Source organism: Zonotrichia leucophrys, chromosome 1 (assembly GCF_028769735.1).
Source record: "Zonotrichia leucophrys gambelii isolate GWCS_2022_RI chromosome 1, RI_Zleu_2.0, whole genome shotgun sequence".
Lineage (NCBI taxonomy): Eukaryota > Metazoa > Chordata > Aves > Passeriformes > Passerellidae > Zonotrichia > Zonotrichia leucophrys.
The window spans coordinates 62,085,052-62,145,999 of record NC_088169.1 but is presented as its reverse complement, the minus strand read 5'-3'; the positions used below and the strand labels follow the sequence as shown (position 1 = coordinate 62,145,999).

General features: G+C 44.3%; 1 protein-coding gene across 1 annotated transcript; it reads left to right on the top strand.

The window, feature by feature from the left end:
- Nucleotides 1-2,064: 2,064 nt before the first annotated feature.
- On the top strand, nt 2,065-43,571 carry SIAH3 (siah E3 ubiquitin protein ligase family member 3). Its single transcript, XM_064725247.1, has 2 exons — nt 2,065-2,464; nt 42,761-43,571. The coding sequence occupies exons 1-2, from the start codon at nt 2,330-2,332 to the stop codon at nt 43,352-43,354; spliced, it is 729 nt and encodes a 242-aa protein (XP_064581317.1). The 5' UTR covers nt 2,065-2,329; the 3' UTR covers nt 43,355-43,571.
- The last annotated feature ends 17,377 nt before the right edge of the window (nt 43,572-60,948 follow it).

Below are 60,948 nucleotides of genomic sequence, written 5' to 3'. Positions count from 1 at the left end.
CACATTTTCAGGTTGAAGATGATTCTATGTGCCTGTGGGATTCGGGATACTTCTTCTTGGAGGGCAGCTGGGTCTCAAGCAGGGCGGATCATGGAATTCCCAGAGCTCTGAGATTAGCAGGACTGCAGGGATGGGGGGATCCATCTCTGTTGCCCATGGATATGGTGGTGCTCCCCAAGTCTCGGCATTTAGTCAGTAGTCAAACAGAAATGATCTCCACTGGAATAACCAGTGTAAATAGCAAGGACCTTTAGCTCATTTATGGCTTTGATGGCAGAATACTTGCCCTGGTAACTTGCAGACTGAAATTTCCTGGTATCAAGATTTGTGCAGCTACTAACTACAAATCAGGAAAAAAACAAATAATAACTTGCTGGAGGCTCACTCACAGTTACTTTGGGAACAGAGAGAGAAAGAATACGTTTTTAGGCAAATCGATTCACTCACTTATCCTCAAGTCTGTCTGAAAATATTCTCAAAGTGTCACTCAGCACTGCAAAAATTATCTCTTGTTCTCATTTACAACCAAATGCTAGGAACTGAGGGATACATATTCCTCCCATCCTTAGCGGTTTTTGGGGGTTGTGTAGTCAGCTGTTCCAGCATTCACAATTTGCACTTATTTATCCACTGATGTCTTTTTCTTTTTTTTTTTTTTTTTTTTTTTTATGCACAGCCTCTGCAGTCTGGCAGAGGCAGGATTGCAGTATTGATTTAGGAAGAGGCAGTTGTGACAATTCAGTCCCAGGCTAATTCGCGTGCTGTACGGGGGCTGCTCTGTCCGCAGCAGCAGCCTCACCCCCAGCATGGGGCTCACTTTTAAAAAGCAGAAAAAAAAAGAAAGAAAAGCTACTTTTCTCTGTTCTGCTTTGAAGGGAAAAAGGATTACCAAGGCTAAATAAGCCATCTGAGTACTTAGCTAGCAAGCCTAAATAGTACCCTGATAGGAAGTTCTGGCAGAGAGCTAATTAAATTAACTCTCTTTGATTTATTAACAAGCAGAGCAACACATCACACAGGATTGTCCCATGAAATTAATGTGCTTTCTGATTCCCTTAGCTGCTTCAGCTCAGTCACCTCCCAGAAAACCCAGTTACAGGGACTCAAGTTTAATGAGACTCAATGGCTCGAGAAGGATCCCTGCCCACCAGCAGAGATATGCACTGGCAATAATACCTAAAAGCATGTTTATTTTCGTTGCACTTCCCTAATTCCTTTTTAATGCCTAGGACTATCTAATGGCTAATTCGTAATTTCCTGCTCACTGATATGCAGATGAATGACAAGGAAAAGCCTTCTGCATGTTTAATTATTCTGTTGATTTAAAAGCCACTTTTCCCTCAGTGCAAGTTTCTCTGTGTGTGCGATGCTCTCATGCATCACATATTTCATTATTTTTAGAAGCGTGCTCTGTGCCTTTTTATGCTCCCATAGTTCCAGCATCCAGTAATTACCATGCTTTGTGTCCAACAGACCTGATCCACCAGCAAGTGTAAATCAGAGAAACACTGCTGTCTCTAAATGGAGTTATTCCAAGTTACTCCCGACCTGAGACCTGACCTCTCCTCTTTTCAATGATGGAGAAAATGTTATTTGTGTGCTGGGACTCTTGTGAAGTAGCAGGATATAAAATTTAGAAAACTTCAGAGCAGTGAAAATCCAAATTGAAGCCTGTGAATGCACAGACAGTAAGAATCTATTTATGTAGCAAGCTCTACTTCTGCTTAACCCCTGCAAGGAGCTGTAACTCTCTTTGCATATTTGATTTTTCTCTCTCAGTAAAACATAGTCTGCTTAACCTATTTTTGCTACTTTGCAACAGTTTCACTGGAGGGGTTCTTCCCTGCGCCTTACATTTAGCTTTGCTATCTGAGCCCTCCTTTGTTAAATTAAGGCAATTAATAAATGGAGATGTTAAGCAATCAATTTTGCCTGCATATCTCCACAGCCTTACGTATGACTGGCTGTAATCACAAGATAAATGCAATGTGCTGATGTATGGTAATGTTCAATAATACATTCTCCACCAGGCTCAATTCATCAGGGAGTTTCTGGAGGGGAGGCATTTGTTATTGGCTGTCTCCGGACCTCAAGGATAACATTCCTGTCCTTTCCATTGGCCGCCCCGCTGCTGCAAGCCTCTTCCCGTCTTATTTTGATGATGAATATGAAGGCATGCTAAGCTGTGCCGGAGAGCAGCTCTCGCTGACTACACTCCCACCCCGGGCTCAAGGGCTCCAGAGCTCCCCGGCTGCTTCCCCTGCCCACTGCCAGCAGCAGCAGCAGCAGCAGCAGAGCAGGAGCAGCAGCAGCAACGCCAAAAGTTGTGATGCTTTTCTTCACCCAGTGCTTTGGGGCTGTGTTAGATCTCATTCACCTGCGGTTTCAGCACTACAAGGCAAAGAGGGTTTTCTCAGCTGCCGGCCAACTTGTCTGCGTCGTCAACCCAACACACAGCCTCAAGGTGAGTTAAAAATTTATTTTCTCTTTTAACATCTCCTCGTCGTCCCCACCGCCGTCACCCGTGATTCTCCATAGGGAGTGAAATTGTGCTCTGGCAGCAAGGGGAGAGTGCTGTTAACACATTGCAGCCGTGGCAGGGAGGATGTTTGCATTGTCTGAATGCATGATTCCCTTAGGAGCAAAGGAGAAGGAACCCACTGCTCCGAGCGACTGTGGGAAGCCGCGGCTCCCCCTCCCCAAAGTTTCCCCCTGCATTTCGCCCACACGATGAGCGTGCATGTTGCAAGCGTTTAGTAAAAATGATTGGAAAAGTTAGTTGGATGAATTAACATCCCTTTGTAGTGGAAGGATGCTGTGTGGTCTCGCAGGCTGACACCCCAGCACAGAGGGATGCTGCCAGGCTGTGGGGAGCAGGAGAGGGATCTCCGCTGCTGCCGCTTGCAGAGGAAAACCGGCTGTTTCTGTCTCCTGGGGGGAGCTGGAGACATTCCTCTGGCGCTGAAACTGTCCTTAAGCTGTTTGCAAGGTGAATCTATTTTAGGAAGGAGGATACATTTGCTTTAACGCAAAACTATTTATAGTCCCCATAAAAGCATTTCTTTTACTTGCACGGTTCTGAATTTTCACTGACAAAGTGTCAACAGCTCCATCTATACCGGAGCCTTCATGTTTGTAGTAGAGAAGGAGCAGCAGGGGGAGAAAGCAATCAGGAGGCTTTAATTACTTTATCACACTGGTGAATGACCAACTTTAATGAAGTGGCTTCTGTTTTGTGAGAAGTCCTTGCTGACCTGAGTCATGACGTTTCTCCGCTATCCTGGTGCAAGCTTAGAAATTAATTTAATTCAGGACAACTTATTTTTGGCACTGCAAGGGTCCCTGTGAGGTACTTGGAGGGGTTGTAGGAAGAATCTTTCCCGAGTTCCTGGTCACTGGGACGTCCATTGATGGGGTAAATCCCTCTTCAGAATAGCATCACCTCACAAAAAAAAAAAAAAAAAAAAAAAAAAAAAAAAAAAAAAAGGAAGGGGCATGTTTCCCCCAGTCGTCTTTCCCGTCTCAGGCTGCGCTTAGGCAGAAGGAGATTGTTTCTAGCAGGGTGCCGGCTCCGGGAGGATTTTCCCGCAAGGCTGCGCTCTGAGCGCGGCCGGCTGGGGCAGGCACTGAACCGCCGGGGTGCGGGCTCGGCTCTGCCGGCACCGCGCTCCTCACAAGATAAGTTAAAAACACACAGCCCTGTCATTATCTGAAAGCGTCTGGTTGTCTGAATGGGTAAAAGGAATAGCTGCGTTCCTAAGTGCACAGGGAGATTTTGTCAGTGAATTCTTCTGTGCTCAACCCTTTTATGTGACTGTCTCCTGCTACTTTCATCTATAATTTTAATTTATTTATTTTTAAGTGAGCAGAAAAAAAGGCTCTCAACACACAACAGGTCCCAACACAATTTCAGTGCCAGTGGAACTGTCTGATAAGGTCCATAAACACATAAGGGAATGACTATTGCTTCATTGCTACCCAAGACTAGACCCAAGTTTATCATTTCAGGTCCTGCTGAGTTGCAGGTTTGCTATGGTAGGAGCTGCAGCTGTGTTAAACATATATGGCACTTCATTTTACTAAAATCCCCCGTGCCCAAGCTCCTCACTGCTCAGACTGAAAGCCGCACAGAAAGATGAACAGTCTCAGTCCTGCTGTGGCAGCCTTTGAGTGCAGGCATTGGAAGCAAATTCTCTTGGAAACAAACAGGACATTCTAGGAAAAGGTCTGGTGTCAGTGAAGCTCCAGTAAGAATTGTCATAACTGGGGTGGGAATTGCTCCCCTGATAGGGCTGCATTGGGAACCCAAAGGCACAGGAGCCTGTTGAGACACTCTTCAGATGAACAAGCTGGTGAGAAACCCTCTGCTGTGATCAACCCCTCTGACTGCAGAGTGAAACGTGCTGTGCAAATGCTCCAGGTTACCCAGGTCACAACTACCCACATAAATACGGTGGGCTTTAGCCCTGATGTGCTCCCCAGGTGCTCAGCTTCCCTCCAGCTGTGTAAGGAATGCATCGCCCCTTTGTGGCAGCATCCAGAGGAGATGTGGGGATCAGGTCCCTCTGTGCCCAGCGTGACACAAGCAGTTGCTCACCCACAGCAGCCTGAGGGCCAACTGGAGCCTGCTGCTGGCTCCAGGCAAGCAAGGCACCTTGCCCAAAGCCTGGTGTCAGACTGAAGCCAGGTGAGCTTGCTTCTCAGGATGCACATTTCTCCCCCAGGGATGCACAAGGAGCTGTTGTTCCTCTTAAAAGGCATCTAAGGGACCATGAAATCTGAAAGGGCCAAAGTTATTTTTCTGTGGTGATTTACAGTATTATGACTACTTTGATGTTTCTTAGTCTATTATTTCTAGCTGGGTCTTTTCAACTGTAACATTTTGTTGACAGCCCCCAAATCTATCTTAACAATTGACAAGTGGAGTGAAAACTGTATTAAGGTTCACGGTCGATGAATAGAAACCTGCTAGGAAACAAGGGCTGGGAGCAATGTCATTCTCTCCTTTTTCTTCAAGACTTAAATGTTTGTGCTTACTCCAAAATCATAAGCCCTTTGCAAAGGGATTACTTTATTCTGTGTCTCCACAGTGCTGGTGCAATGGGACTCCTGGCTGATTGGTGCAAATGATGAATGACAGGCATCACACTCTGGTGTGATTATGCACATTGACATCCTTCACACGGGCCAGGTCTTCAATCAGTGCCACTACACATAACTTCATTAAAGTCAATTGCTGCAGGACCTCCATTTTCACCCCTTCCACCCAAGGGAGTGCTCAGGGATGTAGTGGGACTCAGCCCACACAGGAGGATCTGTAGCTGGTGATCACTACACCAGAGAGATGTGGTATCACAGAAAGCACTCAGTGAGCAGCAGAGGAGCCCTGGTGCCCTCCAGGAAAGGTTGCACCAGCTTCTGCTCTCACAGACCCACAGCCAGGCCAAGGGGGCACTGCTGTAAAGTTATGCCAGAATGCTGTCACCATCATCACAGCCTGGACCTCTGACAATGACCAGAGATGTCACTTGCCTCTTCTTTTAGGAGAGATCCAGAGGTTGGTAGAGAGGCACACAGTAGAGAGAAACCCATGTATTTCTTCCCACTGAAAGGCTCATTAATTGGGAAGGCTTATGAACCTTTCCATGTTTCCTAAAGGGCAAGATGGTAAAAGTGTCAGTACAGACACCTCTATTGATCTGCTGCTATTTTTCCTGCACTCAACAGGCAGACATGGGTGACTCTAAGAGAGAAAGACAATTTTGCAACTGTTCCCCTCTGTTTTGTCGGTTTGGCAGGAGTATGAATGGGAGGGGGTGTTTGTTTTGGAGCCTTTGTCCTTCTTGCCATTTTCTGCTCTTTGTCCTCCTACAAAGCTTTTCCAGACACAGCAGCATCTCACAGCACAGTGCTGTGCTGGGATCAAAATTCACTTGCCAAGCAGAGAAAACCACTTACTTACCACACTTCTATAGGTCACCTTCCTCCTCAATCATATTGTATCCATTACTTTGTGACCTGCCTTCTTTCAACCATGTGGTCAACCTGGCATCTTTGGAGAGGCAGAGCTGGGCAACAGAGCTCTCTAGCCAAGTGGCTGCTCCCTCTAAACCATACCAAATGAAGGAGCAACACTAATGCTGCTGGCTGCAGGTCCCAGCATGCAGGGAAAGTTCAAAGGTTCTCCATTTGCATGGAAGAAATGGGCAGAGTTTTCTGATCCTGCAGAGGTGAGGCCCAGTGAATTCTTGTCCATTTGCCCCCTGTCAATAACAATTCTCCCCAGAACTGCAAACTGGAAAGAAGGTGAAGTTGAGGGGGTATCCTCACTCCTTAGCATCAGTCCCTGTCCCAATAGCCAGGCAGGGGACAGCAGTGCAATCACATTCCAGACAGGTGCTGGTACTTCATGACATGCTGCATTATGGCTGAGTAAAACAGATCTTCTTCACTCAAGGAGTTACTAGCTTTTTACACACAATTTTTAACTCTTTGGGGAGCATGAAAACTGCTCTTTTAAATAATAAAAACTGTGTTTATGTTACTGTTGTAGAAACACCAATCTCCACCTCTGTAGCACTTCAAGGAACTTGTTGAATTACAAAAAAAAAAAAAAAATTATTCAAACAAGGTTATAAAACAGTTCAATCTTAATATTCTAAAAGGGTCGTAACATGGTTTATGGGTCCAGGGTGTTGTTCACTAGTTTTTAAAGCAACAAGCAAATCTGCTCTGACTTAGGGAAGGGATTTGAATCCTGTTATTACAGTTTGGCTCTGCACCCAGTGGCCAGCCAATAGCATTGTAATCCACTTTATCCCCAGGAGGATTAAAGTGCTAGGGTGCATTACACCCCCATGAGATCTATTTACTGGTGCAAGGGAGGAGAGCAACTATGAAACCTGCTGCTGTTAACAACGCCCAGATGCCACTGTCTCAGTCAAACAGTCTCAGATCTCCCATGCAGGGCTGTGATTTGGGGACAAAGTGGCATTTGGCCCCAATGTCCAGCAGAATTTTGACAGCTGCAGTGAGAGGATCTGCAAAACGCTCTGCTGCCTGCAAACCTGGGCTGGTAGCATGGTGCCTGTTTCCCACCCCAGCTGTGGGATAGGGCTGTGTGAGCACTGGGCACCTCAGGTTTGAAATCCTTCTGTAGGGATGTGGATAGCAGCAGGCAGGGCTTTGTTGTCAGGTATTTTGTTTGAAGGAATCCCAGCTGACCTGGTGGCCCCAGGAGGCTCGGTCTGTCCTGAGATGTGGCTTTAAGGTGCCCTGCAGACAGGAGGCACAGCAAGCACAGGCAGCTCTCCCTGGGGGCTCTCCATTCTCTGCTGCCTCCTGGCCCCAGAGCCCCTCTCTCCAGCAGCCATTAACCTTTATCCTGCAGATCCATCCACCTGCAGCGCCGTGGGTACGGCAAAGGCAGCACGGGATTCACCACGAGCGCGCTGCAAAGCGGGACAGCTCTGCACAGAGTAACACCACGGTGTCTCTGGGGACAGGGAGGGAAAGAGCCCCCACCTCAGAAGTTTCTGTGCTCAGGCTTCCTTCTCCTCACCTCCCAGCCCAAGCAGAAAGTAAATTACCACTGCTAACTGGCCCTGCGTGTTCTGCTACAGCTCTGGAGGGGGATTGAGTGGGCAAGCACTGAGTCCTTTCCTACCCACATTTGATTTTGAAAGTGAATTTGAGGCAGTAGCACAAGGGTAATGGTTTTAAACTGAAGGAGGATCGATTTGGATTAGATATAACGAAGAAGTTTTTTATGATAAGGATGGTGAAACACTGGCAGCTTTCCCAGAGTGGTGGTTTATGCCCTGTACCTGGAAACATTCAAGGTCAGGCCGGACAGGGCTCTGAGCAGCCTGATCTCATTGGAGGATGTCCCAAGTCATTGCAGAGCTAGAACTGAACTAGATGGCCTTTAAAAGGTCCCTTCCAACTCAAAATATTCCAGTATTCTCTGATTCTATATTAAACCTGACCTGGTTGCAGGACATTTGAAGTCAAATGTTATGAATGGAAGAGAGTGCTGTTATTTTAATAGTAGAGAAAGTCTCTCCCCTTGACAGGGTGTTTGACAGCAGGGTGAAGAGTAGCCATCAGACACAGCCACACATTACTTTGTAATCTACCCACTCTGGTATGGCTCAGGAATATCAGGAATTTCTCAGTGCAGCCCTTTGGGTTAGACACAATAGCCCAGGTAACTCTCTCAGGAGAAATACTGTCCCAAAGGAATTGCTGTAACTAACACAGAGGGTGCAGAGGAAAAAGGAGTGCTTTAATACAAGGCTTGATTACATGAAATCAGTGGCAAGGTGTCAGTCTTCTTCCCAGCAGATCAAAGGCACACTGAGTATGGTCCTGCAAGTCTCTGCAAGTGCTAAAATGTCCTCAGTCAGCTTCCCAGACATCATGAATTTTGCCTCAAAGTCAGAATTTACAGAGTATAATTTTTTGTTTAACCATTAAGATTCTCAACTTGTAGCAAAGAACTCCCAGCATATGTAGCTGGGTGACATTTAAAACCTTCATTTTTTTTTTTCTCAGTAACAACCTGAGGTTCTTAAGTAATGCAAGAAATTGAGTTTAAAGGTGGCACATTGGATCCCAAGAGCTCTGGTAAAATGAGGGAGAGGAGCTGCTGCGTCTGTGCCCTGCCTTCCTGGGACTTTGGTGCTTCCTATGCTGTTTAAAAGCCCATAATTCTTGTTCTGCCTGGCTCAGAGCTGAGACTTTGTGTCTCTTTTGGCACCCCCAAAGTCTTCCCCCTACAACAGGAAATTGGCTTCCCTCAACTGAGTGCTCAAGAGAGGAAAACTGAATCCTGCAATAATTTCACAGGGTGGCAGTGGGGGAAGGACAGTCTTTGTGCAGTTTTACTGGGAACTGAGGAGCATGGGAGGACACAGCCATGCTCTCCTGGCTGCAGAGGGCTGGGGTGTCAAAGCCTGCTGCTCCCCTGGAATGGAGACCATGGGAGCAATGACCCTGATGGGCTGCCCTTGGCACCTCTTGTGGCATTGGCACTGGCACACATGGCATGGCACAGGATGGCACAGAGCCATGGTTCTCTTTGGAGCTCCTGGAGATGGGTGTTAGGCAGCACAGGAGCCACCAAAAAGGAGGGAATTTCTTTGGAGAGCTCCACAAGGTTTGGGCAATACACTGGGCCTGCCTTTGCTGTGGGTTTTGCAGCAGAACTGAGCAGAGCTGAGCCACTTCAGCTTCTGATGGAGCTAGGGGAAGCTGCTTGTGTCTAGCTGAACGTGACAGCAGCTTCCCAGCCCACCTCTGTATGCATGTGGTGTGTTTGGATATAAAAACCTTGGATGTTCAGTCATTAAACACCTTATCAGACCGCATTCTTTTTCTTTCTTTCCATATCTTGCCTCTTTTTGTTAAGTATCTTTTATTCTCTGCTCTTGTTCTTTTTCATACTTTCCATTCCCTGCTGTACCAAAGCCTTAAAGCAAAAGATTCTCCTCAGATTCTCTGTCATTCAAAAACCTAATTTGGGGCTTTTCTTGCCGCTGGTGAAAGGAAAGCATCACTAACTTCACTGCAACTTTGGATGTCTTACTTTCCTCCAAGCTGTTTCAGAAGAAATCACAATCATTCAACTCTTGATGTCACCAATTTCGCTATTGACAGCTGAAGTTTCATTTTAACATGATCACAGGCAAGACCAGGAGAGCTGCAAAAAGCAGTGAGACATTGTGTCACCAGCTGTGGATGCAGCTGGCATGGAAGCCAAGGGCTTTGCATGCCTGAAAAACTTAATTGCCATCCTGCGCAGGCCTGGAGCTGGAGCAAGCAGGTCCAAGGGAAGGAGCCACAGCCCTTGCTGTCCACCCAGCACAGTGAGACATGGAAATGATCCCACCAGCTCCCCAAAGAGAATATCTGCCCTCTGCTTTGGTGTGGCAAAGCAAATCCCCTTCCAGCAGGGATTCAGCTGGTGGTTTTGTGTGCACGCCGCCAAAGTAGACACTCATCCCTTCTGCTTCCACGCTGCAAGGACGAGCAGCTGGGCAGGGAAGTGGCTCAGCTGTTTTTCAGAACCTCACACAAAGCTCTTACCCCTTGGGATTATTTATGGCTGTGCTGAATGGAAAAATTTCTCTTGTGCATGGAGACTTCCTGAAAATTGCTCTGGGTGACCTGCTGCTAATAACCACCTGCAATGCTTCTGCTCAGCTCTCCCACAGCATTCTCCAAAGAGGGAACAGGGGAAGAGCATCTTGGCACTGCCAATAAATTTCCTGACACATGTGCAGTGTACAATCTGAAGTACTTTTATTTATTTAGAGGCATTTCTGAGCATCTTATATAACATTAATGGATTTATCTTTAGCTCTCTCCTTTCGTCTCAGCAATACCATGAAAGCATCACTGGAGGAGAAGAGCAGAGACTTCTGAGTACTTTGTGTGTTTATATTGGTGTTCTTTTTTTAAAAGACAGAAATGTTTAAAACAACTTCGGGAAGAAATTAACCACCTATTTCCATACCAGATGCAGCACTTTCAGTTCTAATCTTCTCTTCCAGAGCAATTTCATTCTGAACTGCTCCAAACTGAAACCCTTTTTCACTTCCAGATTAGCCTCCTCAGTAAAAAATAAATCATTCAAACAGCCTTAGTAATTTACACATGGAAATATTAGGGTTCAGAGTAGCTGATGAAGTGCCGATCAGCTCCTAGTAAATGCATAGCTGAGAAGAGACACGAGTCCTTGTGAATATTTTAAACACAAGATCACACACTCTTTCATATCAAATGCCAGTTGAAATGTAAAGAGAAACAGAGAAATAGAGCATAAATAAGACAGAAAAATATTAAATCGGTAGCATCTCCTTGTGCAGAGCACAAATGCTATAGATAAGCAAGGAGGCAGATGCTGCAGAGAAGAAAACCACCTCAGCAGAGGATGAAAATGTTCTTCCACTCCTGGAAACCACCATGTGGAAAATAGGCAAAGCAATAAGCCTAAAACTGGAGTAAATAACCACCACACAGGGATTACACAGGGCAGCTTGGGTGAGGGGGTGGTTACAGTCACCTCCAGGCTTTGTGAAAATGAGAGGCTGAAATGGGAACAGCAGGATGGTGGCAAGCGGGGTGATTGTGGCAGTACCCCAGCTCAGCAGGAGTGCTCAGGGGCTCAGTGTCAAGCACATGCACAGATGGAAAAATATGGATGTTTTGCAGGATCAGACACTCAGATGCACTTGTTCTGAAAATTATCAAACTCAATTCAGCAAAGTACCATATGAAAAACCTGCTGGAGTTCATCAGACTTACCCACCTCTTTTCAAGGGTTCAGGGCATGCTGAATACACCCTGCTCCTCAGCAGGGATGTCTGAGTGCTGCACTGCAATGTCTGCTCAGCTGAGGATGCCTGGCTGCACACAGGGAGGTGCTCTCTGTGCTGGTTGGACTCCCAGTATGGAAAGGCACACCACAGACCAGGGGAGTCCAGGCTTTGCTTGTAAAAGGAGGGCAGTACTGTGAGTTCCCTGCTTTTTCTGCCTGAGAGCTGAGGTTCTCTCTGTGGTGCAACTTCTTAGGAGTCCAGGATCAGCCACATTCTTTGTTCTCAAAGAAAGATTGCTTTTCTGGCCACCAACAATCAAGGAAGCTCAAAGACTAGCTTGGGATGGATATGTCATTTTTGTGTAGCTGAAGTTAAATTAAATGTACCCCTCTGATACCCTACAGTTTCTTTGACTCATGTAAAATGAAAACCAAGCAGGATAGTGGTCTCCTTAAGACACATCCAAAACTTTGGGCACAGTAACACCAAATATTATGTCCGCTGTTTAATACAGGTTCAGGTAAGACAGCTTCCTTTCCACTCCAGAAAAGAAAGCTTTTGGGGAGATTTCAGATACAGCAAAAAAATTTCTGGCAACATAACTGCATGCTGGAGCTTTCAATTTATTTCTACTACAAGAAACTCATCACCAGGAAAAAAGTAGGGGATTACTTTTTGAACTAGTTGACGACAGAGAATTTCAGGCAGAGTGAGTGAATAAAGCATGGATTTTAGTACCTTTTCCAAGTAAGACAGAGGGACAAAGGGCACCTACATGGTAAATAAGCTGAACATGAGCCAGCAGTGTACCCTTGGGGCACAGACCAGCCTCATCCTGAGCTGTGTTAGCAGGACTGTAAACCAGCTGCCATTCAATTTCTGAGATCCATCCACAAAGGCACAGAAGTCCTTTCCCACCCAAAGTATTCTTACCCTGCAATACTCTATAAAAACAGAACTTGCTGCTAACAATGTTAGTAATGTTTGTAAAATATGAGTTAGTGTTAATACAGGATAAACACTAAATTGAGAGTTTTTTCAAAGAGCTCTGATTTAAAGCAGGATTGAATACAACATTAAATAATTTAGAAGTTTTCTTCAAGAAAGTATTCATTAATCTGAATAAAAAGACGAACTTGAGGCAGGTGCAGCAGTGTAAGGGTGTTGGGAGAACTCTTTGAACATTTGCCTCAACAGTGACCAAACCAGGTCATATCAGAAAACTGTATCTGAAAAGAACAAAGAAGGCAGACAGAAAATCTTGTGGGTTGCACTTGGGAATCCAAGGTGAGCACAGGAGACTGACACTAGTGAAAAAGCATGGAGCTATGCCAGTTACACAACTATCTGGTAATTTAAACTCATCCAAAATGCGAATCCTCATGGTGGTCCAAAGCCCAGAGACATCCCCAGCTAATTAAATCAGTCTGGACTGGAAAGGAGGTCACTGTGGCAGATGAGGGATGGCAAAAGACAGTAAGACATACTCCAAAATATGCCTTGGGACAAGCACCCTTATTTGTAATCACAAGCAATGCTAAATAAATTCTGACAATGAGAAGACAGATTGTTCAATATCCACCAGAAAAGACTTTGTACCATGGCACAAGTGTAAACATGCTCCTAAAGAGTGCTGAGTGGAGAAAATAATACGGAGCAAGTCACACGGAGAAAATAATCCACTTGGACAAATCTTCCTCTCATTCTCCTTGTGGAATGGCTTCCAGCAGAAAGAAAATTCCTGGGCTTATTCAATTAACTGCTTCATGATTACTTTCCCCCTATGGTAGAATCCCTGATGCTTCAGACCTGCTTTTGGATGTGCAAGCTGTGTTAATTTGCTGTGCAAAGAGGCACAAAGCAGAGAGGTTACTTAGGTAGTTTAATTTCTGTTCCCTGCCTGGATTCTGGGTCTGCTCACAGGCTCAAAGGAGTCTGTTTCTGTTTGTCTTTGACACTGAAAGCCAGAGGTGCAACACAGGTTTTGGTGACTTAGGATGAGATAGCATCACTAGCGGCGAGGAAATGCTGATTTTCCCAGCCTTTTTAGGCCAGCTCATGTTTTGCAGTATGCAAGTCTGTGGGTGACCTGTGTTTTGCTGGGAGGCTTTATTGGAGGGAAATATTGCCATTCCCCTTGACTTTGTTGGTTCCTTAAAGGTGTGGTAGTGCTGCTGCAGTGGCAGCAGAGGGGGAAACAAAGCTAGGTCCTCAGGCCAGCTCCAACCCATTTCACAGGCTTTTGTGGGATTATTAAAATAGTTTGCATTTGTATGTAGACTAGACAGACAGCTGAAATGCTGCCTTGGCAGTGGCTGTGTTGGTCGTGGAATCAGGAATGTCCTAGCCCACCACAGCAAGGTTCACCATAAGGTGTCCGACAGGAGCCCAAGACACAGGTCCTTCAAAAATGTTTTGTTTCAGGTTTGTTGGCTTGGGAGATATGTTCATATCTTATTTTCTCTCCTCACACTACTAGGAAATAGTTGTGGTGTGGTCAGGGAATTGTCTGGCTCATTCAGTTTCCTCTCTGTCATCATTCTGGCAAACACTTTTTGTGAAAGTCTTTGCCCCTGTTGAGCCAAGCAGTGTCCCATATAAATATTTCCCTCAACACATTAACTCAAGAAGGTTAAACTTCTCATTATTTGTGCTTCAGGGAGTGGCTGAAAATACAAGCTTTTCATAGCCCCATGCCAACCTCAGCAGAGTGCAAACTCAAAGAAGGCAGCAATGCAGCAGGAGCACATTCCTTACAAATAGGTACCTGTCTGCCTGCAGATAATTCATAGCTGTGCCCAGGTCAAGATTTAAACTGTGTCAGGAAAACAGATGCAAATGCTTGCAGTAATTCACCATTCAGTAATTCACCCCAAACACCCAAACTGTAACCCTTTGTCCAATTACTGTTCCTGCATGGAATCTCAAGGGTCTAAATCACATGGGAAATGATACAGCTTTAAAAGAAAGTTAAACTTTTACTGAGTTTCTTCTTTTGAAAAAGAAACTCAAAAATATTAAGGTCATGAATGGTTGCACAAACATAACCACTTGTTTGTAAATAACTGATTATAAAGACTGAATTTTGTTTCAGGCTGTTGGTAAAAGATGAAGGCACTATCAGAAAACAGATCTGAAAGCAGCTTAATGTCCAGAAGCTTCACAAGGCAACTGGAGATAATTTATACTTGCAGCTAAACATGAGCTTACTGGTATCTCTTAATAATTTTTAAGCTTTTAATGATTTTTTAATAATAAACCAGTGATTAGAAAAGAACATCCCAGTTCACAGATAAATCCAGACTGTGTCTGGATATTTTGCTTATTTGCTGCTTTAACTAAAGCAACTTCAGTTTGCCAGTGGCCAATGAACAGCCGGTAGCAAGAGAACTCAATCTGATGGAGCAGATGTTGGGAAAGGGAAAACCTTTTCATTGCTCACTCAGAGGGAAAATCTGCCAAAAGCAGCCTTTCAGCAGTTTTTGTAATAGTAACTTTTGCTTCTTGGCTTTTAGAAGAAATTTGCAGATCAAGTAGCTTTTTAGGGGTTTGGGGCTTTTTGTGGAAAACAACCTTGAGTCTCTCTACAGGCAAGCGACGCAGTGGGTTGCAGCCTCCTTCAGTTCTGGATGACCCAAAATTACAGTTCAGGAAGACCTATGCCACCTGGTACTTGCAAATAGCTGAGTGTTAAAAGTTGAACAAAAATCTACCTTCTGTAGCCAAGAAGTCCTACAATTTAGGTCTGGGTTTTGTGGGTAATTTGTTTCCCTGGTGAGGATAAACCCTACATCTTGGTGAGCATCACCAAGATTTCCCCAAGGCCCGTCCATTTGTTCCTGAGTTCATGGGCAAAATCAGGTTACAGGGAACAGTGACAGTCTGCTGTGCTTTCCTCTGCACCCAGAGCTGCCTTTCCCTTCCATGCACAAACAGAGCCTTTGGGCACACCAACAGCCCTGGCAGGCTGTCTGTCTCCTGCCCCTCTAGGTCTTGGAGCCAAGTTGCAAGAATAGATGGAGCAGAGGTGCAGCAGAGGCTGGATAGGAGCCAGGCTGAGCCCAGGGGATAAATAGATGCATCAGGTGGGTGCTGTGTCTGAACTAATAAGCCCTGCAGGAGACAGGATCTGTTCAATAGCATCCTGACAAGGCCTCGTGCTCTATCTGCCTCCAAACATGACAGGCCATGCCATGGGCACTCCATTATGTTGCTGGAGCTGCAGGAGCCATCATCTAGCTGGGATGCTCTGCAGGAATCTGCATCTTTGGTTTGTGCCTCCATAAATTAATGAGGGACGATATTCCCTGACATCAGTTAAGTGGTTTGGGGTGGAGGCCAAAATAGTTACATCACCTGTGTAGGTTATCTTTCATTGTGTGTGCAATGGGCCCATCTGCAAAACTGATGCAGTTGCCATAAATACTGTGAAGTTGCCAATCTTTTTGGTGTCAGTCAGGCCAAAGGATGTGCTCCACTGATCTCATCACTGTAAACAGGTAAGAAACAAAATGAGAATGCTGAAGCTTAACTGCAGCCATCTAAGCTGATAATTTTTTTTTTTTACTTTAATCCCTTAATGATTATTACAATGTAAGTAGAAAATATAAAGCATTTTGGGAGCATTAAGTAATACTAGGAGGGCTCATTAATCCACGGTTAATATGCAGCCACCACTGAGAAGGGAAGGAGCAATCATGCCACCTCAGCATTGCGCAGTGTGCCATCGCCGCCCGGCTTCAGGAGGGAGGCAGAGGATGGAGGATGCCCCCTCAGCCTGGCACTGCGGGAGGAGGCACAGCTGGACAGAAAACGAGGGTCTGAGGTAGACACCACAAGGCACACACACCTCCCCAACCTCCCTTGTTGTCGTGCATTGGGGTTTGGGGCAGATCTGTGTCAACAACTTGACTCTTTCTCCTAACGAAAACAGCAAAGGTGGCACCTTTTACTTTCAGCTTCCAACCTTCTTCTTTCAGCTTCCAGCCACCTAGATCACAGCTGAAGGTTGTGCTTTGGAAAAGCCTGTTTCAGTGCAGCAACTTCTGTGTTTTTCCCTGGCAAAGGCAAGACACCGGGGAGCTCAGTCATCTAGGCTTCACCACACCAATGACTTGATAAAAAAATAAATGTGTGGAAGTATTCACCACCCTTATTTTCACCAGTAAACCAAAAACATCTTCATCATGTTGGGTTTTTGTGGTGGTTCCCTGTGCTCAACAGTGATAAAACTGTGTCTCCTTCAGTCTTAAGTATCATGAGTTGCCAGACCTGAAGAAGAAGTCTGTATCTGCAGTGCAGCCACCCACTCTCTGGGCTTTAATTATGGAAAAGGGAGCTAATTCTCATACAATATGTCCAAATATCAAATGGGGAAAAAACCAATTTATCAGATCAGTGATCTTCAGGAAGTCCTTAACTGGCAGACATTTCAAGGGTGTGCACTGCCGTAGGACAGGGCCAAACAAGAATGGAAGGACATATCAGGCAATAGCAGATGTACATGTACTGCACAGTCAAAAGCAAGATCTTCCTTTGTCTTGCCAGGGAACTTAGTTTTCCTGATACCTATCACCACAGCAAATGAGTAGGGAGGCTGTTGCAGTTCCATATGATTTTTTTTTCATGTATTATCTTCACTCTCAGTGTGCAAGATAAGGCTAAGGCTGGCTGGGACTCAATACAGTGTCATGGCCAAATCTCCACATGGGAGGTGGTTGCCCTAGCTGTAAAGCAAAGAGAGGTGCAAGAGCAGGTTTTGATGGGCTTACGCCTCACACCCTGTGCCTAAGGTGGAGAAGGAAATAAATTCATGTGCTCAAGGGGTAAATCCTTCTCTGGACAAAGCCAGCAGGCGTGCAGGGCTCCCTGATATCTCAAGCCTGCAGCTGTGCCTGTGGCTCACACATGGGTGCTCCCCATGGTGGTAAGTGACCTGCGGTGTTCTGCAGCGCTGGCTACCACCCCAGACTTCATGGCCAGGGAACAGGGAGTGTGGACAGGTCATCTCCAAGATGTAACAGCTTACTGCAGGTCAGCCCCCTCCCTGCTCTGTGATGCCCTGGTCACTAATGTGGGAGTGTCTTTGTCTGCCATGCCTACACTAACCCAGGAGATGTGGCCAGGGAACCAATGAATGCCATACCTTTATGTGATGCTCCTGATTTTCCAGAACTTTATCTAAGCATAGTGTATTGGTGTTATTTAATTACCATAAAGCAGCTGCCTTATAGCATCCAAAATATATCTATTTGCCTTAATTTTGCAGTATGGCAGTTAACTACCAACAAATGATTTAAAACATATTTACAGAGGGAAACGTCAGAGATGCATTATTTTTTCATGCCCAGTAAATGCACTCACAATAACCAATTTGGTATTTAATTAACTCGCTTATGAGCTCACCTTTGAGAAATATTATTTGAGAGAACATTTGGCTATGATGCTTAGGCAGGCTCTCAGAGGGAGAATACACCAGCTGCAGGTCAGCAACAATTTTTTGCTTTATTATGTCAGGGTGTTTTGCTGTTTGTATGAGCTTAATGTAGTTCTGGCCTTCACATCATTTCAAAGTTAAACTATTAGACATGCAGAAAATCAATATGTAACAGAAGATGTTCATTAAGAGAGCCTTAAATCAACTCTTCTGTAGACAGAGCAGGTACCAAAAGCTTTCATAAAGCTGCTGGCCCGTTGTGATCAGAAGAGAGGAGATGGTTACCATGAACAGCACAATTCTTGTTTCAGAACCGGGGTTAAGTAATGCATACACACTAACAAACATTAATTAGGAAGGGAATTTGCACCCATCATGACCTAGCAACAGTGTCCTTCTAGTGTTCCTTCTGCTGCAGCTCCCCAGATGAGATGGAAATTGCACAAGTTAAATGGCTCTTCCATTTCTGCTCCTATCTGAAATTTCACTGACATAACACAGGGTGAAGCTCTGGTAAGAGTACAGAAATTTTCTTGCAGATCTAAATTCGCATCCTTTAAAGCTAGAAGAGGATCTTATGGCAACCTAACCAGGCTAGCTGCACAAATCCAAAACTAAGATCCTTTCTCAGGAGCTCAAGGCCATAACTTCAGTTCCCAGATGTCTTTTAGAAAGTCCTCTGGTTTGAACACAATGACTTTAGTCAATAGAGACCACATGTCTACGGGCAAAATATGATATTTTTAGAAATTGTACTGTCAGCAGAAAAAAAAGGCTACATTTGATTGCCTTGAAAGGCTTTGGCAAAGCTGGGAAGGCATTGTTCACTGTTTTCTTCTTTCTGAATGTTAACAAAATAGCAGCAAGGTTTGTATCAATTTGGTATGTCTTTGCAGTAGGTTTACATTCCCTTGGTGTTTACTGCATCAGCCTGCTCCCTCCACAGCCCCTCTTCCCTGCGCTCTTCTCCCTACCAGCTTCTGCAGGTGCAGATACAGCTCATCTTGGCTGCTGGATCAGCACTTTCTGCCCTCTGAGGCTTTGTGAAAGTCACCCCAGCTTGCAAACCTCCTGACTGATGCTTCAGCACTCTGTAAAACCAGCGATGTCTGCACACACCACCTACCCCAGAGCAGAGACCCAGCTCTCCCCACTGCTTTCCCAGGTAGCTGCAGATTTCTGCCTCTGCCTCATTTTGCTGGATTGCTCCTTTACTTTTCCCCCAGTCACCTCCTGACCCATCCAGCTGGCTTCCCCATCCAGGAGGGGTCAGAGAGCACTCTCCCTGCAGAGCATCTGCTCCTGCAGGCTCCTGGAGCAGCCCTGGTCACCCCATATCATGGGGATCAACTGTGGGCTTTCTGCTCCCTTTGCCCTGGCCTTACCAGCCTGGCAGAATTAAAATGCCTTAATTCTACTTCTCTGCTAATTAAGTATTGAAGCTTCTGTTTCAGGGGACTGGGACTGGATATTCTTGTACCTTTTTTTTTTTTAACCTGCAGTGTAGAATCTGTGGCTCATTGATCTGGAAAATATCGTGCTTGTCTTTGGCAAATAACTTGGCTTCCATAAAACGTCCCTCAAGTAGAAACTCCCAGTCACCTTATAAATATTGTCACCTGCATTTTGGAGGAGGAAAAACCAAGCCTTTCTGAGGTTAAGGTAAGATCTGCCACACAGAAAAGAGAAAACTCGAGTCTCTTTCCATTAGGATGTTCTCAGTAATTTTGTGGAATGAGAGATGAAATCTCCTCTGAAGTCACAGAAAGTCTCATGGGCTCAGCACTTAGAGGTTCACATCTCCCATTAGGTAAAAGAAGGGATTTTTTTGAAGCTGATCAAAATACATTTGATGTTGAAGTTACAGAAAGCCATTAATTATTCTGGTTTTGGAGATAATCAATCCAGGCACCTGTTCATACAACAAACAGCAATACAGTGCTAAAAAAAGAAGAAAAGTAAATGTAAGCTGATAGCATTTATAGTGAGGAAAAGGTGTCCTTTGAAGGACAAACACTATTCTTTATCTCACCCCAAAATCCATGGGCTTTGTGAGAACATCCTAGCTCTTGTCAGGGCTGTTTTGCTAGCACAAACAATCTAGAAAATAAATTAAGCATGTTACTTTCAAGTCTGTGCTGCATCATCTCAAGATTGTACTAAACTTGTTATACAAAATAGAGAAAAAATGAAGACACTGTTGAGTGCCTGAGGGCAAAAGGGCAAATTTCATGCAAGATGCCTCTGTTTGTCCTCAAGGGCAGTGCTTGGGCAGTGCCTGTGGGATGCTGCCTTCCTGATGTGCCTCTGCTGCTGGTCATGCAGGGACACCTACAGCAAATGCCTTCTGCTGATTATTTGAGAGGAAGAGAGAAGTTTTGATTGAATTAGGTCTGTGGTAGAATTTACTTAGGATTAATTTGCAGCAAAGTTTAATGTTTCTTTTGAACAACTGGGGGAATGTTGTGCCCATTTCCTAGAGGTTTTATCCACTTTTGAATCAGAACTGGAGGATGAGCAGTCCGAGTGGGAGATGGTTTCAATGCCAAAATGTAGGGACTGGGTTTTGTTCTCTCCCCTATGGATGGGCAGGTAACAATCCCAAGGCATGAGAAGTGCATGGCAGCAGCTCTGGAGCTCAGCCTGCTCTTTGGCCATTCTGCAAACTGAGCTCCCTGGAGAGCAACAGGGTAATTGTCCTGGAAGCAGACAAATCTGCATTTTTTTCATCACCCGAATTCACAGAAATGTTGATGAAACTGCAAGGCTTGTACTTTTCTCCTGTCTTTTTCTTGCTCTTACTATAGCCAAGTGGTGTGCTGTTAATGGGCATGCATCAAACTGCTTAAGACAGCATGCTCAGCACTGAGAGCAGGAAATAATCATTTCAGGGCCACTGCTAAGAAAACCTGTCGAAGTGTCTGGGGGCAGAGTGAATATCTAGTACTTGGGGATTAATTATCTGGAATTTAATGAGGCCAAAAGCTAGGTAGCAATTAAATGTCTGTAGATGGAGAGAGTAGTTTCATAAAAGACTTCAGTGGTGAGGCTGGCTTAAAAAGATTTTGCTCTCCCATCTCAGGCTGTTACCAGTATTACTGGCTTTAGGGATGTGCTGTGAACCAGATTGCTGAAGGGATCTGCATTGCAAACTCTTTTGGGGGATTATATGTGAGGTGTGACATTTCAAAATTACACTTAGGTGTCTGCCAAATTGGAGGAAAGAAGGAGATGTGTGTGTGTGTGTGTGCCCTTCTACACATCAACATAAATGTGTTGCAGAAGTGATGTTTGCACAGTATCAACACCTGGTAGATTATGTATAAATAAAAGAGGGGTGGGAAGTAACCTGTTTCCTGCAGTTAAATACAAATTACTTCTTCAGCTGGTTAGGGTTAGCTCTTGCCACAGCAATTTCACCTTGGAGAGATGTAGCTAGGGTGGTGCAAATAGAGCCAGGATGTGAGCTGATTGTTGAGGTGTGTGGATGATCAGGAGTTTTACTTTCATAAGTACATATATGTATAAAAGGACAGTGGTTTTTATCAGTAAATTATACTTTGATAAGTCAACAGGAAGTCCTATTTTCTTTCTAAGTTATGTTAAGGGTGTAGCCAGGTTGAGGGTCAGTCTCTCAGGTAACAAGAAACAGAACAAGAAGAAATGGCTTCAGGTTGTGTAAGGGTAGGTTTAGATTGGATAGCAGGAAGAATTTCTGCCCTCAAAAGATAGCCAAAGATTGGAACAGGCTGCCCAGGAAAGTGGTTGGGTCACCATCTCTGCAGGTATTTAAAAGAGATGTAGATGTGGTGTTTCAGGATGTGCTTTTGTGGTGGTCTTGGCAGTGCTGGGTTAATGGCTGGACTTGATCTTAAAAGTCTTTTCCAGTTTGAACAATCCTGTGATTCTAAGAAATATGTGAACAGTTCCCATCTACTCTTTTTAAGAAAAACATGTTGGACAGTAAAACTCCTGACCACTGCATGACCCACCATACAGGTATTCATGTGACATTAGCCAAAATCCAGCCCTGTTCTCTGCTTCATCCAGTCCAGTTCTTCTGCAGAGTGCATGTTTCCCTCTGAGTACAATAACAATATCACTTCTGTTTGTTGCTGCTGTAGCAAGCAGATCAGACACGCTCCCTGGCATCTCCGTACAACACATTAATTCTGATTATGTAAAATATTACAGCAATTATTGCATCAAGCAAGAGGCAGACAACAGGATTAAAACACTATGGCATGACATGTATAATATGAAATTATAGACACATTACTTGACTAGGTATTATATTAGTTTGCATATGGGACCTAGGAAAAGACTTGCAGCATCAAAGATCATTTTATTTTTAATTCAAGAATCAGAATATAGCCACTCTGGGCTTGAGCAGAGCCTTTTCTTGCCACTTATAAAAAGACTGATGGTTTTCTTACAGCCATGAACCAGCTCTCCATCACATATTTTGTTTTTTAAAGCTGTAATGAGATCAGACATAGCTCAGCTTTCCTTAACTCTCCGCGGGCTTGTATCAACGCAGATGTTCATTAAGAAGAGATAATGGTTTAAAAGCTCTAATTTTGTTACCCTCTCTGCCATCTAAACTGATCCTAATGTGATTAGGAAAGTCCTTTCTTACTTAGGCAGGGTCAATTTGTCTCTGAGGAGGTAGGGAAAGGAGACATTGAGGGTGCCAGCGCTGGCTCCGTGCTCAGAAATGTTATTGTGGCGGCGAGCAGACTTGTTAATGCTGTGTCCTTCATCACATCCTCAGGCAGGGGAGGGCAGCCCACTTTAGTCTTTCCTTATTTGTCTGCATTTATCTGGAAGCAATGGGCTGCCACATTGCCACAAGTGCACTTTACACAAAAAGAGGCTCCCAAACCTGGTCACTGAGGCTGCACCCATCACATCTGATTTATCTCAGCTTCACCTCAGTGGAGGACCACAAAAAACCCAGTGAACTGAGAGCAAGCTGCAGAAGCAATGGCACAACAGGTTTGGTTGCCAGAGCTCCTAAACATTTCATGTCACATGGAACCAGACAAGAAGTTAAAGCAGTAATAAGGAAGTTTAGCCTAAGTTCAGAGAACACCAGGGTGCTCCCACACCCTGTGTGAAATAATAATAGCAACTGAAAAAGGAAAAGTTCTAAAGATATGTTGGTGCAGTGTTGGGCAATGGGCCAAGATTTGGCTGCAACTACAGGGAATGTCATGGGCAGCAAGCTGTAGGCTGGAGAGTCATTATGGGCTATGGGGTCATGCGAGTTTCAGAGCCACAGAGCGGGGAGGGAACAGCAGGGGTGAAGGGCAGAGCTGTAGGATGAAGCCCATCAGAGGAGATACACGACATAAGCAATGCTGAAAGTGCCTGTGGTCAGGCCACATCTGCTCTGTTCTGGGACAGCCTCACACCAGGGATGTGTATGGCAAGGTTACAGAGCTGATCACTTCTCTCCTGCTGCATTCACCTACAGCAGGCCTGGGTGGAGAGAAACACCACTAAGCTTTCCTATGTGCACTCTCATCTGGCCCTGGGGTGTAAATTACCACTTCTCTCCTCTGTATTTCCCCATCAGATGTCACAAACAAACTAATTTCAAAAGATGGTGTTACTCTATTCCTACTGCAGTTGCTCTACCTCTGGCTTCTTTTGTCCTTTGTGGTAAGTTAACTCTGTCCAGCAACTAAGTACCTACAACCTGCTTGCTCACTCCTCACCAGCAGGATGGGGGAAAGAAACAGAGTGAGAAAAACTCAGATCTTAAGAGAAAGACAATCTAATAAGAGAAAAAAGAGAGAAAACAAAGAACATGTGATGCAAATACAGTCACTTGCCACCTCCCACCAGCAGACCAGTGTCCAGCCAGTCTCCAAGCAAAGACTACTTTGAAAAGAATATCCTCTGCCCAATTTATTGATCAATATGACATTCCAGAATCTACATTTGATCAGCTGGGCCATCTGTCCTGGCTGTGTTCCTTCCAAAGTGCTCAACCAACCCCAGCAAACTTGTTGGGGAGAACGAGTGATAAACACAAACCTTGATGTGGTGCAAGAATTTCTCAGCAATAACTAAAATGTTTGTGCTTGACCAGCACTGATTTGTGTTCAAATCACAGATTTGTTGTCACAGTTCCGAAGTCCAGACCATAAGGGCCTCTGTAAAGAAAGTTAACGCTATACAAGTTGGACCCACTACTCCTTATTTGATTTCACTCCATACCCTCACCTTCTTGCACACTGTTCTTTTCTGATGCCAAATATAAAGGAATGCTTGACTAAATGGAGAGCCCCATTTTACCCAGTGGAGGGAAACAGGCATGCCTAGAGCAGATGGAAAAGCAGATCACAAGGTGAGTCCATGCTATTCCCTCTGACTGTTGGGAGATCCTGTATTGACTAGGTAATAGCAGATGTCTGTGAAGCTCAGATGTTAGGAAGGTGACTCAAACTTCTTGCCTTTGAATCCTTTCAGTGATCTCAAAACTCTGAGACACAGAACAAAAGTCTTTAACCAGATTTCTCTTTTTGGCATCATAGACACTAGTCCAGTAGACTGTTACTTTCCACTTACCCAAATGGTTCATATCTCCAAAAAGTCTTTTGCTGTGGCTCTTACTAAAATCTGAATTGTTGCCCTTCAGAAGAGTCCACACCATGATATACTATGAAAATGATAAATCATTTTCCACTTGTGTACAGGTGAAATACAACTTTGGCTGTGTTTTTTACCCATATGCCTTTGTGGTAAACTTCAACACCAACAAATAACAGTGAAAGTGTTTCATGCTCATTAGCTGAAGAGATTACAACAATTCAGAGGGAGAACAAGAACAAAGAAAGTGGATTTCCTTCTATTGGTCATGCTGGCTTTGTGTACTGGGGAGAGGAAACAGCAACCCTCCTTTTCTAGGTCACTTGGTTGAGGCACTTTTTGCTATGCATAAAGAGATTCTGTAAGCAGGATATCCACAACTTTGAAGTATAACAGAGTTATTTATTGGTTGAAACAGACAAAGGATCTCTGGGATGTAATGTGTTGCCAGACTAAGCACTAGGATGCTCAGTGCCTCCATCAGACACCTGAAGAGTCCTTGCTGGGCAAGTAGTCAGCCACCAGGCCAGGAGGTTTTGCACTTGTGACATGTTCTCAGTGCTGCTGAGTTTCCAGTCTCCAAATCTCTTTGTTGCCATTGAGGATTTTATCTATTATTTTATCTATTTATTATTCCCAAGCTGGTATTTTTCTTCTTGAATCCTGTAGTTGCTACTGTGCACCTGTCCCTACAGAGCAGAGTAACTCTCTGTAATCAATACACTGAGATATCCCAGGTTTTCAGTGGTCCCCCAGTAAATAGGGGGTGGATAAGTTCCCATGAGGGATGCTGGCTTAGCCAGTGTGGGAGGAAATTGTGCTATTTCCTCTACCTGCTCCTGAACATGACCTGCTGGGGATTCAGGGCAGGATCCAGCTCATAAAATACAATTAGATGCTATTCGGTCTCTGACTCCAAAAAACTCACCTGACCACTTGGATTTATTAAGAATCCCTGTACACCAAAGCTGCCACTGAAAATGTGTAAATGTGCCCAGTGTGCCTCTTTGCCCGGGGCTGATGTCCTCAGACCACCTTGCTCAGCTCTGCATCTCCCACTTGTACTCCTGGGCGCAAAACCAGATAGTCCCATGCTCCCCAATGGACTAGATCTTGCATTTAATTTGTGAGTGTTCCCAACACACACGGACAGTCTAGGGCACAGGAGAAGACACAGCTCCCCAGGAGCAGCTTTCAGAGTATGTTTCATCCATTGTTTACAGAGCAACTCAACATGTAGAAGCCTTTTCCAGAAGGCAGGGAGCTGCAGTCTGCTGCTTCCCACAGGAGTGCCCTAGTGGTGGAACAGATTGAAGCAGGGATCACCTTCCACTCTTTCTGTTGAAGCAAGGTCATCATGCAGGCAAAAACACAAGCATCTTGGAATAGGAAAAATATGATTCAATATGTCTCTTATGGAAACAGTGAACCACAACCTGGTTTTTCTCTCTCCTGTAAAACACAATCCACAGAAACTAGGGCTCAGTCCTAAATTTATCTTCCTTCACGTCAGCACACAAACTGTGAAAGCCTCTGCTGTCCCCATGTCTTCCTGCTCCTGGGAGCTCAGCTCTGTGGAATGGCTGCAATGGAGCTGCCCTGGCTTTATTCCACTAAGAATTTGGGTTTACAGTAATTCACCCCTTCTGTACAGTGCTTTTTCAAGGAACCTGTTATGCTCAAAGCTGGAAAAAAACTAATAGCAGAAATAATGAGGGTGGCACAACATAAAGCCAAGTGAGAAATGCCCCACTCCAGTGCAAACGAGGCTCATTCTGGCCACTCAGCACCTGCTCTTCTCCCTGGAGCTGCAGCTCCACTACCAGCGACGTCCACAGGACCTTGAGGTGCTTCCACTCAATCATGACCTGCCCACAGCTGAGCCTGTTCAGCTGAATGTGACCCCTCACCAGGTGTCTGTAGTTGTGTGCATGGGATTCAGATATATAAGGAGAAGCCAAGTTTACTTGAGATACCCTTGCTCCAGAGTGCCAGCATCAGGGAACAAAGGACATGAAAGGAAATAATGCACTCCTAAGACTACAGTATACACTTAAAATTAATTCCCTGTAGCTGAAACTGATGGTTCACATAAATCTCACTCTGCTTTTAAGCTAGGACATAACCTCTGCTTAATTGATATTCGTGCCTGAAGACGAAGAAATCAATTTGGCACATTTAAGGAGACTTTAGGTTTTTTGCATAGAAAGTCTTTCCCTGGTAAATGAGTTTGTCTTTTTATAAGCTCACTTTGTGAAACAGAAGATAAACTTTTAATAGTTACATGCATGATGTAGCTTTTCTTGGTAGGTTTGGAAACCAAAACACTTTCTGGATGTACCCTTTCCATCAAATGCCTGTGCATGTGTAAACTTGCACAGTTAGTTCCCATTCTTTCCCTCACTGGCTCACTATCCTATGGTAAGATATCCCTTTGTAATTGTTTATCACACAATCAAGTCCTACAGAAGCACCTGCTGAAATGGGGGTGTGACACTTCCATTCCTGTTTTATTGTTCTTTAACCATTGCCCACCCAGTAACATCCTCAGATTCAGGTGAAAGTGAAAAAATTAGGTGGGAAAGTTCATTTTAACATCAAGCCTGCCGTGTGGGAATATCAGCATTAAAAAATACAACATGTGAGAAAGCTCAGCCCCATTTCTGACTGACTGGATTTGGGATGTTAGCAATGCATGCTTACAAGCACACCCTCCCTTATAGCTCTGAATCAAGCAAGTGGAAGAGCAAGGAGTGTGTGTGCTAGATTTTGAAATGAGCTTGTACAGCAGGTTTGGAGCATGGTTATCATGCCTTGTTACACACACTGCCTCATGTCCTACAATTTATGTGCTAAGTATTTCTAATACAGCAACCACATTGATTTCAAGGGCGGTTTGCAAAATGGTGTGACTCTGCAGCTGACAGGGAAGGTAAAACCTGAATGCCCTCTCCTAGACAGAGAAGGGCTGCAGTATGGCTGAGGAGTTGAAATCAGTCCAAAAGCTGCTGACAAAATGTGCACTTGAAGAAGAGAGGCTCTTTACAAAGTGCCTTATGAAAACAAACACGTACCTGACATGTGGCTGCATCTTGACATAAGATGCCAAAAGAAAAAGCCTTTCACAGGAAAGTGCTTATTATTTTCACTTTCAAATGACCAAGTGCTTAGGAAAGGTGTCAAAAGAAGTCCCTGAAGGCTGTCAGTCTCTGTGCAGCCATTTACCTTCAAGAGCTTGGGAATCAGGACACAATGTCCCCTGATGCGGATTTTTACCTCTTGCCTGCACATGCTGAGCCACCTCTGGTGCGGGAAATTCAGATGTGGCTCTACTACCAAACCACAGCAGGCCAAGGCCACAACACCAGCTTGCAATTATCCATGTAGTTTGATGGGCAGCATTCTCCCCAGATTGGCACATACCAGCAAGCATTCTCCTTAATAACCTTGGAGAGACCAGAAGTGTTTCCACCGGACACAAAGCAGAGGCCACTCTGTGTGATCTGCAAATTAAACCACATGGACAAAAGATGTTCCACTTCATCTCAGGGCCAGGAAATGACCCCTGATTTGTTTTATTCACCTGTATAAGGGTAGCTGATAAATTAGAGATGAGCCAGTGTGGAGCCACATAGATGGATCAGGAGAAGAAAGACTCAAAGGGCTTGAAGGTTACCAAGGAGCTCAGAGGCAGGAGCAAAGTGGGATTCATCTCACCTTAGTGTAAGAACTGAAAACCTGATATTTGCATCTGAGTGCAGCTTAGTCACCCTCAACTCCCTTTACAGGCAGTAAAGAGAAATAGCCAAGTGAAACAGAATCTGGGCAATGCCACACCAAACTGGGAAGTCATTTTAGCTGTACCTCTGCCACCCTAAGGCTACAGATTATTTACCTCAATCCTGATGCTATTTTATGCATTCTTTTCTAAATTTTCCACCTGCATACCTGTGTATGTTCTGTAGCAAGGAACTCCAGCAAAAGGGCATTTGCAAGTCAGTTTAGGTTAACACTGCTGTCACTGATATTCATTTTCACATGTGACTGGTAAGAAAGAGTTGTAGATAACCTTGCTCCCTGCTTTAATGCAAAGAATTTTTCTTAACACTCTTTTTAACCTCAGTTTCTCATCCTGAAACAGTCACTCTCCACTCATCTTCTACCAGGGTGACCTTAACATCCACCACTTGGAGTGGTGACTATGCCTCGCCTTTTCTCTTCTTTCTTGTACTGTCCTTTCGATTTCACTGCCTGAGTTACATGACTTGAAAAATAGTAGCCAGCCATCACTGTCACCTGGTCTTGGCACCTTTCTAAGTACAAAGGAAATTAAATATTGAGCAGAAATAACTGAAAATGATACAAGGATCAGTATGGCAGATCATGAAATACTGGGGGGCCTTGAATTACAAGTGTTTTTTCCTTAAACCATTCTAATCTCACAGGACCATCGATGTACTCTGTACCCAAGGGCACTACCAGGCCCACAGCAATTAACACAGCACCAAATCTTCTCCACAGTCTATTAACTTGGATAATCTCTGGCTAGTTCAAGCCACAGCTGTTGCAGACCCTGTACAACTCTGCTGCTGATGATTGCCATTCTGGTAAAAGGAAGAAAGCAGCATGGGCCTGCTCTTCCATTTACTTAATGTATCCTCACTAGCATTGCCCTCTAATATATCTGTTACCAATCAATACTTAATACAATTTTAGCAAATGGTGCTGGAGCAAGCCCAAAAGCTAAAGCAGATCTTCATGTAAAACAGGCAGCAGAAATAAATGGGGAGAAAGCTCACGTGGAAAGCAAAGGAGAGATGGTGCTTTCTGTGTCTGCAGATTTACCCTGTGACAGAGCGTGGACAGAGCTCTGGGAGTGAAAGACAATGGGACAGTTTTCCATCTTAGGACCGGAACAAAAAAGAACAAGAAGTCAACTAAAGACTAACTATTAGTTAAGTGGCAGGCAATTATTAGAATTTTCTTTCCTTCAGTCCATGAGACAAGGCCAGGGCACTGTGTCATGCAATTGGGTAGGTTGCAAGGAGGAGAGCAATGGGGCTGAATGAGGGAAGGCTGACCCAGGGTGCAGCTGGAGCACAGCTCAGACCAGGATGGGTGTTGTGTGCTGAGCCACTTGTGATGGCCCCACAATCTGTCTGGGGGCAGGAGGGGCTGAGAAGAAGCCAAGCATGTGTGTCTTGAGTTTGAAACTCTGCAGAATTTTGCCTAGTTAGGTTACCCATGACATTCTTCAATATTTCCCCTGAAACTTGGAAGCTATTGGTTTCCCTGCACTGAGGATCCTTTTGAAGGAGACTGGCTTTGTTACTTGGCAGCAGAGACTGCTTTTCAATCAGCATCAGACTAAGAACACAGGAATCTGTCACAGTGGCTGCTGTTGGGAGCAAACTGTCCTGTGCACTTACCTCCTTTTGATTCAAAACCTCTTTGGTGGGCAGTTTAGCTGCAGGCAATAACAGAGGGAAAAGAGCCAAGAAAGTACATGGCTAACTGCTCCTTTTTCTCTATGAACTCCAGCATGTGGCAGCTGGATTGCACTTCCAGGTAGCCATGGGAGGAAGCCTGTGTGAGTGGAAAGTCCTACTAGCCTCAAAAAATTTGGGCCCACAGCTCAAGGTCCTGATGTCACTGAGCTTTTCCTGCATATAATTCTAGAAAGAACCTCTGGTAAAAATGCAGTGTTCATCTCATCATCAATTCAATTTTTGCCATAGCCCTGCTAGGCTCTTAATTTCTTGTGTTAAACCAACAAATGAGATGACCCAACTGCAATCTCTAATAGGTATCATGGGTCAGTAATCATTCATTTGTTATAGTGCCTCTCACCCGAAGGACAGAGATGAAAATTTGTCCTCCTAATGGCAAGAGCTGTAAATTAGTTTTATTTCACTGTTAAATCTTGCTGCCTGAAAATTAGGATGACCAGTCCTTAGCTGGGAAGAAAATGTGTCAGCTCAAGGGATTTTCTGCATTAGGCAAATAGGCAGCTCATAATCACCCATTAAACAGTCACGGTGGCTGTGTCCTGACACCCTTGCTGCTCAGTCTGAGTGACTGCTGATACACTGAACATGGGGAAACTTTGCAAGCCTGGTGCCCACTTCTGGGCCAGTGACCCCACTTCCACTTCTAGCTTAGCAAGAGAAGTGAACATCTCCTCCAGGTGCTCATGGTAATTTCGTCTTTCAGGAAGATAGACAAGTTCAAGACAGGGATGATGAATTTCTCTGTGAAGGTACATCTTATCTCTGTTATTAAGGGAGCTTCAGATGAGTAGGTCAGATTTGAACATGTTGATCTTTTAGACATATACATTTAGATGAGACAAATCAAAATTTATCCATTTGTTTGTCACAGGTGTTTCCTCAGCTGAATATTGTTATCTTTATCCTTGGAGCATTTGCAAACCCTGTGGGTCTAAAGGATGTTATTATGAATTAGCATGGACTCACTATGGAGTTGGAATTTAAAGGGTAAGCCATCCCTGCATACTAGTAGGGTGCAAAAGAGGGAAATGAAGGGGTTTAAAAACAGATGGAAGCCCTGTTGACAGGGGCGTGAAGGTGCCTAACAGCTTTCACCGAGCAAGTAGCTGCTGGTGGTGTTGTAGAAACACTTGAGTGGCTCCTCCTGGGAGTGTGGGTGTCCCTCTAGCAGTCACTTCACACATTATTCATGCTTTTGGCAAGACAGACTGCACAAAACACCACACAGCCATTCCTGCTTGTTAAGCCTGATCCCAGAGGGCTGCCCAGAGCTCTCCCAGCCCAGTCTGGAACCAGCAGGGGATACACTGCTCACCCTGTCTGATGCAGCTCCTGCAGCAAAGCCACACTGTTCGCTGCAGGGTCACATCCCAGCAGGCTGCAGGGATGGCAGCAGACATCTCAGGGGCCTGAGGCCACCCTCAAGGGCAGAGAGGCTGTTGTTTACACTGTAAGAGGTGGGAAGCAGGTGTTCCCTCTGTCCCATCCCTGAGAATCCCTGCTTCTTCTGTGCAGCCCTTTGGGAAGAAGGAAAGAAGTTTATCCTGGGAAAGAAAGGCAGAAATACTTTCAATGTGATTAAATGAGTGGTCTGTCATCTTGTTCAATAATGTGTCACACAGAAAGCTCTCTATAGAAAGCTGAAAATAAATTTTAAAAATCTACCCCACTGTCAAATCCTCAAAACCCGTAAGTGTATCAGAATAGTTGCAAAATTATTCACTTTTATGATGTGCAAGTTATAGAATATTGTACAGCCAGACAAGTTTGTAAGAACAGGTATTAAGCTGCCAGCCTGGGGAGGACCTGGCTGAAGTTAAGACATAAAACCTTGCCACAAGACAAGTGAGGGTGTGACAGCAGATATTAAAGAGTGAGAATGGCTTTGAATAAGAAATGTGGTCTTCTGCCTCCTTTTCCTGGTGCTCCACTTGCGCCTATTTCCTATAGGAAATTTCCTATTTCCACTGAAAAAGGAAATTTTATAATGAAGAACCAGACAGACCAGAGCTGATAGAAAGAGCGTGTAGTGCTGCAGCCAGAGCTGCATAGCCTATGCTAATGGATTTCTGACTTCAAAAATAACTAGACTCTAGGGACTGCAGCTCTTCTGGGTAATGGGTCTCTAACATCTGACTGTGCCTGTTTTCCCCATGAACAACCTCATCATTCCCTGGTGAAATCCAAGCAGTTAGCCTCACCTCTAGGCCTGGTAAAATCACGGAGCAGATCCTCCTGGAAGATGTCAAAACACATGGAAGATAGGGATGTGATTAGAGACTGCCTACATGGCTTCACCAAAGACAAGTCATGCCTGACTATTTTGGCAGCTTTCTTCAATGGAGGGGCTGCATCAGCAGACAAGGGGAGAGCTACAATTGCCACCGACTTCAGCTTCTCTAAGGGTTTTGATACAATCCCCTACAATATCCTTACCTCTAGGCTGGAGAGAGGTATGGGTTTAATGAATGAAGAATTGACTGTATGGCAGCATCCAAAGAGTAACAGCCTATGGCCCAATATCCAAGTGGAAACCAGTAATGACTGGTGTGTCCCACAAGGGTCCCAAACTGGGACCAATACTATTTAATGTCTTCACCAGTGACACAGGCAGTGGGATCAGTGCGCCCTTAGCAGGTTTGCAGATGACATCGAGCTGAGTGCTGCAGCTGATTCACTTGAGGGAAGGGATGTTATCCAAAGGGACCTTGACAGGCATGAGGAGCAGGGCCCAGTGAATCTCATGAAGTTCAAGTGCAAAGCCCTGCAGCTGGGTCAGGTCAATGCCAGGTATCAGTTCAGGCTGAGTGATGGATGGATTTGGAGCAGTCCTGTGGAAAAGGACTCAGGAGTACCTGTCTACATAAAATCACATGACTCCATAACATGCACTTGCAGCCTGGAAAGCCAACCATATCCTGGTCTGTACAATTATAAACATGACCAGCAGGTCAGAAGGGGGGATTCTGCCTGTCTCCTCCACCCAGAATACTGCATCCAGCTCTAGGGATTCCCAGCACAAGAAGGATGTGAACCTGTTGGAGCAGATCCAAAGGGTCATGAAGGTGATCAGAGGCTGGAGCAATTCTCCTATAAAGACAGGCTGAAAGAGATAGGGTTGGACAAGAGAATGCTCCAAGGGCATCAGATTGCAGCTTTTCAGTTTATAAAGGGGACTGATAAAAAACATGGAGAGACATTTTTTACCAGGGCCTGTAGTAACAGGACAAGAAGTAACAGTTTCAAACTGAAGGAAGGCAAGATTAGAATAGACATAATGAATAAAATCTTTACTGTGAGGATAGTGAGATGGGGGGACAGGTTGCCCAGAGAAGCTGTGGATGCCCCATCCCTGGAATTATTGACGGCCAGTTTGGATGGGAGTTTGGGAAACCTGGTCTAGTGATAGATGTCACTGTCCATGGCAGGGCGCTGGGACTAGGCGATCTGCAAAGGTCCCTTCTACCCCAACCCTTCTGTGGCTCAGTGGTGCTACATTCCCTCTTGCTGTTGGCACACGAGGTCAGAAGGCAGGTGCCAGCAGGTTGGAGATGCCAGGGGATTGTCCCCCAAAACAGCAGAGCTGCAGGAGGCACAGCACAGAGACTGGCTGACTCAGCCCCTCCTGGATAGGGTAGACAGTAGCCTTCTGTAAGCAGGAATGTTAACTTAAAAGATTGCCATGGATTTTGGTTTTCATTTTTTTTTGTTAGTTTTTTTTAACAAAACCTTTTAAATTTTCAGTCTATTAATAGCAATGGAACATTGTCTTCTCAGGCTAAGCTGAACCTCCCTTTCTGTCTTTCTTTCTACCTGCATCCTCCCCACAGGAAGAAAACTTCTAGAAGAACTATTCTTTGAGAATTTGAGGGGGAGGATGAAGAAGAAACAGGCTATGATTTGCACAAAATTAAAAGAATATTTGAGACACAAGACAAATGTTCCCAGAGAAATGCCCCTTTCCTTACTGCAAAGAATATGCCAATGAAGCATTTGCATACATTACACCAACTAAATTAATTTATCCAGACTTGCCATTTGCTTTTCATGCCCAAAGCTAAAAGCTCACGTGGATTTTCTCGGTTGTTTTGTGGGTTTTTTTCCCCTTTCTTAAGCCTGACTACACAAACTCAAGACACACTTTCATCTGACAGTGGAATGAGGATGAATTTTGGGTTGCCTTGTAACAGAGAGACTTTTCTTTCAGTGCCACACTTACATTGCAAAGTACCCAGAGCAAGTGCAAGCTGAAAGTCACTTGTGGAGATGTGCAGGGGAATGGAGAGATACTCTGAGCTAGAAACAATTTATTTTCCCCTCTTCTATAACCTGAGCATGACCCCCACCACACCAGGCCGTTGTGGGTGGGTTTGGGGCGCCCATTGCTTGCTGGTACCAGCAATGCCTCAGCAAGGAGACAGACATGACTTTAAGACACTCTTTCATTTCCTCAGAAACTGCTCTCAGGAAAAAGTCTTAACTAAAAATGTCAAGTGCTTTATGGCTCATACCTTGCTCAGTGGCTGCTACAGAGGGCTAGGCACAGGCAGAGCCTATGAGACAGGACAGGGAGGCAGGGCTGGCAGCACTGAGAGCCCTGGGTTCTCTCCCAACTGCACCTACCTGGCCCCAGCCTACTGTCTGCACTCCACTGTGACCAGTCTGGCACAGGCTTAGCTGCACATTGCCCTGTGACAGTTGTCAGAGCAATGTGACATAGACCACAGAGCAAATCCTTGGCCAGGAGGGGTGAATAGATGGGATTGGAGGGGTGCATAGATGGGATTGGAGACACTGGCCCCACCAAGAAAGGCTGTGGGCTTGTTCAACAACCACCACCCCATCCCTTCTCCCCTTCCAGCAGACCAGTAATGTTTGTGCCATCCTTTGGCACTCCTGGGGTGCTTCTCTGAAAGAGTAGTTAATGGATTTACATGTCATATAATTGTGATAGCTGGAGATTGTCTGATGGAAGGGGAGAAATTCAATTGTCTCAGGGTGGATTTGGTCTAATTATCTCAGATGACACCAGCAAATCTGCTTCTCTTGGAGACACGCTGTTACTGTAGTAACTTGTAATGAATATCAGATGATGAGTAATTTAGAGGCAGTCTGAACTGCTAAGTTTATGAGCACAGTGGGCAATCATTTCTTCTTTCTTTCTTTTTTTTTAAATTCTTTTCCATATTAATTTCTTTTTCAGTGTGAATGTAAACCACAAAATCAACAGGTCAGATATTAGGGCTCTTGTGAACTCTGCCTTCCCTATCAGTCAGAGCAGATGCAGCTCGGAAGCGCTTTATCACTTTGCTTTTAATTAAAGCCTATAATGGTTTTGCATTTTGTGAACAGGCTTTATCCAAAATACAAAGTGGATAAAGGATGAAGCAAATCTTCTGATAACTTCATTTTTGATTATCTCTATTGTACATATTCAGGCTGCTTGCTCCCTCACCCAGAGCCAGGATCAGCAGTGTCTCATGAGCAAGATGCTGATAAACAATGGATGCACCCTGCCCTTGTGGAGAAAGAGATGACAGGGTGTGCCTTGGCTTCTGATACTTGTCTTGTGTGGCCAAAGGGATGGCAATAGGAGGCATCACCCTTGCTTAAATCAAGGCATAAAATCTTCAAGTCCAAAGAGAAGCTGGTAAATGTCTGCACACCCCAGAGCATCAGCAGTTGCAATGCAGCATCAGATGCACTTTGCTACGGTTTGCTGTCACTGCATTGCACCCAGCCATAAAATGCAGCAGAGGGAATACAAGTTGCAAATCAGGTCCCAAGGGCATGTCCCACCCTCCAACCAGGCTTTTTATTTTGAGTAGCAAATAACTGCCAGATGTTCCACAGGAGCTGCCCACGCACACGGCTTTGCTTGCATCTAATCAGTCTATTTTATCTCTCAAAGAGAGCATGGAAAGTGATCCCAGGTGAGATCCATCAAACACAGCAGCTAAATCAGGATCGTTTTCCTGGCTGTCCATGACCCTGCTGCAGCTTTGGCTGAGGGTCAGCAGGATGGTGCATCTCCCCTCAGTTTGAAGTTTTGGTGCCCATCTGGGCTTGGAAGGGCTCATCAAACTTAGGTTTGAAGTAGGAGAGCTGGAGAGCATGACCCTGCTCCATCCTACCCCTGTCCACATAGGTCTCTCTCAGAAAGCATCTATGGACTGAAATGTTTTAGTGTGGATTCCATTTATATTTCATTATAATTCCATTGTTTTCAATATATTGAAGAAGGTTGGGTTTGTTGAAGATTTTTGCTTGCACTTCAAGAGCGCGTGACAGTTAATGGTGAAAAAAAAGATTTTTGAAAAGAAAGCAAGGAGATTTAATTTGAGAATAACATCTTTCTTTTCACCTGGGATACATTTAAAATAATGAATCATAGATTTGCTAGATCTACCACAAAACCAATTGTTTTTTTTTCCAAAATTCTTCTGTATATACTTGAATTCTTCTCATATTTGGGGTTGTCTGATAGAGAGAAGTGTGTGGTACACCATGGACTTGTACTAAAGCTGCATTTTCTCTGCATAGTCAGAAGTGTGTAATTAGCATGAGGACAGCCATTAACACATCCTGTATGTGGTGTCACCAAGTCATGCCTGATTATGTTGCAAAGTGAGATTAGTAAAATGAGCTTGAAGTTGTCCTCTCACTGCCGTTTGATAGCAGGGAAAACAAATCCTTCCACTGCCAAAGCTGCAACCAATATTCAGTACTTAAGAAATTCAACTGATGCATTCATAATGAACAGGATTTTGTGTAATTAAAATTTTAAATAAATCCCCAACATGATCTCTGGCTCGGATTTCCTAATTTCAGATATGAAAGTACAGCTTTTGACAAAACAGGTTGAGGGGGTTGGGGGTTTTTTTCTTCTGTTTTCTTTCATCTGAAAGACTTAAAAAATCTCATCAGCATATTAAAAAAGAGCAGAAGATAAATTAAATGAAGACCAGGATTAAAAGACTCACTACTTTCTTCATGTCACCTTTATAGTTCTTTTGAGCTTCTGTCCCTGTGAGGTGGGTGTAAGTTATGTGGAGGTGGATGTTAGTGGGTGGCAAAGCTTTTATGAGGCAGAAAGAAACTGAGGATTAGAAAATTACTGGAGGCAGTTTCCATACAGATGAGAAGAAGCAGTCAATCCCTGAGAAGCCAAGAAATAGGAGGAAGACAGTAAGAAAACTGAATAAGTGGCACATTTCACTGGCAAAGAAAATGCCAATTTGTTTCAGCAGAAACCCTAAAAGTTGCTGTGGTTGCTGAAAGTTGCTGAAGACCCTAGAAGCTGCTCTCTCAAAGCACACAGCTGCAGGCCGAGGTCTCTCTTTGTCTGCAGAAATCTTTAGGTCAATGTCAAAAATCCCCTGAGTTTTCCCAGCTCATTTCCAGCTGCTTACACACCTACAGGGTGACTGCATCTCCTGTTGTCCCTTGTCACAGGCAGGTTGGTGTGGTTGTAACAGGGGGTGTGAGCACAGCCCCTCTCAAGCCCTGGCCCCACCAAAGGTTGCAGCTGCCATGAACATGTACAGCTCCTACCAACTCTCCTGTAATCCAGCCAAGAAAGCTGTGGATGAACAGGAAAGTGTTTGGGTACATGGAAGGAGTAGCTCCCTCTCGGGAGGAGGATTAGTTTGCAATGTCTCAGAGTGTGCTAAGGTTGGGCTGGGGTAGAGAGGGAGCACTGTCTTCTGCTTTGGGCTGGGTGGCATGTGTGGTGGCTTTGTTTTCGCCCTTGCAGTTTTCTGTGTGGCCCTGCAGAGAAGCCCCACCATGGTGGCCTTCAGACCACACCACTGACTGCCCCAAGCAAAGAACCCAGCAAGTGGGTGAATTGATGAGTGTTTGCAAAGTGTGTGTGACCACCGGAGAAAATGCAGTTGCATGGGTGTGAAGGGTCTGGAAAAAGATGATTATTTGCAGCACCTGCTTTCCTATCAGAAACACTTATTTACTGGGCAGGGAACCAGTCCTGGTCCTCCCTCCTTGGGATGTTCTCAGCACGCATTGGCACTGTTCACAGGGATGTGAAAGGCTGATTTTTGCACATTATGTGCATTACAGCAAGTAAAAGTATGAATGAGCATGCAGATTTCCAGTATAACACTGAGGAATGTTGGAAAGTGCTGAAAGGTGGCACTTAACCTTTACTCTGAAGACCCGAGTAGTGTTTACTCTTCTACAATGTGGTGATGCTACTCACCCTCCTTATAGTCCAGGTCAGCAGTGTCCAGGCCCTCTCCCATGGGACAGGAGCACTGCTTTCAACTCTCCCTCACCCTGTGGGATTTATCTTGAGCCAATTAACCATCTTTAAGTCAGAACTCCAATGGCAAGACATTTAGCTGCTCAGGGCAGCAGCTGCACTTGCTCTCCCTGCTGAAGCTGTGCCAATGTGCAGCAGAGAAGCGAGGCTTGAGACATGGTGGTGTATCTAGTGCCTTCACCAACCAGGGCCATGAACTCAGACAGCAGAGGTGCAGTGTGCGTAGCTGCCTGTTTCCACTATTTTCATCATAGCTGATCTAAAGACTTCACTAGCTCAAGCACAAAAGGTCCCTCAGAGCATGAGGAGCAATAGCAAAGCCCTTTCTCCTGGGTGGGTGCCTCAGCTTTGCAGCTGCAGACTCAGAGGTTTGTTTGTGTATTCTTTACCTCTTGGAGGTCTTTAACTCTTGCATCTACCATTCATCCTTCCCCTGAATTTTCCATCAAGTCTTTGGAGTTGTAATGATGGTAGGGAGCCACAGATTTACACCCTCATGTGAGCAGGCATCCATTTCTCTCTCCATGGGCTGCGTTGTCTCCAGCACAGCAGGAGAAGCCCATTGTGGTACACATCTTTCCTGACTAAAATTGGATTGTCCTTCTATTTCTTGTCTAGGAACCAGTTAAACCTCTGTGAGTTTGTGCTGAGGATGGGTTTGGTCCTGTCTGCATGTAGAGAGGGTGTCCAGAGGGATGTTCTTTCAGCACCACTTGGAATCAAGTGAATTGCACTCCAGGACTCTTCATGGGCTGTGAAAAGAGCTCGCAGTCTTCAGAGTTAGGGACTTACCCCTCAAATATCAAAGGTAGAACAAATGTGTCACATCTAAAGCAATTTGTTGCATTTTTAGCAGAAACCCTGTGTCGTAGTCCAAATCTAGTCATGGTTTGGTTGGGGGATTTTTTCCATAAGAAAGGCACCATGTGCTTATAAATTGGCCTTTGCCAAGTTACTTGGTCTTGAAAAGAACTGCTCTGTAATAAGCTGCATCATTAAAAAGAAATTTTCCTGTGAGCAGCAGAGCCTGGTTTCCTGCAGTTTGGTGCCTCATGGTGGGATTATGTTGCATCTAATGAGGAGCACTCTGGCTGAAGCCTTTTCTCCTGCTCATAAAGACACTGTCTCATGTGAGTTCTCTGGTGTCTATAATCCATTTGGGATCAAACTGCTATTGTTTAGGCTCTCTCCTGTCTGTCAATGTAATTCTGCCCACGTGGCCAGCTGTTCCTCCCCAGGGACATGGAAGGGTCATGCCGCTCTACCCTGATGCCTCTTCTCTCAGAAATTGTTGAAAATTAAAGCATTTGAGAATTCCATCTCACAGTTCAATTTGACTGAAATTGGCCAACAGGCTAAAAGATAATTGAGAATAATACTGGACTGACATAACAATATAATACATCTAATTTTATTAGGTAATTTGGCAATAAATGGTAGAAAATAAATACTGGAGCAGATTAAACACGAAAAACTGTTCATAAATATTTATTCAAGCATTTAAATGCACTCAAGGTGACCATATTTTCCCTGTTTTACATTTCAATTCACAGCCATATGAATGATCAGCAAGAGCGCAAACACCCCGACAGTTACACTCACACCTCAAAAGTAAATGTAAAATATTATTTTTCTCTGATGCTTTTTTTAAAAAGTGACAGGGAATTATTAAACATTTCTTTCTAATACTACAAATTTAAAATTTTGAAACAGGAATGTAAAAAACAATTCAGAAGCCAGATTTTTAAAATGGTTCTCACCAAGCCAAAGAATAAAAATAGATCACGTGGTTTGTACTGAGTTTCAAGAATTTTCAATAGACCTGAAATGAACAAAGTTAGACCAGAAATCCTTTGTTGAAATGGTTCATAGAAATATTTCAGAAATGTGAGTTGTGAAAAGGAATTCATAATTATGCGCACACACAAAAATTCACAAGTTTAGGAAAGAAGAAAGATATATTGTATAAGTTGCTCATTGTAATTTATTTTTCCAATTCCTGAGCCATAGACACATGTTTGTCATAACAAGATTTTTGAAGACCTTTGTATTTTCTTACCTTGGATGCAGTTTAGATGGATGAGCTGCCATTGTTCACCATGTTTCTCAAATTAGAAGAATGCATTTCTAAATTCAATTTCATCCTCAGTGGAAATGGTTTCTCTCACTCTGGTAATCTTTGGAGAAGAATTATACATAGTCTATAAAGCTTCAAATTTCAAAACCTAATTTTAAATGTTAGTCAAGAGGTTAATTTAAGATTCATCTTCCAAAAAGGGAGTTAAATAAAACTGATAGAAGGCTGGAACTTGTCAAGTGGTTGAGAGGTTTATCAGCATGTGAGTATGAGTTCATTAGTTTTAATTAGTATAATCACTAATTTTGCATTAACAGTTTGGCGAGAGAAAGTAATTGCACACACCCACTGTATTAGATTGGGAGATTAGAATTCATTTTATGAGGCAATTAGCATTTCAGGAATTTTTTTTTAAAAGGCTTTTATGATCTGCCATTGCAGTAGCCTCCTTCACCAAAGAGTTTAAATTAACCATAACTTTCATCCTAATGGGATGCAAAAATTAATGTAGAATTAAGTGTGAACCAGTAATCCCACTGAGATAAGCAGGGAGCTAAAGCCACAAACCTTGATTAGTTTATAATGACCTGTTTTATTTCCCAGACAATGATAGTCATTTATCTGTCCTCAATTCATTATCTTCTCGAAAAGTTTATATTCTTGAATTTTAAACAGCAAAACAAACAAAATACAAGGAAGGGGAAAGTAGAACAGTACTACTGAAGTAATAATTGTCAAAAGAAATAACTGCCTGTTTCAATAGTAAGGCTTAATTTGTCAATTATTCTTCATATCAAATGCCAGAAGAAGAAGAAACCACTTCCTTTGACATCCAGTGCCTTGGGAAGAGCCATGAATTTCACAGCAACAGCAATCACAACCCTGCTCCATCCATCACAACCTTTGGCAGCTACTGACACAATGAGAACAGATGGAATTGTCATCCTGGTTGGCAAGGAAGCCCTGGTCATCTGAGATTTAGGACAGTTTACCGAAGAGATTGCCTTCCAAAACATCCTGTAAAGAAATGTGCAAGTTCTGGTGGGGAAAACTACTTACGGCAAGGCTGCAATGAAAGCTTTCATGGTATCCATAACAAGACAAGACAACACACCCCTTGCAGCAAATCTACCATTCATTATATGGGATTATGCTTGCCCCTGGATAAAACAAATCTCTGCTCAAAAATCCCAAATCTGCTATGAGTTGGACGGGGCATAGAGGAGAACAACTGTTAGATGTTAGGACCATAATGTAGTTCATGCAATTTTGGGTACATATATTAAAATAAGGGGATGTGGGACACTATTTAGGGAATTACATTAATCTTCCTAGAACAAATGCTAAAGCAAAATGTATGTACATATGTACGCACTGCTATAAGGGACATTAATGGATGTGAGAGATGTACCTTAATAAAAGGAGTTCAGAGAGAAAAAAATGTTTAAACAGCTAAAATTTAGGCACAGCAAGAGATACTGGATCTCAGTCTCTCTGGCATCAGCTGGTGTCACCTTTAGAAGCTGAACTACTCCAGCTGAGCTCTGAATTCTGCACTCTAAGGGCTGCCTCACTCTACAGGCTGCAGAGGCAGCCCCAGGTAACCAGGTTTCTGTCTTGGATGGGTGAAGTAAATACTTAAAATTGGGTTAGATGAATCATGACCAGCATGCCTGTGCCTTAGGGTTTGTCTGTGCACACAGTTATTGTATAGAGACATTACTCTTCCCGAATAGCATCACATGCGAATACACTTTTGGCTGAGTAAGACTTATTTCTCTTCAACAACAGCCTCTTGAGAGAGTCAGAATAGGTTGCTTTTTAGTCCTCACGTGGAATTCTTCTGCAAGAGCTGCTGCCTTTTTAGCGAGCTGCCCTATCTTAATTCAAATTTACTTTAGTATAAAAATGCCCTAAATCTGCCATCCAATCACCTTTGAGAGCAATTTAAGATTTATGGTAGTAAGAGCATCAATTAGGCACAAATACATTGACCAAAAAAAATAGTGACCAAAAAAATACAATAAAAACTGACATTTATTTCACAAATTATGGGCGTAATAAAGCCTATTGTTTCAGGGAAAATGCCTGTATTTGCCCGTATGTTTCATTAAAGAATAATAATGCCATACATATTTCATTCCCTTGTTCTGAGCAACAAAACTCTTAACTATATAAAATGCCCCATGCTGTCCTTGCTTTGTTGGGTTGTTTTTTCTTTTTAATCAGATTTTCCCCCATGAATTAATGAAATTGCTCTTTAAGCACATACATCATTTTCATTTGAAGTCACTTATCATAGCTCAAACAGTTTGTCTGTTCTCCTGGAGAACAAGGCAACTGCCATCTCCTTGTGCTGTGCAGATCCAGGTCAGGACTGCCTCTGATTCATGGTGTGCTGAGTTCTCTGCACCCCCAATGGTGCTGCCTTAGGTGGAGTATGGGTGACTGATATATTTGAGGTCTGCACTTAGCACATCTGCACTGCTTTCTGGTGCCCTCCTCTCACATTTAATTTCTCTCTTCCCGCAGTATGCACCGACCCGCTGTGCAGCTGTGCAGGAGTCCACGGAGCAAGGCATCCTTCCTCCCTGCCATCACCACGAAGCAGTGCACGACCCCCAGCTGGTCCCCTGCACGTGCCCGCTCTTCTCGTGCCCGTGGGAAGGGCATCTGGAGGTGGTGGTGTCCCACCTGAGGCAGACCCACCGCATCAACATCCTTCAGGGCGCGGAGATTGTCTTCCTGGCCACGGACATGCACCTGCCTGCGCCCACGGACTGGATCATCATGCACTCTTGCCTTGGCCACCAGTTTCTGCTGGTCCTCAGGAAGCAGGAGAAGCACGAGGGCCACCCCCAGTTCTTTGCCACGATGATGCTGATCGGCACGCCCACCCAGGCCAACAACTTCACCTACAGGCTGGAGCTCAACAGGAACCAGAGGCGCCTCAAGTGGGAGGCGACGCCCAGGTCGATCCTGGAGTGTGTTGACTCTGTCATTTCGGACGGGGATTGCCTTGTGCTGAACACTTCCCTGGCTCAGCTCTTTTCTGACAATGGAAGCCTAGCGATAGGGATCGCCATAACCACCAGCAAAGTTCACAGCTCCGAAGCTGAAATGTGATGGGGAGGAGGAAGAGGAGGAGGAACCACAGCAACAACTATGGTGCTCTAGCTGCCTTCTGAGAGCCAGAACTCGCAGACTTTTTATGGGGGGGTCTCGGGTCTTTTATGGTATTTAGTACTTGTCCACAGTGGGCATTATGTAAACATCCCGTGGTTACGGTCCCTGTGTCATGTATTTACCGTTTTGCTAATACAATTTTATGAGAAATTTTAAAGAGGCTAATCAATTTATTGTCGCCCTCCAGCAGCACTGGAAACAACACTTGTTAGTGAAAAGTGCACCCAGGGAGACTGGAAGAAACCTTTGGTCTGACCATGTTATGCAAATATGTTTCCTTCATTGCCTGCCTAAGGGACAAAAGGCACCTGTGCCTGATGAAAGGTCAAGTATTCCACTAGGGGACAAGAGCACCCAGGTTTCCCTATCAGCTGTAGTAATTTAACTCCTGTATTTTTGGGTACAGCCAAGCCCTGGGGGAGCTGGCAGTTTCAGAGCTCCCTTCACCTTCTGAGGAAACAACTTTCTCACCCAAACAGTGAAAACTTAGAAGAAAAAGTCACCTCCTCTGCCGAGCAGAGGGCTTGGAAGCCTCATCTTGCATTAAACAGGGAATGGCAGCTAGTGCTTGGGCACTGTGAGCATGGTTAAATCTCACTCTTGTATCATAAACATCAGGGAGAGATTGCCACATGGTCTGGCCATAGGATGGACATAACCATACCCGGCCATTGGGGCATTCATCTTTTTAGCTGCTGTTTCCTTAAGCATTCAAAAAGAGATTTTCTGAAAATAAAGCATAAAAGGGTCTTAAGCTGGGCACTGATCTTGCTACTGAATTCTGTGCCAGTTGGATCCTCAGTTTGTGCTGCTAAATATTGATGCACAGCAATATAGATAGGACAGCTATTTGCAAATTGGCTTTGAGATTTGACAGGCACTCCTTTGAAAAAAAAACTCAACTTTTTTTGCCTTGCATACATTTTGTGGAGTGGTGGTGAGGGGCGTCTGTCACTTTCTTCTCCTGAAGGTGTTTCACGAACAGTGATGGTCACAAAAAGACACGGGCTACTCTAAGAGCTTCTCCCTTGGGTGGTTCCTTGGGGGAGAGTTGGAGGCAGGTGGTGGCCATCTCCTGTCACTCATTCCCATCTGCAGTCAGGCCTGTTTCCTCCACAGCCAACAGCAGCAGTGAAATCCCACTGCAGTAGGTGACGTGTTGAAGGAGGGGGCTCGGCAGATAGTGTGACACATGAGAAGCATGGGAAAGTGTCTTTTCCTGTTTTCCCTTCTGCCTGTGTGTGGCTGTGGTCTGGCTGCTCCTGAATGCTTTTTCAAGAAACATCTGGTGGGTTGGGCCAGTTAGTAGCTAGAGACTGAGAATCATAGTTTGAGCCCCTTGGAAAACCAAGGAAGAGGAGGAAATAGTCTAAGAACAGCCATTCAGTGTTTCAAAATGCATCTCACTCTAGCTCTGGGTAGGCAAAAACACTGCTGCTGATCTCTCCCACCCGTTGCTCTCCTGAAGATTACTATAAATGATGCATGAAGTAAAACGAATTGTAGTTTCCCTGAGATGAATGCCATGCAGGTAAATGACTTCTGAGGCATAGATGCACCTCACCTCCCTACCTGGATTTTCACAGCAGGTCAGAGAAGGGTGAGGGTCTCTTCAACAGGCTGCTCATGACCACACAAGCTGAGGTTTGAGGAAGTCTCAGTCCCTGTAAGAAGGCACTGGTGCACATCTTCCGAGCTCTCCCATCTCTGAATTTAGGGGGCCAAGGGTGGCACACTGATTTGCAGAGCCTCACTGGAACAGGCAGGCTTCAGAGCGGCTGGCTTTTTCCCTGCGGTGTTAAATATTCAGGACCAGCAAATGCTGCCCTTTCCCTAAATGATAGCAATAAATAAATCATTGCTGTTTTTGTGGACTGAAACTGGCTTCTCCAGCTCCTCTAACAATTGTTCTGCTGCTGAATTAAAACAAAGCAAAGGCAATAAAACCTCAATAAAACCAGTTCCTCTAGCTTAAATTTCCTGAGCTCTTTGTACTGCGGGGTAGAGACCAAATCTAATGATGCTTTTGTTGCCTGACCACAAGTTCTAGGGTGAGAGATATTATTTAGTTATTCATTTTTTTAGTCTATTTACTTCTTGTTAGTTGGCACATTTTTTTCTTGCAATATCAACTGAAGTGTAGATATTTTGGGGCATAGTCCTTGCCAAAGGACCAGTGTATTTCTGGCAGGATGAGTGTCACAGCATCAGCTCTCTGGAATGGGTATCTGCATCTCTTGCCAGCACCCTAGTTTTGAAGGAGGGATAGCAGAACTGTGACCTTCTCAACATAACCTTCCACACACCCCATGTGTTCTTCTCCCAGAGCTTTCTAGTGACCACACCAACAGTTCAGCTTTTCCATTTTGTTTTCAGTCTTCTCCCCTCATCTGATAGCTGCCTTTCTCAGCACAATTTCAAGCCCTCAACTATGGTTTCACCCTGTGACTTGCAGAGCCCATGGCACTTCTTGCCTTCTCACATTTGTACCTGTTGGATGCCATTGTTTAAATTGTTCTCACTGCTTTCTGAGCCAAGTAACATCCTTTTTCAGTTTTCTCCACATCTGCAAAGATCCAGCTCTGGTAGGGATTTCAGAAATTCAGATATATTGGAGTACTGATGAAAATCTGTCCAGTGTGACTCCCAGTAAAGAAAAGGAAGATGTATTTTGGGGAGAAATGAGATATGGTTGCCTAAATCCAGCTTTCATAAGTGTCTCAACATGAAGTGCAAGTGTTTTAAGGTGTATTTAAGGACTTTCTACCATAGAAGATATTCTAATTCTGTCATAATTCAAAGCCTCTGAGCAACCTTATACTGCCATAAAGCAAAGGTGAAGCAAATATTCCTCATGGTAGGACATAAATCCTAAAATACTGGCAAGTAGGATCAACAATGAAATTCAATTTGCAAGCATTCTTTTAGTGCTCATGGTATAACCCTTTTTACAGCTCTGCTTATGGTTTAAAGGCAGCTGAATCTTGGCTTCCTAAATTTGATCTGAAATCAGGGCTTCTAAAACTAATTTTGTACTCGAATATTTTACATCTTTACAATGTATTAAATCTGAATTTCTGCCTTCCTGTGAAGAACACAGCCTTACATCTATTTGAAGTAAGGAAGTAGTGCATGTGGTGCAGGAGAAAATGAGGTCTTTCAAAATTGCTATGCAGCTGTTGCAAAATTCTGTTTTCCCAACTACCTGGGAGTGGTGTTCCATCTTTGTTTTGGGGAGGTTTCAGTTGTCCTTTGGTTTTCTACATAGACAAAATATTGTCTTTGGGTTTGTGGTTTTATTTTTAGGATTTTTATATATCTCTGTTCACAGATGGATTTTCTTGTGCTTAGTTTAGTAAATTGCAACAATAATTGCATCAGGCTGAGACAGATGGATTGCTACCAGACCCACTAGAAAACCTACTTTGGTTCATCTGCACTATCCATCAGACACCATGTGAATGTAAATGTCAGATCTGCAGTAAAGCAGCATTAGTGCTTTCAGCTCAATCCCATTATGAATTAAGCTCACATCATATATCCATGACTCCTTATAAATCAGCTGAAGCATCCTGAGTCTCATCATCTTGAAGATGACAAAGGATCTTCCTGAGCCAGTGCTGGCTGTAGGGCTTGTTGTGAAGTAGGGCAGTAGTCCTCTTCCCACTGGACTTGGTATCACACCCTCTGTTTCATACCATCCTTATGAATACAGGCCAGTAAACTACTGAAGGAACAAGAGGTGGTAAATTCTGGGCAAGTTATGGTTATAGCAAAATTAGTCACTTCCAATAAATTGCTGGATGCTACTGCATGGCTCTCGCTTTTGTGCATCAGAGGAGCTAAATCCAATTGACAGTACTGTAGTACAGGTGATTTATCTGTTTTTCTAGCCCAACACACACCTGACAAACACTTTAATTGGAGAAGAGTCTGTCAGAACAGACTCAGATGGGCTTCTTCTGCAATTGAATCAGAATCAGCTTCTCACATGGAAGAGCTGCAGATTTTGAACTGTTCAGACACAAGCATAAGTTTTCAAAATTTTTTTTTTTTAGTTCAATAAACTCTGTCTGCTCACACCATCAGAGTGAAGGGTGGAAAACAAAGATTGCCATGTGTCACCACCAGACTCTTCACACACAAATATGATTCACCTTCTGTAGAGATGAGCCTGCAGAAACAGAGAGGGTTTCACAGTAGGGTAGCACAGGGCAGACCTGCAGGCTCCAGAGGCGTGCACATAAAGCAGAGGGCAGAGCTCATCCTCCAGACAGAAATTACCCAACAGGAACCCTCGGAGTGCGGTCACAGCGGGGCTGCCAGGAAAGAGATTGGATCTCCTGGGAGTTAAGGCTCTGTGTAGAGAGGTTTCTCTTCTATCAGCACCTTCCACCTGGCTACAGGGTCTCCACTCTCCTGGGAACCTTGTCTCTGGAGCAGTGCAGGGGATCAGGTCAGCTGGGTCTGCATGTGAGGGGTCCTGCACAAGGATGCTGCATCGTGAGTGCAAACACCCAGCCCCAGTCCTGCCCGGCTCCTTTGGGATTGGAATCACTACCTGCAGCTGCTAGTGATTCCTCCAGGTCCTGACACCTGACAGTTCTGCTGTCTCTCACCTGCATAGCTCCCACCAGGGCAGGAAAGTACTTGCTGAAAACCGCACAAAAAAATCTTTGGCAGAACATCACATGAAACGTCTACCTCGTACCCCTGGCTAGGACTACAGTCATTCTTTCTCTCTCCACACAGGCAATAGACTCGTGCATAGTTTTCTTATCTCCCTTTGGGCTCTGCCACTCCGGAAAATACATGTGAAAGATTAGGAGGCAGTGATAATCTTCAAGAGAATAATGAGGACTAACTTTCATTGCAAAGATGGCTCTTCCCACAGTACTTTCACAAAAGGATGCCAAGCTCCAAGAAAGAAACTAACAAACTTTAGTGGAAGCAAATAGGAAACACCAATTGCAAAGCCTGCTGTCCTTCAACCAGAATGAGCTTTATGTCTTCCAGGTAGAGAAAATCCCCCTGAGACATTGCCTATCTGAATACATCACTTAATCTTGTGGAAAGCTCCAGGACAGAGAGGTTCTTCCTGTTAGAAATTGCATCAAGTAACCTTATTGAAGATAAATGGCTTTGAACTTTCATAGCAACAGTGATGAAGTGCTTCAACATCCATGCAGCACAGACTGAAAAATCAGAGCTTTTAGACAAAGAAATAAACTTATTCAAATGCAAACGTGAGATTTAGGGCAGAGTTTCCAGGTGATCATAAAAGCACTTTTCTTATTGCTGAGACTGGATGTCTGCATAGCAAGAGATAGCTCGCTGCCAGCCAGGTCTTATTGGCTTGAGTTCAGAAAAAACTCAGATATTCTTTGTTTCTCTGCTAAGTGAGACCACTTAAAGAAGTAAAGCAAACACTGTAATGCATGAAACAAGTTGGAAAGGATCTTTGTTTTCAGATCAGACTGCCTGGTGAGCAGACTGTGGGGAAGGGACTACATCTCCCACCTCTGCAAGGTGAATCCAGACTGGCAAGCAGAGTCTATGTAGAAATTCCCTTAATGTTGCAATCTCTGCTTCAGCCACTGAAGATAACAGCTGCCAAGCAGCTGGCTTGAAGACTTCAATGACTGAGATTGTTCTCTAAATTCCTGCTAAGATCAACTTTTAGGCTGAGATGGCATCAGGGCATGAGACAGGAAGGCTCCACAGAGGCTCTGCAGGGCTCCTCAGAGAGAGTGCATGTAAAAGGATGCAGGCAAGCCCTACATCTCTGCCTGTGCCTTTCACAGCAGGACCACTGGGTACACCCACAGGGATCCATCTGGGTCTTTCCTAACATACTGTGGCAAATAGCTGGGCCACAAAACTGGATGCTACCATTCCAGAGTGGTTCAGTTTAACAGCAGCCAAAAGAAATGTGTGTTCCTCCCTTAGCTTTGAGAATTAAAACAGCATCTGGCACATCAGAAACATTTGGCCCATTCTTATCACCCTCAGATATTTCCTATTTCAGGATACAGGTTCTTCTTGGCCTGTGACAGTGACAGTAGAACACCAAACATGGCTGGGTGCTACTGCAACTTCCACAGTACAGTTCTGATCCAGAGAGAGATCCCTGGGAGCTACAGTAACACAAATGAATAATTGTATAATATACTAACATAAAATAATAACACAGTGAGAGCTGATAACATCTTTAAAAGTAGCAGCTGATATTGAAAGGCGTCATTACCTAAAGTGAGCTTCATGAGAGGCCTGTGTTTTTGCCTAATTGAGATGTGCAGGGAGATATCCAGAAGAGTGACAGTCTCAAGACAACTCTGATTACTCAAAGAAATGCTGAACAAAAAAAAAAAATCAGTGCAAGAGTCCTGAGTGAAACAGAAATATATTGCTGTTGCCTCTGGGCAGCAGTTTCTTGTGACGTGTCCTTGGAAAAGGAATTCCAGTAGGCAGAGAGGGTTGAACTTCGGCATGTTACAGCTGCTGCACCATCACTTCTAGAGTTTTTGCTAAGAAATATTTAATCAGGACTGCAAAAAAAAAAGGAGAGTATAAATATCCACTGGATGGTGTGACCTGTATGAGAGCTGCCAAGGAGATTTATCCAGCTTCCTCTGGGTAAGCCTCCACACAGCTCCTCTGCTGGATTGGCAGAAGACAGGGACAGCCCCAGGTATGAGGAGGACTGGCTGGATTCCTGGCAGACTGTAAATTGTTGCTGCAATAGCACAGTGACTGTGTGTGATAAACTCCCACGCTGAAAACCAGTGAAGATTAAGCCTGGGCCCTCCAGCAGTGTGTGTCTGCACTGGCTGATGCTGACAGCCAGGCTGTGGATGATGGCAAACTCATTGGCCTTACAGCCTATATGCAGGACTGGCACGTGTTGGTGGTTGTGCACACACTGAAAAGTCATGTTGAAAAAGGATTTCTGCATGAGGTATGTCCTTAGTATGTGAGGGCAAGCATGTACTCATACTGTCTGTGATGGATCACACCTCACCATGCCTCCTGATTGCTCTTCTCTCTGCTGGAAACATGGATGAACCAGAGCTGAATCACCAGCCATGGAGATCTCCAGGCACTGAGGCCTGCAATGAGCACCACAAGGATGTTCATCCTGGAGGGCCCATGGCTGCACACAGAGGGAAACACCAAAGAGCACTGACTCAAATACGGAGAAATCTTTGTATGTGAGCCATAACATCACATTTCCACACATCAGAGGATTTATTTCTGCAAAACACACTCATCCTCACTCAATTGCAACCTATGTGAAAGCCCTGCTGTGACTAATGAAGTTTCCATATGCAGTGGTGGTTGCACTTCCCATTCAGCCTGGAAGGCTGGCAGGTGAGATGGGCTCTCAGTTCCACAGTAACATGACTTTCCTCTATAGGCACAGTGTAGCTCTTCTCTAGACTTAGTGATACTCCCCTAGTGCAGACTTGCTGCAGAAACCCCTCTGCACCATCTGGCCAAGAGATCAGAATGATCCATCCCAGCCCTAGAGCTGTAAAGCTGTTATTTCACACCGCATTTGCTGTGGGGTTATTTTTTGATCTGACCACAGCAAAAGCATCAGAACCCACCCTGTCATAACAGTCCCACCACTTGGCCAGGTTAGGGCACTTGCTCAGCCATGGTGGGTCAGCTGCCCATCCTGGAGCTGAACTAACCCTGCACATGACACCCATCTACAAGGCTGATATGCTGTCTAACAAAACAAACCCCATTCTCCTCTCCTGTTTGCACTGAGTAGACACAACAGCCAGTTCTAGAGATGGGTCTGAACCATCACAGTTTAGGTAGAAGCTAATGTGCAGGTGAAAATTGACAGTGGGACTAATGATAGCAAACTTTAATTTGGGTGCAAGGACTAGTGGACTTCATGAGCAGTTCAAAACAAGAGTGGGAAATGCTGATACTGATTATGGTAAATGGGGGTTATGGTAATGCATCCAAATGCAAAGGTGACAGGAAAAAGACACTCCTAGGTCAAGAGGTTTTTCTGGAGCAACCTTTAGTTTTGGTGCTAATGCCCTGGCAGAAGGCTGACACGGCTTGGCTTTTAGACCAGTGAGGTTGGGCAGCAGCCAAGAACAGCTTTTATTCATTACATGTAAACTGAGCAAATTGCTCAGGGAAGGGAGTCAATAAACATGGAGTCTCATGGCACAGTTTTCCCAGAGCGACCTTTCAAAGCATAATTGCATGTTGAAAGACTCAATGGGAGTTGTCTCTGATCAGAGAAGCACTAATCAAACTGGGACTTATCTGTACTCAGGTGGGGGTGTGTCAGAAAAGGGCTGTGTAGTTAGACACTGCTTTTGGCTAGGTCCCATGTGAGGCTGTGATCGGGAGAGCTTCAGAAATCTTTGGCCTCAGGCTCTCTGGGAAAAGGAAGAAATAATAGTGGTGATACTGGGAAGGATCTTCATTATCACTAAAATCCCTATGGCTTACTGCTCTCTTCTCATCCAGTGGTGATAACCACACTCAGATCACTTCCTCTAGGAGAGATTTTGATTGTGTTCACAGAAGTGCATGACCAATCCTCAGTGCCTTGGACCACAGCCTTCAGGCTGCTGCTCCAGCTCAGTGCCATGGGCCATGGGGTCACCATTCACAAGAAGAACTATCCTCTCATTACCCCACCCCCAAGCTTCTTCCCTGGAAAGCAGCCTTGCCCCCAGCCCAAACACCCCACAAAACTATCCTTGTTCTTCCACAGGTAACAATCTCACTCCCTTCCAATGCTTAAAGGCCCTCTCTTTAATTCCTTTAAAATGAACATTTTCCAGCTGAAAAAGTGAACCTGAGCCACCTTTGTATTATGTCAACAAAATTGCACAAGTATTCATATCCCCAGAGGGGTAGGCAATCCTGGGCTTCTCCTCAGCCTTGTCTCAGATGCCACATGCCATAATACAGTGTCACTTCCCAGGACAGACACACTGAACCCTAAGGCAAGCTAGCTCAAGGCATCACAAATCACACAGCAGTCAGAAAACCAGCCAGAGGCTGAGCGGCATCCTTCCAGTTCCAGTGAGTTAATAGAGGCATCAAGGAGTGCATCGAGGAGTGCTCAGAGCTGGGCTGGCAAGGTGAGCACCCCGGGAGCTCAGCAGAGGACTATGGAGGAGAAGGTTTCCTGGAGGATGACTACTGCATTATTAATGACAGTTCAGGTCACTTAGTCCAAACGCTTAGATTATCCTCTGAGACTCTGAGGTGTGTCCATCTGTGAGCACCAATGACAGAATTGCAAAAGCCCATTTCCTCTTTTAAAATTCAAGCAGTTCCCTTGTGCTACTATGTCAAGAAAACGAATCCTTTGAGAAATTGAAACTGTTCTTTTTTTGGATAGACAGTGCAAGGCCAATCCTTACAGAACCATAGAATTGTTTGGGTTGGAAAATACCTCTAAGATCATTGAGCCCTGCCATTACCCCAGCATTGCTAAGGCCATCTCTAAACCTCAGTGCTACATCTCAAATCTTTTATATACCTCCAGGGATGGGGACTCAATCCCTTCCAAAATGGGCAGCCTATTCCCCAATGCTTTACCACCCTTTCCATGAAGAAATTCTTCCTGATGTCCAGCTTGAACTTCCCTGGGTGCAGCTTGAGGCTTTGTGCTCTCATCCTGTCGCTGGTTGCCTGGAAGAAGAGACCAACCTCACCTGGCTCCACCCTCCTTTCAGGCAGCTGTAGGAGTGGTAAGGTCCTGCCTGAGCCTCCTTTTCTCCAGGCTAAACTCCCCCAGCTCCCCCAGCTGCTCCTCATCAGACTTGTGCTCCAAACCATTTCTCAGCTCTGTTGCCCTTCTCTGGACACGCTCCAGCACCTGAGAGTCCTTCTTATAGTGAGGGGCCCAGAACTCAACCCAAGATTCAAGGTGTGGCCTCAGCAGTGCCCTTAAGAGCAGGGGAACAATCACTGGCCTGATCCTGCTGGGCACACTATTGCTGATACAGGCCAGGATGCCATTGGTCAAGCACAGACTTGAAGACAAGCACAAATAACCTGCCTGAACTCAGGTAAAATATGCCAGATTGGAATTTAAGTAAAGAAAATAGCATAGGAATAGTTTATTTACTGCACAAATCCTAAGCAGTGCTTTTATCCCTCCACACATATTTTGACACATTTTTGTATTTTCCTGTCATTCATACACCACTGTCTCCCCAAATATTTGATTTTGTCTCAACATGTTACATTTCATGAAGTGCTTTAATTGAACATGCAATGAATGGTACCTCAGAGAGAATTTCCTAATCTGAACCAATATAATCTTCTAGAAATCCTTATGATGATGTATAGCGTGAAAGAGCAGCAATAAACCTTTCGATAGGTATCTGTAGAACATTTCACAATGTGTGCCATGCAAATCCCATTTGACATTCTCAGCTTGTACCATCTGCTTGCATTGGAGGGCTACTTTCATGAGGAGGGTGGTGCATCATGAGACAGTTAAAATGAAATACGAGGGGGAAAAGAAGAATTGCCAAAATGCACTCCCTGCTAAAGCTTGTCTTACAATTTGTTTGCTATATTTAATCTTCTCAGTCCCAATTGCTTTGAAATAAAAGTGTCACCGTAACCAAAGGCAAAACAGAGGTCCCTGTACTTCTGCTTGGGCTGTCCCTCATGAGCTGGATTTAGGACCATCTGAAATTTGTGGCAGGAGCTTGAGAATCCGCATAGGAATCAGAGTTTTGGACTTGTGTCTAGCCCAAAGCTGGTCAGGGAGGAAGCAAAGAAAGGGACTCTTGGCATTTTCTAATCTTTCTTTTATTTCAATAAATGGAAACAACATGAATCCACTCCTCACTTCTTGCAGGCTTTGGGCATCGGTTTTTGTCTGTTTGGTTTTTTTTTCTTCTGGACAATTAACAAGGAATATACTTTAATATTACCACATGAGTTATCAAAGACCTTCACAGATTAATTTCTTAATTTCAGGTTGGTTATTTGCAAGATCAGATTTGGGTAGGATCCCTAACCCTATTGCCTGTCAATTCCTTTTAACATCACTTTTTTTCTTTGCCTTCTTATTGCCAAAACCTGTTTCAGGTTCTTATGAAGCTTGATAGGAATTGCTTTGAAAATTCAGCTGAGTGATCAAAACTGACCAGACATGCAAGATGAATATTCATGGTTTATTGAAGCAACCTCCACCTCAGAGCAGGATACCTTCAGCTGACCTGTTGTCTCTCATACAAATTACTGCCTCATTACCATTTGTTCCTCTGGAACTCAGCTGCAAGGGACAGCGAGCTCGTGTTAAATAATTCAGAAAAAGAGTGGAAGAGAACTGGTCCAGAGTGAGGCACCTGAAATTTTCTGCTGTATCTGCAAATGGAAGTGGACTTCAAGGGACTACAAGAACCAGTTTCTCCTATTGGAAATGGAGCATGGGTGTTAACCCCCTTGATTTTAGACAAGTGGAAGATAAGTGCCTGCATTTGCTCGGGTGACCTATAGTTTCTCTTGTGCAGGGTGGAGGTAGGGCACTTGGAGGATGTGATACATTTCAGGTATTTAGACATCGAGTTCGGGAGGCAAGGAATAAAATCCTTATATTGTTCACATCAACCTCCACTCTTCTGGGGCTCAAATTTCCAGGAAAACCATCCTGAAACCTACCCCAGACACCACAGGCTAGGAGCAAAGGGTACTTTGTGCTTGCACTCCTCCCAGAAGTTAAAATTTCTGAGGAAGGTTATTTATTTACCAGCTGGCAATAACAAAACATTGCCAAAGGAGTGCCCTGGGCTGTGGGTTAGCACTGGGATTCAGTTCAGCAGCAAACAGAGAACTGATTTTCACTGTCCTCATTTCTCTGGCCTGCCAGAGCAATCCTAGCCTTTCTTTCACAAAGGTTCAAACAGGAGAGCTCCACCACTTTCAAGAGTAACAACTTTTTTCACAACAGACACATAAAAAATTGCTGATGATGGAAGAAGGAGATGTGAGAGGTGATTTTCCTCCATTTACCCGTGAACAAACACACTGGTGGTTGCAGAGCAGACACTGATTTGCAGAGAAGTGAATTGTGCCTTAAAACCCCAGGCAGGAAGGGGCAGAGTGCCTTTTGTGAACCAAAATGGTGTTTGGGGAAGGCATTGTGGTAACTCCTTTAATGCAGCCAGATTTCATGTGCAGCAAGAAGAGGCACTAAAAATAGAGCAAGATGCTAATGAGGGCCTGGCGCACACCATCTGCACAATGAGATGATGATTCTTTTTGAAAATGCAATAATTTAAGGGGTTGTTTCATTTTGTTTCTTTCTGCTGCTGCAAAATGTTCAGAAACATGAGGCTGTTTGGGTCTTCATTTTTTTCTCCTTAATCTTAGGAAAATGAAATTGTAATGGCCAAAGAAGAAAACAACTCAAAGCAAGAGTTGCTTTATTTTTCCCGAGGCTGTTCACATGTGATCTGCAAACAAAGTGGGTCAGAGCAGGCTTTCATAACACTTCAGGTGGATTTCCACACAGCCCAAGATGGGGGTTCAGGATATTTTTTACAAAGAGGGATTTTGACTCTTTTCCCAATTTGTTGCCTCTGTTGCAGGCACCACTGGGAGCTCCCTGTCTTCAGCTTGGTCATCTCAACACCCAGAGCCCACCAGGCAGCTCAGGTCAGCCTGGGACACTTGCTTTTGTGGCATACCACCGATTCCTTGGCTGCCCCTTTGGCTCTTACACAGACTTTCCTTGGGGATGGACACCCCACCACCCTGGGAGGAAGCCAAGCCACAGGGAAGGACTTGCTGATGTATGTTAGGATCACAGGCACAGCAGAACCCAAATCCAGGATGGGATGGAGCTGCTGGTGGTGAAGCTGAGCCATCCCCAACTCTGGTGCACCCAGGCAAAATTGCCTGGGTTTGGGCATGATAAGGACATTGAACAATGCAGGCCTGTGTAAACTACACCTCTGAAGGAAACCAGGCTGAAAATCACAGCAGGAAGATAAGTGCTCAGGAAACGTCTTTTTTTTTTTTTCTTCCCATCAAAGAGAGCCAAGTAGCTGCCTATTAGCAGTCTATGTTGGTGGACCATAAATGCATGGAGCAGATCAGGAACTATTTTCTGTGCTTTCTGGCACAGGCACACTCATCTCACACACTCACTCATCTTCCTTATTTGTAGGAATAATTGCTACTCTGGGAGGGAGCAAAACAGGTATTGTCTCTTAATGCTCCCATTAAACAGAGCACACAGATGGTAATTAATACATCATAGCATGGCTAAATTGTAAGGAGAAATTGCTGCAACAAGAAGTCACCCCGAGAGCAGCAGGATTCAGATTAGTGTTCATTTCAAGATCAACTGCTTCTTCATTCCTTGAAGAGCTAGGGACCAGCTATTCCACATTATGGAAGATTTATTTGTCTGCTTTCATGAGTTTTGTGTCACAATGGAGCTTTGTTATCTTTAATAGATTCATGTACTCCTTCCCTTGTGCTTTGTCAAATAATAATACTTACAAGGCAATAAAAGGGAAAAGAAAGCACAAAGTAAAGAACCACCCCCTGTACCATAAGTCCTGGGTAGTGAATGTGTGTGTGTATTTGTGTGTTTATTTTTGTGTGTGTAGGAGAGGGGTTGTTTATTGCACCATCCAGTGCAGAATTAAATAATATATTTACCATCTACATGCAAATGTATCCTTCATTTAGGTAATAAACTGCACCCTTGTATAATTCACCCAAACAAAGGAGCTGTGAGGACACCGCCACTAATCTTCAAAAATCAACTGTGCCTTTTCAAAAGGGATTTTTGTCTTTCTGTGAATTGATCAAACTTGACAAGTAATTTCAACCTAATGTTCACGGCTACCCTCCTCTCTCCTCACCATCTGTAGGTGAGAAATCCTATTTTCTGGAAGTGACAGGGTAATGCAGGAGGCTGCAGACATCTGTAAAAAAAAAAAAAAGGAATTGCTTTTCCCAGAGCTACAGGCACACCAAGGGTGGATTCAGAAAGGATATGAGTGGTTTCTAACAAATAATAAATTCTTTATGCCTGCAACTGCCCAGATGGAGTCACGTATTTTAAGCCACTAAGTTTAATGAGAGCATCTGAGAGATTGAAACATCTCTGTATTTAAAATACTATTGTAGAAATGCTTTACTGGAATAGTCTTGCTCTTGTTAACAAATAAAGACTCTCAGAAGAAATTAATTCTGCAAACTTATTGCATCAATGAAAACTGCATTATAGAAAGAGACTAAATGCAAATTCAATTTGCTTTCAAATTTGTTTATAAAAATACCAGCTTTGACTGAAAGCTGATCAGTCCCACACCAAGCAGTAGAGGTGAAGTAGAAAAAAGGTCAGTTATCATGCCAGCAGGATCACTGACATGACTGAGATTAATCCAAAACAATTACAGGACAATCTTGGTCAAATTTTGGTGTTTTCTCACAGGAAGTACAATACCAGATTTGGGGCAATTTGGGCCATATCAGGACACTTCAGGGAATACAGCACAGCCCCCATGCACCAGTGGATGGAGATTCTTGTATCCCTAGATCAAGAGTATCCAACCTCAAGCTTAAGCACATGTGTAATTATTTTCTATTTACTACGCTCATGCTTTCTCCCTTTCTGGATCACTGCTGCTCCTGAAAAATTGTTCAGGACTATTTTCCCTAGCAAGTAAGAAACTTTCATGTGATATATCAGATGTTCTCATACCCAGCCCAAAGTGAAAATGTCTTTTATTCACTGTGCCTCAACCTAGATAACTGGAGCCATGAGTTTTGTCAGCTGCTGGGTTCTGCTGCATGTGCCTTGCCTCCAAGAACCTAAAGGCAGGTTTAGGTCCTTTAATTAAAACACCATCACCATTGGCTAATCAAGAAACCACCCTTTGGTAAACAAATCTCCATAACACATTCCACATGTTCAGAGCAAAAGGTGCAGCAAGTTAAGAATTGTTTCTCATTCTTTTCTCTGATCTTCTCAAAGCCTTTCCCCAGAAAGGAAAGTTTTCCATTGCTCTCTGTGGCCAGAGAGCCGCTGCCACAGGGATGCTTAGTGGCATTTTTGGGACAGCCCTGCCTTGCATAAGCTCTGGAGCAGGAGGAGGTGAAGTGGTGGCCAGCAGAGGGGAGATAAGGCTCAAGGCCAGCTGAAGGTCAGGTTAAAGCACCTGGCTGGGCAAGGCACAGGGGGTGGCTGGAGGGTGGCAATGCACTTTGGTGTCACGATAACTTTTGAAGTTCTGAAATCTGCTTTAATTTCCCCATTAGAGGAAATCCCATAGCTTCTGATGGTTTTCACAGAAGAGGATTATGTCAAGGGAGATTGAAAAGGTCCCTTGGAAGACTGAAAAGGTCAGGCTTTTCAGGTCTTTCTGTATTTCTGCCTCTTTGTTTCCCTCCCTCAAGGATTTAACCAGATGGTCCACCTCAAACTTCACTAAAACAGAATGGGAAAACAGAGTCAAAATCAATACATGATCACAAAATGTCTTCTTCAGGAAAAAAGTAATTGAACCTAGTAAAGAATACATTTTTTGATTAAAAAGAAAGAAATCTCTGCTTCTAGCCTAAATGTATTTTCCCAGCCATCCCAGCAGAAAGAAAAATGAAACTTCTTTCTGTTGTCAGGTAGCTGGACACTATGGTAGCTCCTCAACCAAATACAATTATCATCCTCTCAAGGGCTGGTCATTGCTGGGCAATGCAGGTCATTGGGTTTTCTGATTGCACAATGAAGAGCTGATCCATTAGATTTGCCCTGTGAGGGTGCTGGCAGCAGTGAAGTCAGTAGGGCAGGGGCAGGCTGGCCATGCAAAGACAGAGATGAGATTGGAACTCAGCAGAATGGATTTCTGAGGCAGTAAAAGGCAGGTATGTTTGTTTCTACTTCAATAAAGGGGATGAGATTTCATTTTCATTTTGTGTAAATAAATAGCCATTTGCCAAAATACATTGGCCTATACTGACAACATTATTATTGCATATAAAACAGATCAAAGCATTTATAATAATTCAGTCCTGAAGAATACTAATATTTTTTCCTTCTAAATCCTTGGTCTTCCTGATGTTGTGGGCTTAAACCCATTGTGAGGTCAGAGAGAGAGACTCCAGACTCTCCTCTCCTCTCCTCTCCTCTCCATCAATCATCCATCAAATCAGGCAGGACTGGACCTGCTGTTCTCACCACCAGCAGAAAAGGTTTATTAAGTTTTCCAGATCGTTTGGGTCACTGAAGGGAGGAGGGCAAGAGCTCAATGCCAACAAAACCTTCATTTTTCTCTGAAAGGAGAGGCAGCAGGCTAAGTTACTGCCAATTTTCACAAAGCCATAAAAGTCCAGCAGTATCACTAAGATAGGATTCAGTCCACGGCTCCTCATTATTCAAAGGGATGGGAGGATATGGAGACGCCAGAGTAATCTGGGGCAGACAATAAAAGTTGTCAAGTCTCCTCTGATTAAAGCTGAAAATCCTAGCACCCTAACCCTAATCCTCTCCTGTGGAAAGGGGAGATTAGTTTGGGTCCCGAGAAAAGATAACTCTATCTTTTCCTGAAGTTGCATGTTAAAATTCAATCTTCTCTCAGGAGACGGCAGGCATGGATATTGCTTTTTCGCTCCCCCTAATTAGAAAACCATAAGAAAGCAAACACTGCTGCTTGCACAGTGATTGGTATAGCAGAGCTCTCTGCTCTCTGATTGCTTCATTAGCACCCCAAGACTACCAACACCACCAGGGAGGGCAATCATAAGGATCTTTTTCCAGCCCTTGGGGGTTACATGGTGTTTTGTAAGACACTGAATCAATCCATAAATTTTTGTTTCCATGTACACAGGAGTGAATCATCAGCAAGTGCACATGCTGTCAGGGAGAATGCCAGCATGTCAGGGCACTTCAGCCCCTCTGCTCCTTGGTTCTCTAGTCATTAGGAGCAATTTTTCAGTGGGATTATATTCTGCATCATCTGCATAACCAGTGGTGATCCTGACGTCTCTGAGGCTCCCAATTCAGCCAAATCCTAACATCCCTAAAAGCTGCCTTTATTGTCAGCAGGACAGGCTGTGAAGGCAGCTTTCTCAGCAGCCCTCTGAAGGGATGCAGTTATGTGTTCTGTACCAAGGAGCTCACAGCCCACGGCAGAGCCTGAAATGGCCAGTGTCCTGTGGGGACAGGGACAGCCCCAAGCACAGCTGGCAGCCAGTGGGGTGAGCATCCAGAAGAGGCTCAGTGCTGGTACATGGTGAAACACTCCCCTCTCTGGTGTCCTCCTCCATCCTTAGTGAGAGCCCTGTGCATCCTCTCCTGGCTGACACCTTGACAGGTGTGCAAGGCAAATAACAGGGAAGGGCCATGCGGAGCACAGGGGCTTTTCCCAGCTCCCACTGGTGTCAACACCTCCTCCTCACAGCATGGCATTGACCAATTTCCTTCTCTCAGTTTCTCAAGCCACTGTGCTCACCAGTGCCTCCACTTGGGGTTGCTAGGTTTCAGCAGGAAAAAGTCAGATTTGGAATAT

What these genes read in the sequence shown, in the direction of transcription:
- SIAH3 (XM_064725247.1), top strand. Translation starts at nt 2,330, where the DNA reads ATGCTTTTCTTCACCCAGTGCTTTGGGGCTGTGTTAGATCTCATTCAC. An exon ending in ACCCAACACACAGCCTCAAG is followed by an intron (nt 2,465 to 42,760) that starts GTGAGTTAAAAA and finishes CTCTTCCCGCAG; the next exon opens with TATGCACCGACCCGCTGTGC.